Below are 72,089 nucleotides of genomic sequence, written 5' to 3'. Positions count from 1 at the left end.
CTATGTATGATCATACGAGGCTTAATACAATAAAATTCTCAACTAATTGAACGACCAGGTATCAACTATGGAATAGTTTGTTATCCATTACAAATTTGGTATTTGGTGTACAATATGAATTGTCCGTGCATTCAAACTTTATAATGTCTTATCATTGTTTAGAAAATGCTCTGTAGCATGGTTTGTTTCACCAAGTATGCAGTGTAGCTGTAGTGGCTTTGGAAAATTGAATCTGGACTTGTTTGTTTTGAAAAAATAACACTTTCTCTTTTAAACACACTACACGACCCTGAGACCAAAAGGGAAAAGTAAATGAAACTACCCGAAGGGTGGTTTATCTCTCACCTTTTAGTATACCAAGAGACTATCATATGGTTCGGGGGAATTATATGATTATAGACCCGAGGCCGGTTGCAATCACTCCGACTGGGTGGAGACTATGGAAATGCCTTGTTATTTGCGGGGGGCCATAATGTGGCAGGCACTGCCAGTCCTTGCATGTAACTTAAATCTTTACCTTGTATTAGGGTAAAATTGGGAAATACAGTATGGTGGCTTTTACTCTGAGTGAGCGGGCCTCCTACCACACGCTACCGCCTGTACTGAGGGGGGGTGTCCGCAGCCAATTAGTGTATGCAGTATTAACACGTAAGGTGCCTGATTTTGCCGGATCTCGTGCTTGATTTAATCCCTAAAGAGTTGCCCGCATAATGACCTCGATGGGAGGTGCTGGTACTACTGTGGGTCACGTCTTCTGCAGATGACTTCAACTTGTATAAATATTGGTGAGTACTGATACTCACTTAGCAGCATCGTTTTTGGTTCACTTCTCTGTGTGTGTGAGGTCATTACTGTGTGTGAGAGAGTGTCTGCTGAAGCTGTGGTCGCATCATGCAGAAAAAATCTGAAAAATCGATTCTGGAAGTTCCCTCGGCTCCTAATCTACAAGTTAACTTAAAATCTGTTCTGCTCTTTTTGAATTGGTGTATTGCCGGAAGTTCTGACTGTATAGCAGGTTTTCTCTACTAAATGGAATTTTTTGGAGGGTGTGGAATTTAAAGAGAAAGAGGTTTGTATATGGCCGATGATGCGATCTTTTGTGGAACTGCTACGCAGTAGGTGTAATGAAAAGGATAGTGTTGGTTTTTTAATAAAATCAGAAATTCAATTAAAAAAAGGGTGTGCTGTATTGGGTGTATAAGATGGTATGAAAATTGTTTGGGCAGCTGTAATACTACAGGGCTTGGTACCATGGGTAAGTGGATAAGACCCTGGACTGTTTTGGGTTCTAGATATGGTGCATATTTTTGAATCGGCTAAAGAGGTCATTATGTACTGATTTCGGAAATTGGTGCCCTGTCTTTTGATACTCTGTATGTAATATGTGACATTACATATCCTAATGTGGGAGTAAATATTGGTTTGTGCAAATGGACTCGACCTTTCTTATCGTATTAGTTGCAACTGAAATCGGACATAGAATCCGCAAAAGATTTCTCATAGTTTAATTTCTCAAAATTGTAGGTACAAACTAGTGAGATTGATTTTATAGTGCAGATACATATCTTACTGTATATGCGAATTGTTATATTGAAGTCTCAAAAAAACCGGTTGTGGATATGTAGCCCTGCCTTTAGATAGTCTGTAGAAAGTGAGTTGCATCTCAGACCGGACTGTGGTAATATGCTGGTATCTATTTTACTTGATTTTTTTGTTACATCACATACTAGGATGTTTAGCGAAAGATTCGGGTAGATGGTCACTAATTCAACATGTGACGAATTTTTGCAGGCCTTGGTTAGCTTGAACCTTGGATATTTGATGAATTATACTTGCCTTCATCTGCTCGCTTCTTAGTATCACTAAAAGTACATAAGAGCTGGTCTTTTTCCTAACATCTAGCAGTACATACAACTAAAAGCTTCTAAATTAGTTGGTGTAAAATGTTCTCAATACTATGAGGAAAGTAGAATTTTTTTCCTTTTTAGCTGGTCTGGGCTGTTACTCTTATGTCCTATCACTCTCAAACGAGGGCTGAGCTGGCTCTAGGTACTGAGTTGTCTATGGTGATTATGGTATAAAAGACATGGTATAACTGGCTTGAGCTACAATATGTTAGACTTGACATAATAACATAGATATTTCTTTAGAAAAGGAAGTGAGTATAAAATGGTTTAAAAAAATAGGGGAGCTCTGGTTTGTAAATTGGTAAATTCTGAGTTTTTTGGAATATCCCAGCTTGTTTACATAAGGGTTCTTAAAGGAAGATTTGTTCCAAAAGATAGTGTTTTTATATATTTCAATCTATATGGAAGAGGTTGTCCTTAATTAACTAAGATCTGGCTCGAGATTGCTTGTGCCTACCTTTATAGAATTTTTTTTTCTCCAGTCTGATCTACATAGGGCTGTAAAATTCAAAAATATGTAACTCTTTGTGTTAGATCTTCAGGTCTACACTTCTCGTCCAATACTATGGAATTCTAACTACTGATAATTTTGCAGATTGTTTCCCTTTCCCAAGGGCTTGCTCTTCCTGTGGAACCCCTTTCCCTTGCCTCTCTACTTGTACTAAAATGTATACAAGATAGAGAAGCCTCTGCCCTAATTTACGACGCTTCGAAGGATTCTAGTCTGTCTCTTGTCCAGCTTATTTCATTTGACCAATGGGTTAAAGTACTGGCTCTCCTTGTAAAAAATAAATCTGATGGTATCAACCTTTTGATGGAATTTACTTCTAATCTGGCTAGAGTTTCCAAAACACATATTCAGGACTTAGCATCTTTCTCTTCCAAAGGCTATGAACTCTCCAATCTTCTTAGAAAATTTTGTGGGCTTAGTCCTATCTTTGTTACAGCTCCGTCTACGCCTATAGTCCCTCCACCGAATAGCCTCTTTTGTAGAGATGCAGCTGCATTCGAAGCGGTAAAAGAATTTCAGAAAGACCTTTGTTCACTCAGTGAAGCTTCGCTTTTGGACATGCTACCGAAAGTTTCTAGGGCCTTTCCTTTTTTACCTTCAAGGCAAATTGAGGTAGAATCCTTGGGGGTAGACCATAGGCTATGGAAGTTCCCAAATAAAGGATTTCTAGCACCCATATCTATGGAAACCTCGGTCTTCCTTGCCAACTTGGCCCCTGAAACTATTGAGGAATGCAAACTTAAAGTTCTGAAAGGGATCCAGCTCTTGGACAAAGGGGATTTGATTAAAGCTTCGTTCAATATGAGTTTCCTTGATGATAAAAAATTTAGTTCGAACGCAGGTTTATATGCAAGAAGTAAAGGGGTGATGACCTTTACTAAAAGTAATGCTGATTACTACACAGAGACAGTATTGAATGTGTTCAGGCCTTACCTTAAGTGTGCTTGCAGATTCTTAGACCCCAAATCTGCGTGCGAGTCAAGCATAATTTGGTTTGACCATGCTATTTGGTACGCCCTCAACAATTTGCCTAGTATCTTTCCTGATAAAGCAGAAGAATTTACCCTTTCCCTCTTATGCTCTTGGCTTGGTGGACAAGCTAAAGATCTGGTCTTAGCTCAAATTGCCTTTATTCAGTACAGATCAATTATGTGTGACACTCTTGAAGAACTTGGATCGGATGGGTGTGGTACTATGCTAACCACTTATGGCAGCTTTAAAGGTATCAAAAGTATGGTTGGGCAAATCAAACCGAATATTGAAGAGGATGAATCTCAAGTTTCCAAACGTCCTAATACTCTTAGCTCTCCGGCAGCATCTTACACCTCTTTCTTAACTCCCTCCTCAAATGAATCTGTGTTTGGAAGAGGAAGAGGTGGAAGTTATGTGAGAGGTCGGGGAAGAAACCTTCCAATCAGAAACCTTTTGGATATGTAATATGTAGGATCGAAGGAGTGCTTGTGGAAGACGTTACCTACCTCCAAAGGAAGAAGCGTGTAAAAAGATTATCTCACATTGCTTGTTTGCAAGCAAGATTTTGGATTTCTTTACTCCCCAAGCTATCTTCTCGGAATGTTTTGGACATATTTTTGGATCGAATTTATTACTAAAGGATGTGATGATTGGATGGAAATACTCGCCGCCTATTAAGAATCTTTTTTATTCTAATGAATTTCTCCATAATAAGGAGATACTTATCTGCTCTTGTCATCTATTTCAAAAATTCTGTAAAAACTTCATTGACTTTGGTTTACATGTTTGTACATCTAACTTACAAATCGTTTCTGATCCAAAGTAAGGAGCCTTTTGAGTAAAGGCCTGAAACTAAATCCTCAAACTGCCTTATTTGCACTACTTGAATGCCTGGCCGACTTGGCCTTAAGACTCCAACTGGAGGAGGAAGTTCACTTCCAACTTACTTCAACACTAAAAGGAATTTTTTGGAACAAGATCAGTCTTATGCCACAAGTATGGCCAAGCACTGATACCACCTGGCTTACGCCTAAATTGAAGACCTCTATTTCTGACACTAAAAAGAAATGGCTTATTATTGGCCTAGATAAAGCCTCTAATTCGACGTCCTTTATATGTAGGAAATTAGCTTTCGAGGCTGTCAATTCAAGACTGAATAGTAAAGACTTTCTTAAACCTGAGAACTCTCCGCTATGTGTAGCTACAACATTGAACAATGAATTATCTGGACTCGGTTCTAGTCCCGACTCTCTGAAAATTCCTGCACTCTTCCCAACATATAAGAATCATAAGCATAAATTTAGATGGATTTCTAACGCTTCAAAAAGCCTATTCTCTTGTGTTACGAATGATATCACCCACTGCTTAAATTTTGTTCTACTAGAAATCGAAGATATCTGTGCCATCAAACACAGAGATATAAAGAGATTCAGAAATATAAGTTATTGCCCTTTTTGGGTCATAAAAAACGCAGCCGAGGTAAATATCAACCTCCCTGAAAACATTTACTCTATCTTCACGGCAGACATAACTCAATGTTATGAAAATATCCCTTTAGATGGACCGTATGGGCTAGTTTATACCTTATCATGTCTTATAAAGATTGCCTTTGCCCACAGAAAAGAGCTTGGGTATACTTGCATCTCAAAAAAAGCGAATAAAGGATGGGTAAAAAAATCAAAAAAATCCGCACTGTTCATCTTTAAAGAGGATGATTTATATAAGTATATCTTTTGGCTACTTAATAACAATTGTATCCAATTAGGTGATACCTGCTACAAACAAACTCTAGGGATCCCAATGGGTTTTGCTTGCTCTCCGATTATGTGTAATCTATATCTCTGTTACTTCTAATACCAATGGCTCCTAAGAATATTAGAAAACCCAGCGAGTAACTCGTTACTTACACACTTTGCACATTCATTTAGATTTATGGATGACCTGTGTAGCCTCAACAATCCCATGTTTGAGATTACTCTTAATAATATTTATCCACCGTGCCTTAGTATTGAACCTACATTCTCTAAGAGAGTTCTTTGGCAGGATAAATGGATCATTTCTAGGACACACTTCCTGAATATTGAGTTTACTTTAACTCCCCCATTTTTGGGAAAATTTTACACTCGCTTTTTATGGAAAGGAGAAAAGCTTAAACTTATGTCATCTGAATTTACAAAGAAAAAAAGCAATAGACCTTTCAAGAATTCTCTACACACCTGTCTAGGAATGCTTTTTCTTATAATATATGCCTCTTCCGACTGTTTTAGAGCATATCAAGAAATCAATAATTTGATTTCCAAATTCATTTATAATGGGTTTACAAAAAAAGACCTTGTTGCATGCATTTGCAGCTCCCTAGAAAAACACAACCGGACCTACCTTAAGTTTGACTTACAAAATTTGATAAGTCTACTTAAATCAGAATAAAATCGAACCACAGCATAGCAATTTTTTAGACTAATACAAACAGTTCATGAGGTGGTAGGCCCCTATTCTATGGGGTCTACTAACTCATAGGATAAGGTGCCTGGGAATGGGTGGGCACACACACGCACACACACACACACACACACACACACACACACACACACACACACACACACACACACACAAAATCTTTCACCGAACAGAAAAAAGCTTAGCTAATAATTATTTCCCGAGCCCTTCATCTACATCTCTATTATACCGCCCATTACATGATCACACAAATAACTGTCACAGTAGAAGCATGTGTTTGGACGATTGGCCAAAGGTAGGATACTAGTCGCCAAGATGAACCCATACTCCCACGTGCGTGGAGTAATGTTAAAATATACTCTTAATTGATGACCATAACTACGGTACAAGAAAATCTTATGGGAAGGTAGAATCTGGGCTAGCAGGTATAACCGATGTGAAAAACCTGTCTTTATTGAATATTCTATGTAATAATACTGAGGACCTACGCCCAGTACCTCAGCAACCATCGCCAATCGGATATTGTTTTTGAAATTCTCTCGACCCCATAGAGTCACTCGAGTCACTCGGTCCTGATAGGTCCACCACTTGGTTTGAGAAACTGAGGTTCCTAACTGCGGAAATAAATGAAGTTCATAACAGAGTAAGGTTGCTATCCGAGTAGATGTACTGGACAGATAAAGATGTGTAGTTGCTATAGAAAAAACCTGTTCTTGAATGTATGCCATAATTTAGTAAATACGACTGGTAAGCAGAATAGGTGAAGATGCTAAACTCCAGAAAGGGTACTCTGGACTTTGTTTTTTGTAAATATATCTCCCATCTTATATAGAGCCACTGGTTTTTACTCCTAGACCAGAGATAATTTTTTATATACTCTCACCATTATGATAGGTGGATTTTTTACCCTAGTGAAAGCTGAATGCCATTAAGCTTACTATAGGGTTGGGAAGTAGGTGTAAAACTGCTATGTATGATCATACGAGGCTTAATACAATAAAATTCTCAACTAATTGAAGGACCAGGTATCAACTATGGAATAGTTTGGTATCCATTACAAATTTGGTATTTGGTGTACAATATGAACTGTCCGTGCATTCAAACTTTATACTGTCTTATCATTGTTTAGAAAATGCTCTGTAGCATGGTTTGTTTCACCAAGTATGCAGCGTAGCTATAGTGGCTTTGGAAAATTGAATCTGGACTTGTTTGTTTTGAAAAAATAACACTTTCTCTTTTAAACACACTGCACGACCCCGAGACCAAAAGGGAAAAGTAAATGAAACTACCCGAAGGGTGGTTTATCTCTCACATTTTAGTATACCAAGAGCCTATCATATGGTTCGGGGGAATTATATGATTATAGACCCGAGGCCGGTTGCAATCACTCCGACTGGGTGGAGACTATGGAAATGCCTAGTTATTTGCGGGGGGCCATAATGTGGCAGGCACTGCCAGTCCTTGCATGTAACTTAAATCTTTACCTTGTATTAGGGGAAAATTGGGAAATACAGTATGGTGGCTTTTACTCTAAGTGAGCGGGCGTCCTACCACACGCTACCGCCTGTACTGAGGGGGGGTGTCCCCAGCCGATTAGTGTATGTAGGATTAACTTGTAAGGTGTCTGATTTTGCCGGATCTCGTGCTTGATTTAATCCCTTAAGACTTGCCCGCATAATGTGACCTCAATGGGAGGTGCTGGTACTACTGTGGGTCGCGTCTTCTGCAGATGGCTTCAACTTGTATAAATATTGGTGAGTACTCATACTCACTTAGCAGCATCGTTTTTGGTTCACTTCTCTGCGTGTGTGAGGTCATTACTGTGTGTGAGAGAGTGTCTGCTGAAGCTGTGGTCGCATCATGCCGAAAAAATCTGAAAAATCGATTGTGGAAGTTCCCTCGGCTCCTAATCTACAAGTTAACTTAAAATCTATTCTTTGGTGTATTGCCGGAAGTTCTAGCTGTAGCAGGTTTTCTCTACTAAATGGAATTTTTTGGAGGGTGTGGAATTTAAAGGGAAAGAGGTTTGTATATGGCTGATGATGCGATCTTTTGTGGAACTGCTATGCAGTAGGTGTAATGAAAAGGATACTGTTGGTTTTTTAATAAAATCAGAAATTCAATTAAAAAAAGGGTGTGCTGTATTGGGTGTATAAGATGGTATGAAAATTGTTTGTGCAGCTGTAATACTATAGGGCTTGGTACCATGGGTAAGTGGATAAGACCCCGGACTGTTTTGGGTTCTAGATATGGTGCATATTTTTGAATCGGCTAAAGAGGTCATTATGTACTGATTTCGGAAATTGGTGCTCTGTCTTTTGATACTTGGTATGTAATATGTGACATTACATATCCTAATGTGGGAGTAAATATTGGTTTGTGCAAATGGACTCGACCTTTCTTACCGTATTAGTTGCAACTGAAATCGGACATAGAATCCGCAAAAGATTCTGCATAGTTTAATTTCTCAAAATTGTAGGTACATACTAGCGAGATTGATTTTTTCTAGTGCAGATACCTATCTTACTGTATAGGCGAATTATTATATTGAAGTCGCAAAAAAACTGGCTGTGGATATGTAGCCCTGCCTTTAGATAGTCTGTAGAAAGTGAGTTGCATCTCGGACTGTGGTAGTAATATACTGGTATCTATTTTACTTGATTTTTTTGTTACATCACATACTAGGATGTTTAGCGAAAGATTCGGGTAGATGGTCACTAATTCAACATGTGACGAATTTCTGCTGGCCTTGGTTAGCTTGAACCTCGGATATTTGATGAGTTATGCTTGCCTTCATCTGCTCGCTTCTTAGTATCACTCAAAGTACATAAGAGCTGGTCTTTTTCCTAACATCTAGCAGTACATACAACTAAAAGCTTCTAAATTAGTTGGTGTAAAATGTTCTCAATACTATGAGGAAAGTAATTTTTTTTTCCTTTTTAGCTGGTCCGGGCTGTTACTCTTATGTCTTGTCACTTTCAAACGAGGGCTGAGCTGGCTCTAGGTACTGAGTTGTCTATGGTGATTATGGTATAAAAGACATGGTATAACTGTCTTGAGTTACAGTATGTTAGACCTGACATAATAACATAGATATTTCTTTAGAAAAGGAAGTGAGTATAAAATGGTTTAAAAAAATAGGGGAGCTCTGGTTTGTAAATTGGTAAATTCTGAGTTTTTTGGAATATCCCAGCTTGTTTACATAAGGGTTCTTAAAGGAAGATTTGTTCCAAAAGATAGTTTTTTTATATATTTCAATCTATATGGAAGAGGTGGTCCTTAATTAACTAAGATCTGGCTCGAGATTGCTTGTGCCTACCTCTATAGATTTTTTTTCTCCTGTCTGATTAAAGTAGAATTTTTTTCATTAATCTACCTCAAAAATCTCCTATAATCTTAGGTTTGACAAAGAAAGTTTTATAATAAAAAAAAAAATTAAAAAAATTAAAAAATAAATTCAAGAATTAACCTGATATATAACTGCTCTAAGGGGTTTTTTACTCTCCTTTAAATTAAGTTTGGCAAAAAAGCCAAGGAACTTAAAAAAAAAAAAACAACAAAATACAAGTTAAGAACTGTGTGTTTTTTTTATGGTGACATGGATAACAACTGGGATGCCCAACATCACCTGCGTACAGTCACGTGCTAACGAATTGTTTTCTTGTGGCTATGGGTGCAGGTGAGGGCTACCTTCCTTGATTAAAACGTTCTGTTCTTAACAAATGGTGGATCTCTTATTGTGATGCAAAATTTCCCAGACTTTGGGTTTGAGGATTGCTGAGCTATATTCTGTTATCTTCATTACCTTGTACATAATTTATTTCAACAACAAAGAGATTATTGTACAAATCCATTGTACTTTTCTAGAATTGTTGGTCTGTGAACAGTTAGTGTTCGTTTGCGTATATATATATAGATTTAGAACTGCTACACACACAATAAACGCAAATGAGAGATTGACTTGGTATAACTGGCTTGAGCTACAGTATGTTAGACTTGACATAATAACATAGATATTTCTTTAGAAAAGGAAGTGAGTATAAAATGGTTTAAAAAAATAGGGGAGCTCTGGTTTGTAAATTGGTAAATTCTGAGTTTTTTGGAATATCTCAGCTTGTTTACATAAGGGTTCTTAAAGGAAGATTTGTTCCAAAAGATAGTTTTTTTAATATATTTCAATCTATATGGAAGAGGTGGTCCTTAATTAACTAAGATCTGGCTCGAGATTGCTTGTGCCTACCTCTATAATTTTTTTTTTCTCCAGTCTGATTAAAGTAGAATTTTTTTCATTAATCTATCTAAAAAATATCCTATAATCTTAGGTTTGACAAAGAAAGTTTTATAATTATATATATATATATATATATATATATATATTCAAGAATTAACTTGATATATAACTGCTCTAAGGGTTTTTTACTCTCCTTTTTCAGTTTGGCAAAAAAGCCAAGGAACTTAAAAAAAAAAAACAACAAAATACAAGTTAAGAACTGTGTTTTTTTTTATGGTGACATGGATAACAACTGGGATGCCCAGCATCACCTGCATACAATCACGTGCTAACGAATTGTTTTCTTGTGGCCTTGGGTGTAGGTGAGGGCTACCTTCCTTGATTAAAACGTTCAGTTCTTAACAAATGGTGGATCTCTTATTGTGATGCAAAATGTCCGAGACTTTGGGTTTGAGGATTCTTGAGCTATATTCTGTTATCTTCATTACCTTGTACATAATTTATTTCAACAGCAAAGAGATTATTGTACAAATCCATTGTACTTTTCTAGAATTGTTGGTCTATGAACAATTAGTGTTCGTTTGCGTATATATATAGATTTAGAACTGCTACACACACAATAAATGCAAATGAAAGATTGACTTGGCTGTTGATCTCTCTCAGACAATGACTCTAGAAACTTTCGCCTATTACAGTATAATTTTTATACTCTAATAGGCCGGGGTGCTATCACACAGTCTCAGTGGGTTTTTAACTTGACTGGTGTAAGGTTGCTAGCACTATCATTCCATTTTGTATTCATGACTCTCACTTTACCTTAAATACTATCATTTACATAATCTATTACTTATGTTAGCCAGGTTGTGGGAAAGAATTAAAGTATGCTCTGACCCAGAAAAAAGAGCTCTGATTTCGGAGAAGTTACGACTCGCAAAAGAAATTGAAAAGACCTTCCCTCACATCTCACTTAGGATTAGGCCTTATCTACATAGGGCTGTAAAATTCAAAAAGATGTAACTCTTTGTGTTAGATCTTCAGGTCTACACTTCTCTTCCAATACTATGGAATTCTAACTACTGATAATTTTGCAGATTGTTTCCCTTTCCCAAGGGCTTGCTCTTCCTGTGGAACCCCTTTCCCTTGCCTCTCTACTTGTACTAAAATGTATACAAGATAGAGAAGCCTCTGCCCTAATTTACGACGCTTCGAAGGATTCTAGTCTGTCTCTTGTCCAGCTTATTTCATTTGACCAATGGGTTAAAGTACTGGCTCTCCTTGTAAAAAATAAATCTGATGGTATCAACCTTTTGATGGAATTTACTTCTAATCTGGCTAGAGTTTCCAAAACACATATTCAGGACTTAGCATCTTTCTCTTCCAAAGGCTCTGAACTCTCCAATCTTCTTAGAAAATTTTGTGGGCTTACTCCTATCTTTGTTACAGCTCTGTCTACGCCTATAGTCCCTCCACCGAATAGCCTCTTTTGTAGAGATGCAGCTGCATTCGAAGCGGTAAAAGAATTTCAGAAAGACCTTTGTTCACTCAGTGAAGCTTCGCTTTTGGACATGCTACCGAAAGTTTCTAGGGCCTTTCCTTTTTTACCTTCAAGGCAAATTGAGGTAGAATCCTTGGGGGTAGACCATAGGCTATGGAAGTTCCCAAATAAAGGATTTCTAGCACCCATATCTATGGAAACCTCGGTCTTCCTTGCCAACTTGGCCCCTGAAACTATTGAGGAATGCAAACTTAAAGTTCTGAAAGGGATCCAGCTCTTGGACAAAGGGGATTTGATTAAAGCTTCGTTCAATATGAGTTTCCTTGATGATAAAAAATTTAGTTCGAACGCAGGTTTATATGCAAGAAGTAAAGGGGTGATGACCTTTACTAAAAGTAATGCTGATTACTACACAGAGACAGTATTGAATGTGTTCAGGCCTTACCTTAAGTGTGCTTGCAGATTCTTAGACCCCAAATCTGCGTGCGAGTCAAGCATAATTTGGTTTGACCATGCTATTTGGTACGCCCTCAACAATTTGCCTAGTATCTTTCCTGATAAAGCAGAAGAATTTACCCTTTCCGTCTTTTGCTCTTGGCTTGGTGGACAAGCTAAAGATCTGGTCTTAGCTCAAATTTCCTTTATTCAGTACATATCAATTATGTGTGACGCTCTTGATGAACTTGGATCGGATGGGTGTGGTACTCTGCTAACCACTTATGGCAGCTTTAAAGGTATCAATAGTATGCTCGGGAAAATCAAACCAAATATTGAAGAGGATGAACCTCAAGTTCTCAAACGTCCTAATACTCATAGCTCTTCGGCAGCATCTTACACCTCTTTCTTAATTCCCTCCTCAAGTGAATCTGTGTTTGGAAGAGGGAGAGGTGGAAGTTATGTGAGAGGTCGGGGAAGAAACCTTCCAATCAGAAACCTTTTGGATATGTAATATGGAGGATCGAAGGAGTGCTTGTGGAAGACGTTACCTACCTCCAAAGGAAGAAGCGTGTAAAAAGATTATCTCACATTGCTTGTTTGCAAGCAAGATTTTGGATTTCTTTACTCCCCAAGCTATCTTCTTAGAATTTTTTGGACATATTTTCTGATCGAATTTATTACTAAAGGATGTGATGATTGGATGGAATTAATCGCCGCTTATTAAGAATCTTTTTTATTCTAATGAATTTCTCCATAATAAGGAGATACTTATCTGCTCTTGTCATCTATTTCAAAAATTCTATAAAAAATTCACTGACTTTGGTTTACATGTTTGTACATCTAACTTAGAAATCGTTTGTGATCCACAAGTAAGGAGCCTCTTGAGTAAAGGCCTGAATCATATTCCTCCTTTTCCACTAAATCCTCAAAGTGCCTTATTTGCACTACTTGAATGCCTTGCCGACTTGGCCTTAAAACTCCAAATGGAGGAGGAAGTTCACTTCCAACTTACTTCAACACTCAAAGGAAGTTTTTGGAACAAGATCAGTCTTATGCGACAAGTATGGCTAAGCACTGATACCACCTGGCTTACGCCTAAATTGAAGACCTCTATTTCTGACACTAAAAAGAAATGGCTTATTATTGGCCTAGATAAAGCCTCTAATACGGCGTCCTTTATATGTAAGAAATTAGCTTTTGAGGCTGCCAATTCAAGACTGAATAGTAAAGACTTTCTTAAACTTGAGAACTCTCCGCTATGTGTAGCTACAACATTGAACAATGAATTATCTGGACTAGGTTATAGTCCCGACTCTCTGAAAATTCCTGTACTCTTCCCAACATATAAGAATCATAAGCATAAATTTAGATGGATTTCTGATGCTTCAAAAAGCCTGTTCTCTTGTGTTATGAATGATATCACCCACTGCTTAAATTTTGTTCTACTAGAAATCGAAGATATCTGTGCCATCAAACACAGAGATATAAAGAGATTCAGAAATATAAGTTATTGCCCTTTTTGGGTCATAAAAAATGCAGCCGAGGTAAATATCAACCTCCCAGAAAACATTTACTCTATCTTCATGACAGACATAACTCAATGCTATGAAAATATCCTTTTAGATGGACCGTATGGGCTAGTTTATACCTAATCATGTCTTATAAAGATTGCCTTTGCCCACAGAAAAGAGCTTGGGTATACTTGCATCTCAAAAAAAGCGAATAAAGGATGGGTAAAAAAATAAGAAAAATCCGCACCGTTCATCTTTAAAGAGGATGATTTATATAAGTATATCTTTTGGCTACTTAATAACAATTGTATCCAATTAGGTGATACCTGCTACAAACAAACTCTAGGGATCCCAATGGGTTTTGCTTGCTCTCCGATTATGTGTAATCTATATCTCTGTTACTTCTAATACCAATGGCTCCTAAGAATATTAGAAAACCCAGCGAGTAACTCGTTACTTACACACTTTGCACATTCATTTAGATTTATGGATGACCTGTGTAGCCTCAACAATCCCATGTTTGAGATTACTCTTAATAATATTTATCCACCGTGCCTTAGTATTGAACCTACATTCTCTAAGAGAGTTCTTTGGCAGGATAAATGGATCATTTCTAGGACACACTTCCTGAATATTGAGTTTACTTTAACTCCCCCATTTTTGGGAAAATTTTACACTCGCTTTTTATGGAAAGGAGAAAAGCTTAAACTTATGTCATCTGAATTTACAAAGAAAGAAAGCAATAGACCTTTCAAGAATTCTCTACACACCTATCGATGAATGCTTTTTCTTATAATATATGACTCTTCTGACTGTTTTAGAGCATATGAAGAAATCAATAATTTGATTTCCAAATTCATTTATAACGGGTTTACAAAAAAAGACCTTGTTGCATGCGTCCGCAACTCCCTAGAAAAACACAACTGGACCTACCTTAAGTTTGACTTACAGAATTTGATAAGTCTACTTAAATCAGAATAAAATCTAACAAGAGCATAGCAATTTTTTAGACTAATACAAACAGTTCATGAGGTGGTAGGCCCCTATTCTATGGGGTCTACTAACTCATAGGATAAGGTGCCTGGGAATGGGTGGGCACACACACGCACACACACACACACACACACACACACACACACACACACACACACACACACACACAAAATCTTTCACGGAACAAAAAATAGCTTAGCTGATAATTATTTCAGGAGCCCTTCATCTACATCTCTATTATACCTCCCATTACATGATCACACAAACAGCTGTCATCACAGTAGAAGCATGTGTTTGGACGATTGGCCAAAGGTAGGATGCGAGTCGCCAAGACGACCCCATACTCCCAAGTGCGTGGAGTAATGTTAAAATATCCTCTTAATTGATGACCATAACTACGGTACAAGAAAATCTTATGAGAAGGTAGATACTGGGCTAGCAGGTATAGCCTATTTGAAAAACCTGGCTTTATTGAATATTCTATGTAATAATGCTGAGGACCTAGGCCCAATACCTCATCAACCATCGCCAATTGGATATTGCTTTTGAAATGCTCTTGACCCCATAGAGTCACTCGAGTGACTCGGTCCTGATAGGTCCACCACTTGGTTAAAGAAAATGAGGTTCCTAACTGCGGAAATAAATTAAGTTCATAATGGAGTAAGGTTGCGCTCCGAGTAGATGTACTGGACAGATAAAGATGTGTAGTTGCTATAGAAAAAACCTGTTCTTGAATGTATGGCATAATTTAGTAAATACGACTGGTAAGTAGATTAGCTGAAGATGCTAAACTCCGGAAAGGGTACTCTGGACATTGTTTTTTGTAAATATATCTCCCATCTTATATAGACCCACTAGTTTTTACTCCTAGACCAGAGAGAATTTTTTATATACGCTCACCATTAGATTTTTTACCCTATTGAAATTAAGCTTACTATAGGGTTGGGAAGTAGGTGTAAAACTGCTATGTATGATCATACGAGGCTTAATACAATAAAATTCTCAACTAATTGAAGGACTAGGTATCAACTATGGAATAGTTTGGTATCCATTACAAATTTGGTATTTGGTGTACAATATGAACTGTCCGTGCATTCAGAATTTATAGTAGAAAGGTTCAATAAACAAGCTCATTTTATACCTGTCAAAAAGACTATCAAAGCCCATCAAATGGCAACCCTCTTCATATGACAAATCTTCAAGTACCATGGCTTGCCAATGTCCATAGTGTCGGATAGAGATCCTAGAATGAACAATAATTTCTGGAAGGGTCTCTTTGAGAATTTAGGGACAAGGCTAAATTTCTCTTTGGCCTATCACCCACAAAGTGAAATAGCTAACCTAACAATTCTTGATCTACTAAAAGCCTACATAATAGAAGTAGATAAAAGATCCCAATGGGAGAAGTACTTACCCTTAGCTTACCTTTCAAGGTAATTGAGGAAAGATCCAAAAGTCCCCTGCTACTTAAGGTACACGGGAAGATCTTCGCTGCAGATGAGTATAGACAAGACCTACAAGAATCTTTCCAAAAGATTAAGGATGCTATCTCTATCTCACAGCAAAGGCAAACGACTGCTGCTGATAAGCACAGAAGAGCCCAAGCCTTTAAAGAAAATGATTGGGTCTTGCTTAAATTTCCCAAGGCTCGATTAAGGCACACCACGGGCAAGAATCCTATGGGATACCAAAAGTACTATGCTAAGTTAGAAAAAAGGTACTATGGTCCCTTCCAGATTCTTAGACCAATCAATGACATGGCCTATCAACTCAAGTTGCCCAATCATTGGCTCATACACAATGCTTTTCATGTGAGCCTACTAAATCCGTACAAAGGAGATTCACCTCAAGAACCAACTATTGAAGACCCACCGGAGATCGAGGACCAAGAGAGGTGCTGCAGCCCGAGTCCATTCTCCGATATGAAAACAAGGTATTAAGAGGTGGTAAGACTATCCAATGATATCTTATTAAGTTTAAGAATTATCCTTTTGAAGATGCTAGATGGATGCAAGGCATACAATTAAAGGATAACCTAAACCTTGTCAATGCTTACAATGCTTCCCTAGAGTAAGCAAATGTACAAATGTTTAAAATGAACAAATTTTTTGCCTTATAAGACTCTCTTTTTCTTTATTGTGCACAAATGTTAAGTAGTATGCATACTTAGAATCAAGTTTGTGGAGACGACGTCTTCCAAACACCAAGTAGAGCTTGTCACTCTACTATGGAAGATTGATAGGACTAATGCGCAGACATGCTTGCGGGCAGCTTAGGCTTTCAAGCACCAAATGGATTAGTCATCCATTTTGGAATGATGTCGTAGGGTAAGATAGGGATCCTCTACCCGCTAGAAAAAGCACTAATGAATAGGCTTTATCTTCTCTACCCCATAGTCGAGAACGAATATGATTTCAAGAGAGAGGTAATGTCATAATAACTAATATCTAATTCTCCTAAATGACTTTCTCATGTTAAACTAATCATTTAATATGGGGAAGTACCAGGGGAGAAAAAGCTAGAACATTGGTTAAGCTGACAGACCGGCCATAGTAGGGATCCAAAGGAGGGAAAATAGGGATCCAAAGGGGGGGCCATCTACAAAAGAGCAATATGCAAAAATGGGCTTCAAAGACCCTAAGGTTCAGTCCATTAAGACTTCCAAAATGCTAAGGTTTCAAAATTCAAGGTTATGTCCAAAGGTCCAACCCTAGGGAAAATTGGATGCTTTGTAGTGTGCCAAAAAGTCTTTGCAAGCTCCTAGATAGGAGGCGGTGAGCCTTTTAGTAGGGTGAGAGAGAAACACACACACACACACACACACACACACACACACACACACACACACACACTCATGCAAGTCCCTTTACACAAAGAGCATAGTGGACACATGTCAGCTCCCTAGGCCAATTGCCCACAAGGTGCACTCAAATCCTAGATGGCCATAGAGGTGGACCAATGAGAATTAGGCTAGAGTAAATATAATTTAAATCATTTAAAAACAATTAATAAAATAACCAATAAGAATTAAGCTCTCTAGAAGACTATTGGCCAGTCTCCCAAGGGGTCCAATGAGCATTCAACAACCCAATGGCTTGCCTGATTCCTATTGGCCAAAAGACAAAGGGGTCCAATGAGAGTTTAATTGCATTATATAATTACCTAAAGGGAAAGAGGGACATATGTCACAAGGCTATCACTTATGCTTCTCAATTTTCATTGGCTAAGCTTTGCAGGGTCCAATGGGGTGCCAGCATGAGTATTTTGCAAGAGGGGTCGACCAAGAGAGAGAGGGGGGTGATTTTGGCAAGGCATTATCACACACACACTCACACAATCTCATGTGTGAAACAAGAAGACTCTCTCTCTCCTTCTCAAGCTTTAATGGAAAGCTCATCATCTACTCCAAGCTTGTGAGGAGGGAATCCTACACCAACAACTCTTGGCTTTGTGATGCAAATCCAACCAAGATCCAAGATTCAATGCATGCTCATCTCCTCTATCATGCTAATTACTAACCTATGCTAAGCTTTTATGAGTGATTATGTGAGGAGATATACTTCTTTCTTGTAAGACTACTCCTTCTTCCTCTCAATCTACTCTCATACCCCGCTAGCTCTCACCATCTTCGAAGGTGTGTGAGGTCTTGGGTTTTGAGATCGTGAGGGAATTGATGTTGGGATTTATAAGTGTTTGCTTAGTGCTCGAAGCTTCCATCTTCATTGCACTAGCTAGTTATTGAAGGAACACATAGAATTGTATTGTAAAATGTCTCCCTTGATGGCGGAAACCTATAATACAAAGCCTTTTGGAGGGGGGACCGGCTCCATGTAAATCCGGTCCTCAACTATTGTCAATAGCTTAATTTCTCTCTCTTTTGAAGTATTGTTCATGCCTATCTAACTAGGTGTTATGCTTTTTGTTGCTCTCTCCATCCAAGCACTCTTGCTATGCTCATTAGGAATCCATTCTAATGAAATGCTCACTATGTCTATGCTATATTCCGCTACACACAAGTTACTAGGCCATTAAATGTTACAATAGCATACTCATCTATTATAGAGGATAGATCATTGTGAGTAGCTATAGACACCGCATTAACTTTTGGTCGTCGACTCGTCGTGAAAATGCATCGGCCACTTGATTATGCTTACCACATCAATATGAGGCAATATGGAAATTAAATTGCGAAAGAAAATTTTCCCACCTCATTTGTTTGTTGGAAAACTTGGTTTGCGTCATGAAATACTTGAGACTTTGGTGGTCGATTTGTAGAATAAATGGAGTCCCCAATAAGTAGCGCTTCCATGTGTCTAGGGCATGTAGAACAACTAAAAGCTCTTTCTCATAAATTCCCAAGACTCATTCATCAGTATTGAGCCTTTGGCTCTCATATGCTATGGCATGCCCTTCTTGAAGCAAAACTGCCATAAGGAAATCACCACAAGCATCACATTGGACCTCAAATGGCTTTGAGAGATCCGGAATCATGAGGAGTGGTTGGGAGGTAAGCTTTTCTTTGAGCTTATCAAAAGCATTTTTCTCCTTAGCAGTCCATACATACTTAACGTTCTTCTTAGTTAAGTCATGTAGTGGTCCTGCTATTTGAGAGAATTTTGCTATGAAGCGTCTATAGTATGTACACATACCAATAAAGCTTCTTAGCTCATATAGATTCCTTGGATTAGGCCATGATTTTATTACCTCTAACTTTGAGATGGATCCATACGGATACCATCTTGAGAGATAATATGACCTAGGTATTGAATCTCTTGAAGGAAAAATTCACTTTTCTTTTGGTTGAGAAAAAGCTTGTTCTCCCTCAATGCTTGAAAAATCACTTGGAGATGTTACTTATGTTCCTCCAAAGACTTGGAGTAGATGATGATATCATCAAAGAACACTCCAGCGAATTTGCAGTATGGTCTAAAATTTTTCTCCATTAGACGATTGAACGTGTGGCTGGTGCATTAGTCAAGCCAAAAAGCATGACCAGATATTTATAAATACCAAACGTTGTGCAAAACGCAGTCTATAGGATATTTTCATTCACTATCCTTATTTTATGATAGCCACTTTTAAGGTCAATCCTATTGAAGTAGGTAGAGACTTGTAGCTTATCAAACAGAGCTTCTATTCGAGGCATGGGAAATCTATTTTTGATAGTGATATGGTTTAGAGGGATATAATCGGTGAACACATCTTGGAATCCTTTTAGGTAGGCTAAAGTGATTAAATGGTGGCCACACCTTTTTAAGTGATTAAATTAGGTGTGGAAGGGTCTTACAACTTCACATGCAGCGAGCAAGAGTATGGACAAACATTACGAGCAAGAGAAAGAGAGTGAGGGCGACAGCTACAGATATGTTTGAGTCATGACGCACCGGAAAAAGGTGATTACAGCACAGCAAGGTGCCCCTTTCGATACAGACTGTGTAGGCTTTTGCTGTGGTCGATAGGGGTGTTCCTTGCCCACAAGGGAGGACTCCCACAACAAATTTTCCAAAGTCTATCGCATGTTTAAATTGTGCTTCTTGGTTCGATTGCTTGATAGCTTGCACCGATCGAGCTCAACCTCAACTTGATCCTGAATCCCTTGAAGATGATCCACTTCCTTTGCATGGAAAGGCGAAGCCAAGAATAAGCTTGATTACTCGCCCTTCAACTTCTCCGTTCTTGATTCCTCTCTACCCCATTTGCGCTCATGGGAATTTCGGATCTGAAGCTCGTCTCGAAATGATGATCACATGCAATATTACATTTATAATTAGCCGCGATCGACAATAATTTAAGTTTTATGACAACTCTTCTCTTTTGTCTTCTTATCAGCTACTGCTGGCTACTTTCCACACAAGTTCAAAGCTTGCCGAGCTTTATTGGCTCCTCTTCTTCCGTTTCTCCTCCTAATTGCCATACCTTCTCTTTCTTTCATGCTTGTCAGTCAACATTATAAAGGATTAACCATAACAATAAATGTGATTAGAGAAAATCAAACTTTGATCTTCCATAATTTTTGAAACTCCTAGTGCCAGTTGCTTCGACCAATGCTATGATATTGCAGCCATTGATCTGATTAGTAGAATTTTTATTAGCAAATATTAAAAATACCTTGACCTTCTTTGCATCAGCTCCTTGGTTGCCGAGATCGATCCTTCATGTTCGCACAATTACTCCTCATGATGAAACGAAACCTTCTCTCTGTTACCACTCCTATGGGTAGAAGAGGGGGAGACTGGTTGCTTAAAAACTATTCAACACATGCTCACAAACATCACCATCAATCTGTCCACCTCTTTTCCCAATTTCCAAGTGCACACACACACACACACACACACACACACACACACACACACACACACACACACAGAGAGAACATGGAATTGACATAGACAAGATTGTAAGAGTGTGTAAGAGAATTGTAAGGGATAGAGACTTGATTAGAGAGTACACAACAAATAGAGTTTGTTGGATGAAGGCCAACACTTTTTTAGTAGCACCAAAGGTGCCATCATAGGTGAGAAAAGAGACACTCTTTCCTCCCTCCTTGAACTTCTTTAGCTTTTGTGACCTTCACCATGCAGGGTATGATTTGCGATGTCCTCCCCTCCTGTATTCTCTAGGAGAATAGCCATAGCTTTCTTCAGAAGAGGAGGAAGGTGAAGAAGAAGGAGAAGAGGGTGACCTCTTTCTTGCCCTTTTCTTCCTTTGTTTCCTCTCTTCCCTTTCGGAGTGACGAGGAGAAGGACTGCGTGTTGATCTTTTCCTCTTGGGAGGAGTGGACGATCGTCTAGACTGCCGTCTTTGTGGAGGCACATCTTTTGGGGTCTCTTCAAGAGGCCTCCTAAGCTCTCTCTCCTCTTAGAGAGGAAGAGAAATTCCATAAGCGCGAAGTTGTTAAGTAACTTTGGCTTGCAAAGTAGGGTTGCCCATAGCTTGCTGCAACCTAGTAACAAGCTAATTGACAAACATGGGGGCATCATCATTAGCACCTTCACGTGCAAAATCAAAGCTATCAATGTTCATTCTACTCTCTTGGTTATTGTCAGCCATGTTAACAAAATTTGTGTTTGTACTTAGTGTAGGCTTTCGCAATTCAAAACCTTAGTTGCCACTCCTCTTAGCCTTTGAAAATCAGCTCTTAAGTATCTACATCCACGACTCGAAGTGGTTAATTATAGAGAGTAGTGGAGTAGGTCTAACATAGCAGAGTGCCAAGGGCTAGCTCCTTTCGGACTTCTTAAGGCTCAATAATGGTAAATCCATAGGCAAGTCTAAAAAGACTCCAATATTAAGTTCAAAGCTCCGGAGGTGTGCACCATATCCCACATAGTGGGCTCAACAAAACCGATAATAGATGCCAGTTCCATTTACCCTAATATAATCAACAAAATCAACCATTTATAGGCTACTTAAGGACCTCTCTTCTTAAGCAAGAAAAGAGAAACCAAATGCTTTGATACCAATGTCATGGATTTGGCCTATTAACTTAAGAGTAGCGAAAATTAGAAAGAGTACTTTTGTGAAATTACTTTGTGAGCATAGCGGGTGAACATAATTGATGGTAGCAACATAAACATAGCATTTAGTTAACTTGGCATGAACAATACTTTTGCAAGAGAGAGAATTTAGAGAATATGACAACAAATGAGGACTGGATTTATGTGGAGCCGGTCCCCCCTCCAATAGGCATTTGTATTATGATTTCTCCCATCAAGAGAGACTTGTTACAATACAATCTTTGTGTTCCTTGTGACCTAGGTGATGCAATGAATATGGAGATCTTCATGCATCATGAGCATAACATAGACTTTGAGGAAAGCATTAACTATCTGAAGCCTCAGTCCCAAGACCTCAAACACCTTCGAAGGTGGAGAGAGCTAGTAGGGAATGAGGGTAGGGAAGAGCAAGAAGAAACATTTCATAGGAGAAATAATTAGTTCCCCACTTATCATCACTCTGCTTGCTAGCATACATAATAGCAAAGTAATGAAGATGGCAAGATTAAGCATTGAAGCATGGCTCTTGGTTGGAATTGCATTCCATAGCCAAGAGTGTTGGTGTAGGCTCTCAACCTCTCTACTTGCTTGGAGAAGGAGAGGGAGCTCTTGCACTTTGTGTTAGGAAATAAGACGTAGCTAAATAGATTTTTGAGTAGATTACTTAATGGAGAGAGATAGATTTCACACACAAGAGATTATAGAGTAGGTAGAGAGAGAGAGAGAGAGAGAGAGAGAGAGAGAGTACACATGATATACGTGGTTCACCCAATGTGGGCTACGTCCACGGGAAAGCAACCACTCAATGGCTTTAGCACTTCAAAAGAAGAAGTAGTTTACAAAGGGATTAAACCCTTGATAGAGCTCCCGCCTTGCTTCACTCTCAGCACCTCATACTCACGTTGTTGCATCAACTTCACACTATGAAATGTGTGTAGAAATGGCCTCCTTTTGCAGGCCAAAAGGGCTGCCCTCTCTTATGAGAGGCAGCCATGTGTAGCCGCCCTTATGCGAATAAGTCCAAATAGGACCCTCCAATCCGCCCATGTGTGGCCGCCCTTGAGAAGACAAGTCCGCTTTTGAATGCGGCCACCGGCCCACCGGCCATTGACTTCCGACCACCGGCCATTGACTACCGGCCACCGGCCAACCGACCAGTTGTTTTCCGACCACTTTCCGGCCGCCGTCCGGCCATAATATTCCGGCAAAAAGGAATATTCCAGCGAAAAAAAAAGTTGCCCTTGATTCTTGTCTGTGAAAATTTTGGTTTCCGGTGAGTGATTTTACTTCACGCACGATGGCTTCTCCTCATAATGGGGGCCTTACAAATGTGCACTTTTACCACAGAAAATTACAAGGGTAAATCAGGCTCCATACTTAACAATCTCCCACTTGGAGACTGATCTCCAAAACAAAACCTGTGACTGCTTTCCATTTTGGCTTCTTATCCTTGAATGCCGATTGAAGATGAGCAAAAGCTCAACTTCTCCTTGTTGACCACCTTTGTAAACATGTCTGCAGGATTTTCACTTGTATGCACCTTTCCTAGCTTTAGCTATCCCTCTTCCAAAAGAGTGAGTATGAAGTGATATCTCACCTCAATGTGCTTTGTCCTTGAATGAAAGGCTGAGTTCTTCGCAAGATGGATAGCGCTTTGGCTATCACTATACAAGACACAATTGTCTTGTTTGAATCCAAGCTCTTCTAAGAATCTGTGAAGCCAAAGAATTTCTTTGCTTGCCTCCGTCATTGCTACATACTTTGCTTCCGTGGTAGAAAGTGAAACCACTTTCTGCAGCTTTGAAGCCCAGCTTACTGCTGTGCCTCCAACCGTGAACACATAGCCAGTAGTGCTCCTTCGAATATCTTTGTCACCTGCCATATCTGCATCAGCATACCCTTCTAGAAAAATATCAGTTCCTCCAAAATACAAAGCATTTGTTGTTGTCCCTTTTAGATACCTAAGTATCCACTTCACAGCCTGCCAATGCTCTTTACCTGGGTTGTCCATGAATCTACTCACAACTCCCACTGCATGTGCAATGTCTGGCCTTGTCTAGACCATAACATACATTAGAGAACCTACCGATGCAGCATATGGAACTTTAGACATATAGGCTATCTCATCTTGTGTCTTTGGACACATATCCTTCGTTAGTTTAAAATGACCAGCCGAAGGTGTAGAAACTGGTTTTGCATTTTGCATTGCAAACCTTTCTAGTACCTTTTTGATGTAATTTTCTTGAGATAGCTTTATTGTCTTCTTCGTCCTGTCCCTTGATATTTTCATTCCAAGTATCCTCTTTGCAGCACCTAAACTTTCATTGAAAAAGATTTGGACAGCTCCTCTTTTAAGTCTTTGATGTCCTGCATGTTAGCACTTACAATCAACATGTCATCAACATACAACATTAGGATGATGAATTTCCCATCTCCCAAATTCTTCGTGTAGACGCAGTGATCCAAGTTGCATCTTGTGAATCCATGATCCAACATCCATCGATCAAACTTCAAGTACCATTGTCTTGATGCTTGCTTTAAACCATACAAGCTCTTCTTTAATCTGCAAACCATTTTCTCCTTACCTTTTACTTCATACCCCTTTGGTTGAAGCATGTAGATTTCCTCCTCTAAGTCACCGTGAGGGAATGCCGTATTTACATCCATTTGCTCGAGATTTAGATCATGAGCAGCCACAAGGCTTAAGACAAGCCTAATTGAGTTCATTTTTATAACAAGAGAAAATATTTCATTGAAGTCAATACCTTTCTTTTGAGAAAAACCTTTTACCACAAGCCTAGACTTGTACCTTTTCTTCCCACCTTCTTCTTCCTTCAGCTTGTACACCCATTTTTTTTTATGTGCCCGCTTACCTTTACGCAACTCAACCAACTCCCATGTTTGGTTGCGATGTAGTGAGTCAATCTCCACTTGCATGCTCTTCGTCCATTCTTCTTTGGATTCATGTTGCATAGCTTCTTCATATGATTCCGGCTCTCCAGAATCTGAGATCAAGAGATGGTTGAAGGAAGGAACAAACCTTTCTGGAGGTCTACTTGCTCTTGTAGATCTTCGGGGAATAGGTTGAGGCTCCTCATTTGGTTGACGTTGTTGCACATTGTCACCGTTTGCAGTCCTTGAGTCTTCACCGTCCTCAAGCTCCATGTACTCATCACCTGTTTCTTTTGTTTTTTTTCTTTCCAAGTAATCTTTGTACATATTTTGTTCGTTAAAAATTACATCCCTACTTCTTAAGATTTTACCATCTTCAGGATTCCATAGGCGATACCCAAAGTCACCTTCTCCATAGCCAATGAAGAAACACTTTTTTGACTTTGCATCTAGCTTTGATCTTAGGCTTCTATCTATGTGCCAGAAAGCCTCACACCCAAACACTTTGAGAAATGCATAATTCACCGGTTTACCTGTCCATGCCTCTTCTGGAACTCCCCCATCCGATGCTGTTGAGGGTGACCGGTTGATTAAGTACACAGACGTACTTACAGCTTCCGCCCAAAGCTCAAGCGGTAGGCCTACATGTAGCCACATGCTTCGTGCTCGCTCCATGATTGTCCTGTTCATCCTTTCTAAAATCCCATTTTGTTGAGGTGTCCTTGGGGTTGTCCTTTGTCTCCAAACGCCATTGCTAGCACAAAAGCTTTCAAAAGCTTGGCTGCAATATTCGCCTCCATTGTCGAATCTGAGGCATTTAACCTTGGTACCTGTTTCATTCTCCACAAAGGCTTTCCACCTTTGAAATATGGAAAATACATCGGATTTATTCTTCATGACATAAAACCATGTTTTTCTAGTCGCATCGTCTATGAATGTTACATAGTACAATGAGCCACCAAGTGATGGTGTACTTACTAGACCCCAAACATCAGAATGAACCAACTCAAGTTTTTTAATTTTTCTTTCATTTCTTGATTTTTGAAATTTGAGGTCTTTCTGGTCGAGATAAGTCTTCAATCTGCATCTTCCAATGTTGGTAGTTTTTGCCATTGAACTTCTCAATCTTGAGCTTCCCTTCCTTCGCCATAACTTCCACTCAATTCAAGGAATCCTTTCCTTGAGATAATTTAGCTTCGAGCAAACCTTGCTCTAATACCAGTTGTTAGGAAATAAGACGTAGCTAAATAGATTTTTGAGTAGATTACTTAATGGAGAGAGATAGATTTCACACACAAGAGATTATAGAGTAGAGAGAGAGAGAGAGAGAGAGAGAGAGAGAGAGAGAGAGAGAGTACACACAATATACGTGGTTCACCCAATGTGGGCTACGCCCACGGGAAAGTAGCCACTCAATGGCTTTAGCACTTCAAAAGAAGAAGTAGTTTACAAAGGGATTAAACCCTTGATAGAGCTCCCGCCTTGCTTCACTCTCACCACCTCACACTCACCTTGTTGCATCAACTTCACACTATGAAATGTGTGTAGAAATGGCCTCCTTTTATAGGCCAAAAGGGCTGCCCTCTCTTATGAGAGGCAGCCATCTGTAACCGCCCTTGTGCGAATAAGTCCAAATCGGACCCTCCAATCCGCCCATGTGTGGCTGCCCTTGAGAAGACAAGTCCGCTTTTGAATTCGGCCACCGGCCCACCGGCCATTGACTTCCGACCACCGGCCAACCGACCGGTTGTTTTCCGACCACTTTCCGGCCGCCTTTCGGCCATAACATTCCGGCGAAAAAAAAAGTTACCCCTGATTCTTGTCTGTGAAAATTTTGGTTTTCGGTGAGTGATTTTCGTTCATGCACGATGGCTTCTCCTCATAATGGGGGCCTTACAAATCTGCGCTGTTACCACAGAAAATTACAAGGGTAAATCAGGCTCCATACTTAACACTTTGCACTTCACACCATGAAGTGTGTGTGTGTGTGTGTGTGTGGGAGAGTATACCCCCCAAGCATGCCCCTAGCTTCCTTGGTCGACCCCCCCTTGTAGCTCATGCTTAAAGATTATTGGACCCCTCCAAGCCTAGCCAATCACAAGCAGGAGGTAAATCAAGTAACAAGGGTAGCCTTGGGACAAGTGTCCCCCTTTCCCCTTTGAGAGAGAGGACTTGATAAATGTAAAAACAATTAATTAAATCTTCTAAATCATCATTGGACCCCTTGGGTGGCCAACCAATAGGCTTCAGGCACACCATGAGGGCAACATGAGGAGGAACTTGACAAGTATCCTTTTTGCTTTCTTTGTGCAAGCATGCCTTGTGTGAGTGTGTGTGTGTGTGTTCTCTCTCATCCCCCCCTCTTGTAGGACTCGCCCCCTCCTTGTAGGGATTAGTGTTGAATTTTGCACACCTCAAGCCACTCAACTTTGGACCCGATTCCCACCACAAGCTTGGCCCTTAAGCCCCTCAAGCTTGGGCCAGGTTCCTACAGCAAGTACAACCCTAGCATATCAAGCATGACAAGCACCTCAAGCATCTTAAGCTTGGGCTGGGTTCCCACCTCAAGCTCAGCCCTAGTTTAGCTAAGGTCAAAGGACTTTTACACTAACCATTGGAGGTCTTCAATGAAGCTAACCCTAAGGTATTTATGCTCCATTGGTTAGCGTTGCTCTTTGATAGACCATCTCTCATTTGGGCCCCGTGTCGAGATAGATCTATAAGCACATATCTACATCTTAACCCTTGGTCCCGTTTATTCTCCCACATTATATGATCAGTTTAATATGAGAAAATCATTTGGGTTGGTTAGATATTAGATTTTATGACACATCGACTTCCTACAATTGCATGGGAAGTAAGCAAAAAAGTTCAAAAGATGCATAAAAGCAAGATCTTGAGCACGGGATGGATGCAAGACATAAAGAAGTGGTTTGGGAGATAGGATGCATTACACTTGGTACATGATGCTTCAATTGACTCTCAAGTGAATGAAGCTTTTTTGCAACGCCAATGTATTATGGCTTGGGAGAAATTTGGTGTGTCACGCTTCATATATTACACCACCCATATTTTCCCCAACTACAAAACCATGTTCTTGATTGAAAGAGGAAACCGTACTCACACTTACATGCTTGAGCCTATTCCCTTGTCGACAATACGCACTATCGCAGCCTGTAACATTTAATGGCCTAAAAACTTGTGTGTAGCAGAAATTAGCATGAACATAGTGGGCAATTCATTAGAATAGATTCCTAATGAGAATTACAAGAGTGCTTGGGTGGAGAGAGCAACAAAAAGCATAACACCTAGTTAGATAGCATCAACAATACTTTCAAAAGAGAGAGAAATTAAGCTATTGACAACAGTTGAGGACCGGATTTGCATGGAGCCGGCTCCCCCTCCAGGTCCCCCCTCCAAAAGTCTTTGTATTATGGTTTCTCCCATCAAGAGAGACATTGTACAATACAATTCTTTGTGTTCCTTCAAAACTAGCTAGTGCAATGAAGATGAAAGCTTCATGCACTAAGCAAAACACTTAGCAAACACAACATCAATTATCCCCTGTCTCAGACCCAAGACCTCACACACCTTTGAAGATGGTGAGAGCTAGCAGGGTATGAGAGTAGATTGAGAGGAAGAAGGAGTATCTTACGAGAAAGATGTACATCTCCTCACATAATCACTCATATTAACATAGCTTAGCTTAGTAATTAGCTTGGTAGAGGAGATGAGCATGCATTGAAGCTTGGCTCTTGGTTGGATTTGCATCCACATGCCAAGAGTGTGTCGATGTAGGCTTCTATCTCACAAGCTTGGAGTAGGTGATGAACTCTCCATTAAAGCTTGGGAAGAGATAGTCTTCTTTACTTCACACATAGACTGTGTGTGAGTGTGTGTGATAATGCCTTGCAAAAATCAGCCCTCTCTCTCTCTTGGGCGAGCCCTCTTGCTATTTGCTCTTGCTCAACCCTCATTGGCCCTCCCCAAGTCAAGCCAATGACTATTAAGCAGCATAAGTGATAGCCTTCTGACATGTGTCCCCCTTTCCCCTTTTGTGAGAGATTTAGGTAAATTAATTATTCATCTAAACTCTCATTGGACCCCTTTGCCTCCTGGCCAATAGGAATTAGGCAAGCCATTGGGCCGCTGAATGCTCGTTGGACCCCTTGGGAGACTGTCCAATAGTCATCTAGGAGACTTAATTCTCATTGGTTCTTTTATTAAGTGTTTTTTAAATTAATTAAACTAGATTTACTCTAGCCTAATTCTCATTGGTCCACCTCCAAGGCCATCCAATAGGAATTGGGCACACCTTGTGGGCATCAAGGCTAGGGAGCTGACATGTGTCCCTCATTCCCTTTTTGTAAAGGGAGCCTGTGTGTGTGTGTGTGTGTGTGTGTGTGTGTGTGTGTGTGTGTGTGTGTGTGTGACTCTCTCTCTCATCCCCTACACCCAAGGCTCACCCCCTCCTATGTAGGGATTTGAAAATACTTTTTGGTCACACAAAGCATCCAATTTCCCCTAGGGTTGACCTTTGGACACAACCTTTGGATTTTGGAACCTTAGCATTTTGGAAGTCTTAATGCGCTGAACCTTAGGGTCTTTTTAGCCCATTGTTGCACATGGCTCTTTTGCAGATGGCCCCCCCTTTGGATCCCTATTTTCCCTCCTTTGGATCCCTACTGTGGCCGGTCTGCTAGCTTAACCAATATTCTAGCTTTTTCTCCCCTGACACTTCCCCACATTAAATGATCAGTTTAATATGAGAAAATCATTTAGGAGAATTAGATATTGATTATTATGACACAGCCATTCGACTTAGCTCCCATTCCCTTCGATGCAAGACAGAGCGTTGGGGCAATGGAGAAGAGTCAAATCGACTGTGCACATTAAGCTCACTCTGCAAGTTCGAGAGTTTGAGTACCACAAGAGTGCTCAGCTTTTGGTCACATCCGAACTTGCTTCTTTCAGATGTTCAACCATGACTTAGACCTACATACTTTCCTCTCCCAGCCACCACAGTGTGGGCTCTCCATTGCGACTCTCATCACCACAATTTTGGAGCATCGAGAGTCACTCAACAACCATACATATACTACATCACATGTAACTTTGGTCCCATAGGCCATATTTGACCTCTGAGGACGATAATAAAATCTCTCTCTCTCTCTCTCTCTCTCTCTCTCTCTCTCTCTCTCGTGTTAATCACCTGCACACGCCTCTGCACTCTCTCCAATTAAGTAAGATATATCAACATCTTTTGCAATGCCACATGCCTTCAAGGTGCAAACATGGTATCAGATTCACGAATTTGTGTCTCATAGGTTATTTTGGCTTTGTCGATGCACTCCATGTGTGTGTGTGTGTGTGTGTGTGTGTGCTCTCTCTCTCTCTCTCTCTCTCGTGTTAATCACCTGCACACGCCTCTGCACTCTCTCCAATTAAGTAAGATATATCAACATCTTTTGCAATGCCACATGCCTTCAAGGTGCAAACATGGTATCAGATTCACGAATTTGTGTCTCATAGGTTATTTTGGCTTGTCGATGCACTCCATGTGTGTGTGTGTGTGTGTGTGTGTGTGTGTGTGTGTGTGTGAGAGAGAGAGAGAGAGAGAGAGAGAGAGAGAGAGAGAGAGAGAGACCCTCTCTACCTTGTCCGACGGTGTCTACAAAGGAAATTAGGTCTAAAATAATGAAGCAATTCATCTCCAAAGCCTACATAATCAACTCAAATTCTAATTTTAGCATCTTGTATTGATAGACAATCAATCCTCACAACCTGGGGTATTTTGGGATTTTTTGAAAAAATATCGGGGTGTTTTGGGAATTTATGAAATTTTGAGGAGTGTTTTGGGAATTTCCACAAATTACCTGGGTATTTTGCTACTCTAAATTTTGTAACCCTCATTCTACAACGCGTTGGCAGCGAAGAGAGAGAGAGAGAGAGAGAGAACGCTGACGTCCCATCATGTATGGCTGTGCGCCTCTTTCAGTTGGCCTGCAACTCTTCGCCCTTCTTGGCTCTTGACCTCTCCATCTCAAAAGCCATGGCCACCTCCCTTACTCGCCCACCTCAGCTCCTGCACCTGTGGATGACTCTGCGTTCTCTAGAGTTTTCGCCTCTCCCAGTACTACCAGGCTACCTTTTCACTGCCTTGATGTTTATGTGGAGGTATTGGCCACAATGGTGAGCTAGATTGTGACCCCTGAGGCCTATGCTGAGTTCGAACTTCGAGGGTAGACGGACGTCGTCTGACCTTGGAAATTCAACGTCTCTCTCTCTCTCTCTCTCTCGACGCCTGGGCGTTGTCGCTGTGTGACAAAAAACTATAGGGCACACAAACTGGATCAAACAGCTCGTGCCAAGTAGCAGGTGGGAGCCGAAATCCCTCCTCCTTTTCTACCCTCGTCCCCTTAGACCTGTGCTGTGTTCGAGGGCACGTGGATGCCATCATCACCTGTGTGTGTGTGTGTGTGTGTGTGTGTGTGTGTGTGGGAATCTTTGAGAAAACTGTGTCACCTAAGCCGTGAGCCGATTGAACAAACAAAACAATTGGTTGAAGGGAGGGGAGAAGGAGAAAGTCCGCTTGTGAAATTAAAAAAAATGGAGTTAAAACTGGTCTATTTTGAAAATTTTTCTCTGAGACTACCCCCAAAGGGAATTTTGTATGTTGGTGAAATTGATTTTTTTCGAACGCTGCTCTCTCCCTCTCACACACACACACACTCTCTCTCTCTCTCTCTCTCTCTCTCTCTCACACACACACACACACGCACGCACACGCGCGCTGACAAGAACAGAAGGGTTGCTCTCTCTCTCTCTCTCTCTCTCTCTCTCTCTCTCTCTCTCCCCCCCCTCCATCAAAGCACTGGAATTTGGAAGTCGTCTCTCTCTCTCTCTCTCTCTCTCTCTCTCTCTCTCTCTTTACTTGGTGACCCTAAGACACTTTTCTCTTTTATTGAGCCTCGAGTGAGCCACTTGGCGTGACCATAGCCCTTGATCAAAATTCGAGAGCCCCAAAACACTACACCGCTCTAGCAAAAGCCAAAAGGACCCTAACCCTGATTAAGATCCCTCCGACAGTTAAAAGGACCCTGTGCCAGGCTCTGGTCGTAAACCTTCCCATCGAGAGTGGTCTCTCCTCCAGGCATACAAAAGGGCGACATAAAGTTAAAAAGCTGTAGAGTTCTCGTTTCGCAAGTTTGGTTCTCTCTCTCTCTCATGCACAGATACCAATGCAGACAGCTAAAAGTCGTCTCTCTCATGCACAAATACCAACGCAGATTCCAACTTGCAGCATTCTCTCTCTTTACAAATGTCCGCTGAGCACAGATGCACATGCATTCTCTCTCTCTCTCTCTCTCTCTCTCTCTCTCTCGTGTCACTGACAATGCAGAGTACACTTGCCGGACTAAGCAGCTTCAGCCACGTGGCGGGGGAGGCTGGAATCCCTCCCCTTTGGTCCTCTCTCTCTCTCTCTCTCATGCACAGATACCAATGTAGACAATTGGAAGTCGTCTCTCTCTCTCATGCGCACATACCAATGCAAACAAATCCAACTCGCAACATTCTCTCCCTCTCTCTACAACTGTCCGCTCAGCTCATATGCACACACATTCTTACTCTCTTTCTCTCTCTCTCTCTCTCTCTCTCTCTCACCGGCGTTGCAAGATTCACCAGCCGGGACTAAGCAACAGTAGCCACATGGCAAGGGGGGGGTCCCCTTCTATTATAGTATAGATTGAGAGAAAAACAAATTGAAATTGGATGAGAAAGATTGTGTGTGACCCAATACCCAATGCCCCTGTTTAAAGAAGAAATGTCAAAACACCCCCTCAAGGACCTACAAAAAATCCTTTTAAAAAAAGTTTGCATCATTAGCTTGCCATGTGGCACTAATCCGCAAGCTTTATCCAATGGTCCAGAGATGCACGAAAAATCTAACCCTTTACTAAGGACTACTTATGTAGCCCAAAAACCAAGATGCATTTGGGTACTTTTATAAAGTTCCAACCGGGCCTTGGTATAAGGGAAGTATGTGACACTTCCCCCAACTTTCTAGCCCCGTTTTCAAGTGATTACTCACGTCCCTTGTATTCGGCACTTTCTTATGATATTGATCATTCGTTTGCGTCCCTCATTCTCGTGTCCCTCTTGCGTTCAGTTTTCAAGTTGCGTTCTTGTATGTGCGTTTGCTTGCCTGCAGGTCCCGTTTGCATCGCAGGTGAGCCGACGCGGCCCCGTTTCCGCGACGCCCCGAACAAGGACGTCACACTTGGTATCACAACTTTCCAGCCCCGTTTTCAAGTGATTACTCGTGTCCCTTGTATTCGGCACTTTCTTATGATATTGATCATTCGTTCGCGTCCCTCATTCTCGTGCCCCTCTTGCGTTCAGTTTTCAAGTTGCGTTCTTGTATGTGCGTTTGCTTGCCTGCAAGTCCCGTTTGCATCGCAGGTGAGCCGGCGCGGCCCCATTTTCACGACGCCCCGAACGAGGGCGTCACACTCTCTCAACCCGGGGGAGTATATAAGGGAAGTATGTGCCACTTCCCCCAACTTTCCAGCCCCGTTTTCAAGTGATTACTCGCGTCCCTTGTATTCGGCACTTTCTTATGATATTGATCATTCGTTCGCGTCCCTCATTTTCGTGTCCCTCTTGCGTTCAGTTTTCAAGTTGCGTTCTTGTATGTGAGTTTGCTTGCCTGCAGGTCCCGTTTGCATCGCAGGTGAGCCGACGCGGCCCCGTTTCCGTGACACCCCGAACGAGGGCGTCACACTTGGATAAAAAACTTTACTAAAGCAACGCATTCTGATCCAACGGTTGAGATATCGCTACACCCCGCAACACCTACTGTGAGCCAATAACTGATCCAATCCAACGGTTGAGAAAGCCCTGCACCCGCAGCGCCTAATTTGAGGCATAGATGATAGATCCCCTCTAAATGACCCCCTGCCCTGTGGTATTTGGAAGTGTGGCCCGTACTCTCTCTCTCTCTCTCTCTCTCTCGGGCGGGGGCCGAGGCATAAAGCACTGAGTAACATCAGGATTGAGCCTCCGAGAGGGGGAAAAATGACCTCTTCGGATACAAGGTAGGTACAACTGTCTTATCCAAATGTTTTTTATTCTACACTATACAAGTATGCAATCCATGCTTGAGTAGCGAACAGCTTTTGCATGGAGTCCTTGGGGCTGGACCTGCAAAATCAAGGGTAGTACAGCAGAATATCAGAGACCTATATAATGCGTATACAACAAGAAATCTCCTTAGACAAAGCTTCAAGGCAGGACTACCTATTCTGTGAACAGAGTTGTGAGTGCCATGATGGAAGTGTATACCCTAGAAATTTGTAGACAACGCTCAAAGCAACTGGACAGAAATGTGAATTTGTGCGTGTATTTGGGTGCCCATTTTCATGTGATGCCCGACACACAGCTTCAAATCAAGCATTCCTACTCTGTAAACAGTGTTGTGAATCCCAAGATATGTGCACGGCATGATGCTTCAAATCAAGTATGGCTAATCTCGGAGCGGTGTCCGTGAATCGCAGATTGCCATGAGATGTGGGTGCCCATTCATGCCCTTGCCAAAAGAGCCCAAACCTTCATCGATACACAAAACAGGCAAAAAGACAAGCAACTCTTATACACCATACGGAAAGCCTCACTAAATCACAACACTCTGCCCTATCACTCAGAATGCCGATTACCATGTGTATGTGGATGTTAGCTTACCTTGAGTATACATGCCACCATGCCTTAGATCACGCTAGACTATCTAACCCACACTTTGGAGGAGGAAAACCCTCGATCTCTTTCAAGTATTTGACCACTTGCAGCATGGTAGGACGTCGCAATGGATCATCCGACGTGCAAAGAGTTGCCACCTGAAGGACCTGCAGCATTTTGACCCTCATATTGCCATCAAAAATGTGAGGATCAAGAATGTCAGCCACCCTGCCTTTCTTGATCATTTGCCTCACCCACCCTACCAAATTGCCCCCTTCCACCTCTTTGAAGTCGCCACCTGTCGGCTCCTTCCCAGTCAGCAACTCAAGTAAGATAACCCCATAGCTGTACACGTCCCCTTTTGTTGTTGACCGCCAACTCTGCCCATATTCAGGAGGTATGTATCCAAAGGTCCCGGCAATGTCCGTGCTGACATGAGTCTCACATGCACTGATAAGACGCGCTAATCCGAAATCTGCTACCTTGGGCTCGAATTCTGCATCCAGAAGTATGTTGCTTGCCTTCATGTCCCTATGTATGATATGTGGGATGAATCCATGATGCAGAAAAGCAAGACCCCTTGCTGCACCTGATGCAATCTTGAACCTCTTTGTCCAATCCAAAACCTCCAAGGCATCAGCTCTGTTTCTGAGCCAAAGATCTAAGCTTCCATGAACCATGTAGTCGTAAACAAGCAGCTTTTCGTCGCCAAAGGAGCAATAGCCCAAAAGTGGAACCAAATTTCTGTGTTTCACCTTGCCAAGGGTTTCCATTTCAGCAAGAAATTCTCGGTTTCCCTGCATGCCTGCAGGACCTAGCTTTTTGATGGCGACCGTTCTACCATCGGGGAGCACTGCCCTGTAGACCGTGCCAAACCCACCATCACCGATGATGTTCGCCTTGCAGAAATTGTTGGTAACACGCAAAATGTCCGCCAATGTGAGCCTCAGCAGAGGCCTTTCAAACATGGCCACATTGATACTGAGGGGCTCCTTCTGCATCCTACTTGCAAGCAAGCACATGTTGGGCTCCAAGGGTTTATTCAGCATTTTCTTCTCATCTGTCGGGTCTAACACTACAGCCTGCTTCATTACCCTCCATCTCACCAAGACAAACATTAGACAAAGGACTGCAATAGTGCTGCCCACAGTAATGCCCAAGATAGCACCAGCACTAAGGAGAGAGGTGCTTTCCTCATAGCAATCTACATGTATGATATCACCACACAAGGCTTTATTTGCTGCCCATGACCCAGCGTGAAACCTTGCACAACTACCATTAGACGGAATTTGGCCGGCAAGATGGTTAAACGACACATTAAAGGCTTTCAGGTCATTGAGGCTACAGATCTCCAAAGGGACATGCCCTTGTAGCTCATTTTCCGACAAATCTAGAGACAAAAGCTGAGAAAGAAGTCCAAGCACTGGAGCAATAATGCCACTCAAAGAATTGTGATGCAGATCAAGAGATGTCAACTCACTTAAATTTGCTATTTCTGCGGGAATGGATCCGATAAACTCGTTATGACTCAAATTGAGCACACCCATCTGTTGCCACACAGACCCTTGGACAGAGAAAACCTCAAGCTCCCCATTCAGACGATTTTCCTGCAAATACAAACCAATGATTTTATTCATCTGCCCCCACTCCTTTGGAATATTGCCAGTTATCATGTTCTGGCTGAGGTCAAGATGTTGAAGTGATGCAAGCTGCCCTAGCTCAGCAGGCAAAGGGCCAACCAATCTATTGCTTGAGATGTTCAGGTTCACCAAGCTTTGCAGGTTGCCAAAAGCTGAGGGCACAATCCCTGTTAGCCGATTGTAGGCGAGATTGAGTCCTTGGAGCTTATGCAAGCTCCCTAGCACCTCCGGAAGATCTCCGCTGAGGAGGTTGTTGGACATGTCCACATTTGTTAAGTTTGTCAAATGCACCACATCCAGGGGTATGGTCCCATTCAGTTGATTTTGATTCAAGTATAACTCCACCATCACAATGCAGTTGCCTAGTGCTTCAGGTATGCTCCCGGACAAAGAGTTCCAAGACAGGTCAAAGTAGCCATGGTGTTGCACGTAGCTCGATATTGGGATGGTGGCTAGCTGGAAACCATGGCATATCTCCGAAGGAATCAGGCCGGAGAGATTGTTGTGTGATAGGACTAGACACTCCAGGTTGATGAGATTGCCAATTTGGCTTGGAATGGGGCCAGAGAGCTGATTGAATCCAAGATCAAGGGTTGTAAGCTGCACACAGTCGAATAGCTCGACCGGGATGGAGCCCTGTAGCCGGTTTCCATTCAAGAAAAGGACTTGTAGATTGACAAGTTTACCAATTTCCCTCGGAATGACACCGTCCAGCTGGTTGGCATTCAGACCCAAATGTTGCAGAGAAACAAGTTTGCCAATGAGCGGTGACAATTCTCCCATGATATAATTGTTACTGGCCTCAAACCCTAGCAGAGTGCTGGAGCTCCATAGCTCATCTGGTAAGGAGCCAGTGAAATTGTTAGACGCAAGCTCGATGGTGACCAAGGGAAGCTGCCCCAAATAGGCAGGAACACTCCCAGCAAGCAGATTACCATCCAAGTGTAACTCTGTCAAATTCATACAGCTTTTGAATGTATCGGCGATTGTACCAATGAAGCTGTTGTCCTGAAGAGACAAAGAAGCAAGGCTCTTGGCATTGCATAGCTCGGATGGAATAGGGCCAGTGAGGCCATTGTCCTCCACAGAGAGTGAAGCAAGTGAGGTGCAATTCCCAAGCTCTGGAATGAGTCTACCTGTAAAGCTATTGGATCCAAGCAAAATGTTACTCGCAGATTTCCAACTTCCTAGCCAAGTTGGAAGAGGGCCCGTTAGCTTGTTCTTTTCTGCTGAGAAGGCTACAATAGACTGCAAATTGCTCAAGGAGTCTGGAATCGGGCCTGAAAGGGCATTGAAGGACAGCATGAGAGTGGCCAGACTAGTGCAATTCCCCAACCCATAGGGGATAGACCCATTCAAGTAGTTGTTGCCCACAGAGAGAATGCTTAATGCCTTGAGATTACCGAGGCTCTCCGGCAGCGTGGACTCTATGTTGTTGATGGCAAGATCTATTTTCTTCACATTGTGGAGCTCACCAAGCTCATCGGGCAAGGGGCCAGTTAGCTGGTTCTCAGAAGCAGCAAAGTTTACCATGTTTTTCAACTGGCCAATTTCTGCTGGTATGGGACCGTTGAGATGATTGAGGTTGAGAATTAAGATCATCAAGCTTCTCATCTTGCCAATCTCTGCGGGTATACGGCCAATGATAGAGTTGTTGCTCAAGTCCATGCTTTGCAAGCTTGTAAGGTTTCCAAGCTGAGGATGAAACTTAGAAGAGATGATGTTGCTGCTCAAGTCAAGGGTGACCAGACTAGGAGCTTGCCCCAGCTCTGGAGGCATGGAGGTGAAACTATTAGAGCTTAAATCAAGGTATTGTAGCTTCTGTAGATAGCCAAGCCCACTAGGGATGTGGCCACTGAAGGAATTGGATCCTAAATCAAGACTCTCTAAGTCTTGCATTAATGATACTTGAGAGGCAAGATTACCACTAAAAGAATTGAAACCTAAATTAAGTTCTTTCAAATGTATAAGGTTGCCCACTTGAGGAAGAAGCTTACCTAAGAGCAAGTTCTGACTAAGGTCTAGGTACTCCAAATTAATCAAGCTGTAAATTGTGATGGGGACTTCCCCACTGAGGTTGTTGTGGCTAAGATTCAAACTCTGTAGACCATATACATTACCAAGCAACGGCGAAATTGTCCCCTTTAGCTGCATTCCTTGGAGATGAAGAGCCGTCACAACCGAATGAGTGCACACCACACCAGTCCAATCACAAGGAGTGGAAGAGCTATGCACCCAATCTGTAAGCATCTCTGCATTCTCCATATTGTCTTTAAAGGCCAGAAGGGCCTCTTTATCAGAATTCTCTCCTTCGACAAGTGTAAGATATATGTGTCCAGCAAAAGTAAGGACTAAGGCAGTGACAAGGAAGCAATGCAGCAATGAGGCCATGAGCCTTGAAGGGGACAATGGTTGTCCTGGTCTGGTCATCTGCAAGCAAGGGAAACATGATGGAAAGTGATTCTCATTAAGCTATTTACTGTATTGCATGAGTGCTAAAACCAGCTTCAAGACAATGCATGACACCCACTTCACATAGTAAACATATAGTGAGACTAGCTTGTCAAGTTCAAACATATGGAACAATTCATTGCCAAGCTCAAAGTTTTAACATGAGAGACAGCCTTTTAGTATGCTAAGCTTTAGGGGACTCTACACAGATTGGAATTATTAAAAGACTGAGGACTTCTTCAGACGTCTTGATATTTAATCTTGAAGGGGACCATCCACCTAAAGTAGCTCCCTCTTTATTGGACAGATAGACATGCTACCCCTCCAATCAGTTTAATGACAAGAATGAGTCTATCACATGCTCAAACTTTTAAAAAATCCTGTTCACAGCATAAACGAGGAACTTAAACGGCAGGATGATCAACTCACCATAGTAAATTAAGAAAACAGAAGCTCGATGTTGTGCACTTCACGCCAGGCTCTGGGCAAAGGCAAGGTGCCAACAGCATTGATGGTGCTAATTAATGGATATAAATAGCATGTGTGCAGTACATTAAACTATGAGCCTTTGTTTATGTGCCTTGTGATTAAGCTAATTATAGTGAAGCATCCACGGAGCCGGCGCTTGAGCGACTGCGGCAGGGAACGAGAACGATACTCATGACATGTATGGGCAGCAATATCAAGTCAAAACTGTATGCAAATGCTGGGGTTTAAGCTCAACATGGTAATGAAGCATAGACACAGAATGTAGAGAAAAGGTGGAAATTGGCAAGGAGAGGGAAGGGGTAGGAGGAGGCTATTGAATGGAATACAGCAAAGAAGTGAGGGGTGGCTGTATAAAGGAGGAAAGGGAGGAGTAAAGGTTGGTTAAGAGGCACTCTGCACAAAGAGCACAAAGAAGGGAAAATTGATCCTCCTACTCTAAGGTTGAGTCTTGGGATGATGTGATATTTCTGTAGGAACCTTAACTTGAGGAGGTAGCCTGCCCATTAATTATTAATTGACATCCTTCTCATGTCCATGCTTGATAGCAATGGTGGAGAGAGGGGCACCTCACATGGGGATAAAATGAGAACAGGTCAATGCCTTCAGGACAGAGGAACAAAGCAAACTTTGCAGGAGCTCAATTATTATCAAAGGTTTCAAAGAAATATTGAATATGTGTCCAGACAGTCTAGAGTCACTCCAAGAGTCCAAGTCCAGTGGACTCTAGCGAGAGAGAGAGAGTTCAGAACTGTAGGTGGCCCATTCTATAGAGCGAGAGAGAGAGAGAGAGAGAGAGAGAGAGAGAGAAAAGGAGGGCAGCGGGCTACGCTAGCTAACGTCGTCGTCCGATAGAGCAATGGAGAGAGCGTGAACAACAGAAGAGATCAGCGGAGCGGGCACACAACCCACTTCAGGATGAGCTCCGCACCCCTATGATTCGCTCGTAGCCGCTGCTTGTCTATAGGGTCGCTCCATGTGCACATTGTATGTGTGTGTGTGCGCGCGCGCGCGCGGGCGAGAGCGAGAGAGATCTCGCCTATGGTGATAGCATATGGTAAAATGATGAAAAGCTGCGCTTTAATAACACGCAAGAGGATGATTTCTACTGTCTTTTCAGCCTTATACCAGCAGGTAGGCGTTTGTGGGTGCAAGCAATTACACCACGCACGCTCTCTCTCTCCCTCTCTCTCTCTCTCTCCCCCGAGTCTCCACACGGCGCGCGCGCGCGCACACACACACACACAGTATTTTACTGGGCCGAAAGCTAGTCAAATGTGTGCGCGAGACTACAAGTGTGTGTGTAAGAGAGAGAGAGAGAGAGATTATACGTGTGTGTCACGAGAGAGAGTTGTGACCGACTCTGCTTCTGTGAGTGGACCATTCAAAGGCCTAGCAATAAAGCATGGTGGTATGTTATCATCGCCCTGGCTTAAAGGGTGGAAGAGTACATACCGCAAAGGGTGGTCGATTGGTCATTCAGCTCTCATGAGAGTGTCGCCAGAGACGCGAGCAAGCGCGAGAGAGAGAGAGAGAGAGAGAGAGAGAGAGAGCGAGCGAGTCTGCTAAGCAAGGCTGATAAGAACCCACTCTCAAAAGCCTACAGGCCACAAAGAGAGCGAGGGAGCGAGAGGAAGTTCACGCACTGCACTCTCTGCTGCAGCCTGCAGCTCTTTCGTTCTCTTGTGTGGCAGGTTGGCAAAAAAAAGTAGTACATTTTGTTTAACACGCATCTTTTGACCGGTGTCTTTTGAGTGGTTTAGGTTATGGTCACGCGAGGCTTAGTTATCAATTGGAATTTGAAGCCTTCACTACTAATTTGGAAGCATTCAATGAATGGTGCTTATATGCCTCCTCTCTCTATTTGAGACGGGCCAATTGGGAGGGGATCAAGAGATGGGAGCATATGGTTTGTCCGACACGCTTTTGTAAATGCAAATAACATTTAAATATCTGGCCTACACATGTCATCGTCCTTTGGGAACCTTGTGTCCTTACCAATTCATCGATGCGCTTCTTGAAATACATGGGAACGACTCAATATTGTAAATGCCAACTGTTGTAAATCTTTAGTAATTCGTGCTTATTTGTAAATTCGAAGTGGCATTTGTAAATCTAGCTAGGGTGCCCACTGTCCCCAAACTCAAGTCTATCCTGAATTCACTCCCACCATGCCTATGTGGAATAGAAATGAGGGGTCACACCTTTTGATTTGCATTGTAAGTTCTAGGTCGCTTGTGTCTTGTTGGCCCTCCAATATTATGGCATCTTACAGACTTCAAGTTACCACGTCTTTCAACTTGAAGTGCCTATCCAATCAAACACCAATCAATTGCTTTAGAAATATGCACCGAAAGAGTCACAACTCAAAGAATGGAGCACTTGTTGCAATGCTACAAAAAAAGCACAAAGGTGTTTGCACATTTCCATGGGCTACGGAGCTATAAATGAGATTAGATATGAAGTTTGCAAAGAAGGCAACTAGGCCTAGAGATGGAGGGCTGCCCCACACGACCTAAACCTAAATTACTTAGTTATAGCAATGAAACTATGTGATCGATCGATAATTTTGTTTGATCCTAATTCTCAAGATCCAAATTTGGGGTATTGAAGTTCAAAATCATGGTACATAGATTATATATTTGAGAGATACCACTCTCTTTTTGGAACTCTAGCTACCATATACATTGGGCTTTGGGGGAGTAACATATCCCTCTCACACTAGGTGCAATCGCTAGCGCCAAGACTTGAACACATAGTCTTTTGAGAGGGATTCATATTCAAGATCTCTTTTAACCACTGCCTAAAAGGCCAAAGTTAAGCCTCTCTAAGGTTGGAGTTCAAGACTCATCCGATAGAACTTTGAGGTCTTTTATACGACTTCAAAAATTCTCTTCCCTTCTTCTTCATCTTCTCCCTATTTTTCTTCTTCTTCTTCTTCCTTCTCTCTCTCTCTCTCTCTCTCTCTCTCTCTCTCTCTCTCTCTCTCTTTGTGTGTGTGTGTCTCCGTGGATAGTTTCCTACGATGTTAAAAAACTCTTCTTCTCTCTCTCTCTCTCTCTCTCTCTCTCTCTCTCTCTCTTTCTTTCTTTGAGGTCTTTTATACTATTTCTAGGACTTTAAAAATTATCTTTCCTTCTTCTTCATCTTCTCCCCCCCCCCCCCCCCCCCCCCCCCCTTTCTCTCTCTCTCTCTCTCTCTCTCTCTCTCTCTCTCTCTCTCTCTCTCTCTCTCTCTCTCTCTCTCTCTCTCTCTCTCACACACACACACACACACACACACACACACACACACACACACACACACGCACGCTATTGTTACTGCCCATAGCTCAAGGCTATCTTTTTTCCTAAACAAGTTTTGCAAAATATTTCTCCCCTTCTTATTGCACCGTGCGTGCGCGCACGTGCACACACACACACACACACAATTTGAATATACATTACTCTATCTATCTTAATCCTCGAACTCCTAACCCGGTTTATCTTGTGGTTTAACTAAATCTTGATAAAGATAACCACTCTCTTCTTGACGTGCTAAGGCTGTCTTCTAAACTTTTTTGATAGAATCATGATGAGGTTGCCATCTTTTCATAAGGCAATATAGGTTGGGATATTTTTTGGCCTCGAGAAGGGCATAGGGTTTTAGCTGCAAGTTCGTTCCAAACTGTAGGCCGTCCGATGGTTTGTTGGATGGCTACCACGTGTCGCAATGCCTTTAGGGTTGTTTTATCAAGGGTCATTTGACCCATGTGGAATTCCTTTTCGTGCTGCTCATTGCGGGCCTCGGTCCTTTCTGCTCTGCTCCTGCCAGAGGATGTGGCGCGCGCACAGCGGGTGCTGTCCTTGCGAGAAGACCGCTGCACAGCAGGTATTGTCCTACCCACAGGACCTAGTTGTTCCATACGCACCTTTGTTGTTTAATGGCTGGGGGTTTTCAAGGCTCTGGAAGGTGACTGCATTGAAGGGGGTTGCTCTGCAGGCTCAGATGGCGAGGACGTGGCAGCAAAAGCTTTTCCATGCATGATGCGTTGTTCTGCTCGTTTAATGCCGCAGGCGGGCTTCTCAAGGTCTTTGAAGGCGACCGTGCAGGCTGAGATTACGAGGATTGGTCGTGTTGGTCTTTGTGGTTCAGTGCACGTGCTGAATGGAGCACAAGACATGTAATTTCCATGTGGTTGTTGTAGTCTATATGACAGGCCAGAAAGGGCAGAAAAATGCTTTGTAATAAGTTGTTGCTTCGGGTGTTATCGTTATAGTGTGTCATGGCAGCAAGTCTGAGAATTTGTTTTGATGTACGAGCTTTTGAGCTACATTATCCAGTGCAAGATTGTCTGTTTGTCCTGCTTTGTACAAGCTTTTGAGCTACATCACCTAGTGGACGATTCTCTCTCTGTTTTGCTTTTGCACATCTGTCCTCAAGTCTCAATCTTTGTTGTCATGTTTGAGCTTTCACCTATCTGTCACTATTCAATTTGTATCTGCCTATATGCTGTAATCGCAAATTTAAATCAGTCGAGCATTTGAAAGTCTGTTGTAGATTGGTTTGAGGGTTTGTTTCTTCCGTCTCAAAGCACTTGGAACAACATTTCTTTTTAAATTGTCTTTATCATGGCATCTGATGATGGCGTTGTCGGTGGCGGTGAAGGGAGTGCAATAAATGCCTCACCCAACGACGGTGAGAGCATGGACTTCTCTGGAGGTTTGCTTTTCTGACTCGTGTGCTGGTGTTGTGTTACATTGTCGGTCTTGCTTTGTTCGTGCTTGCGAGTGTTGCAATTGAAAAAGTTTGTTGCGCTGGTGTTGTTCTCATGATCCTGCTGCTTGCTTTTTGTTGCGCTTGCAAGTGATGTGCTCGTGATGGTGGTCACGTGTTCGGGTCCAGAAAAGCGCAACAGTAGGGGTGCGGGTGCGTGCGTCCTTGCTGGCATTATCGGCAGGTCACGCTACAAGGGGCTGGACCCTCATTGCCCCAATGTGGGATTGGCATCAGGCCACGAGCTGCCCTGCGTGGAGCCGCGAGCGGCCATCAGGTAGTCGCTCACCCAGGAGCCGAGAGCAGGCTGAGCTTTATTCACTTGTGTGGCTCAGCGCCCGCGTACGCGTTCTGGCTGTCTATTTCAGATGCCTGCAGTGGGCTCTGGTGCTGTATGATTGCGCCCAGGTCAGGGGTTGTTTTGCTGAATCGCCTGGACTGTGCAGGGCCAGGGTTATTAAGTCTCTTTGAGTTTGTGCACATAGGCAGCAGCCCTTTTTGACTGAGGGCTTGTCTCCTTCTTTTGCCATGTATTCTGGTTGTGGATTTGTGTCGAGCTAGACATCTGATGGATGTGTTTGGCTTACGCTTTGAGACCCGGAGTTGGGTCCGAGGTTCAAGGGATTGTGGATCCCTCTCTCTATTTTGGTACTTGGCTATCATTCAGGTGTTGCCAGCCTGTAGACCCGGCCATAGGGTTGCTCTCGGGTTCGAGAAGCTCTCGTGTGTTGATCATTGTTGGAGTATTGTGGGTTCCCCGTTGTATCAGACCAGGGGCGGTAATGTGTCTTCACCTTCAGCAGGCCCTGCTCAATCCCATCGAGTACCTCGCTAAAGGGCTCCTTATCAAGCAACTTAGGTGTTTCTAATCGCCATCCATGACTTCGATGGCTAGTGCGTTCAACGTTGCTCCTCGTGAGCATAAGGACGCAATACAATAACACGAGTATCACAACAAATCTGGCCTTGACCTCCCAAGACGCTCATTTACTGTCATGCGTGAAACCAAACTTGGCTTGTACCATGTTACGTCCTTGCGTTTTGTCTGGCTCTCCAGCTCAGGCTCCACTCATCCATGCCATCTTGACCATTGAGTAGATCGTCCACTGTAGTGCAGGACGGCTCAGGTAAAGGCACAGCCAGCCCTTTGGTTGCATCATGTCTGGCCAGTCAAGCGAGGTCTAGGGGCTCAATGTCCTAAAAAAAAAGCCAGTCCTAACTTTGCTCCATGCTTGTCATTGAATGGACAGTTCTCCCGTGTATCAAGTGAGTACAATGATTGTGACTAGGTCACCAGTTCTTACTAACCACTGCTCATCTGCCCAAACCATCTGCCCAAACCGTCCGCTGGTTCACAGGACGCCTCAGTCGAGGGGAGTTTGACTCCTCCAACCGCACCATACCTGATCTATCGAAGCAGGTTTGAAAAGCCCAGCTCTTGATGGCCAGGGTTTGTGAATACTTCATGAACGGGTACCTCATCTCGAGTGCCAAATCCGGAAACTGGTGGTTCATTACATCTTGATCGAAGTACAATTGCACACTCGCCATAATTTTCCCCTGCCTACCAAGGCGCATGTTCGTTGAGAACAACCCGAAGGTGTTGCCTGTAGTTTCTTTAACTTTGCATACACCCCACTCGACGACCCTCTGCCGCCAATCATAGCACTAGCATCATGCACACGGAACGGCTGTCTCATATCCCATAGCCCCAATCTTTTTATGTTCTGGTTATATCTTTTCCGAGACACCTCTACTTCCAACAGCTCACAAAGCTCAGTGAGCCCAGCCTTGGGCATCAGTCCTTCATTAGCTTTTGGCTTATGCATGTCTATGTATGCTCGCATTTTCCCATCGGTTGAGGGGAGTGAATCAATAGGCTCGACCTGACGCTCTTTATGATCATCCTCGCTTGAGTAGCTCACAATCTTGCTACCTGGCTCGGAGGCCTCCAAATACATTGCCTCTCGTGCAGAAGCTCATGATGTTATGCAGTGTATGAAAAACATTGAGAGACTCTGTTTTCCTGCATGAGAAAATTTCTAAATCTTCTTGTGTATGTAACCTGGCGAGGGATTTGAAACGTGACATTTTCCAAGATTAAATAACTTGTTTGCTTGCTCATCCAAAAAGAAATCATATTTGGCGCAAGCTTGTTCGCATCCTTTCAAGAAGTTCGTTTCCGTGCGTCGTTCTCCCTTTCATTTTACGAGTGTGCTGCTTGCAGGATGTTTTTCACGCCCTCTTTGCTTTGCTCAACTAGTCAATGCTATGGTTAATTGGATGCTTCCTTTTCTTTTCCTCCTGCATAGCTGCGTAGGTTCCTTGAGTCTCCTCCATGCCCTGTAGGCAAACGTTCATCGCACATGGTAGTGTCGAGCTCTGCCGGGTCGCTGCCAAATTCGGGCTTCGAGGAAATTGCAGCTGGAAAGAGGTGTAGGCATGCCTTGCTTCAAGGAAGCCCTGCTAACGATCCCGTTGGTAGTGCAGGTATGGCCGATGCGTACAATCATTCTTTCTGGAACAGTCTTGACGTGTCTACGATGTTCTTCGCTACAACGCATTCTTGATTGTTGAGTTGCGTTAAGATGGTGCTCTGTTTTTTTTGCAGGCAAAGGATACTCTCCACCAGGGAGGAGTGCGCACAAGCACCGTCTTCGTCTCAACAAGAACTTCCTTGGCCAGCTCATGAATTGGGCAAAGTTGCAGCCTCATTTTTTGAAGTTGGCCAATCTTCAGCCGCTCAGAATGTTGTGGACACTGACAAGCTACTGGACAAAGGGAAAAGCTTGTTAGTCAAGGAAACCTTGCCACTATTCATGATTAGAGATATAGATGAGGATAGTAAAGATTTCTCCATAGAGAAGAAAATCTTGAATTGGTATGGCACATACCGTTCTATCTTCCTTGGGCAAAAGAAAAATGCACGTTACTTCAAGTTCGACATCGTCGATGCCGATTGCATTGACACGATCACGGTCGTCCTTGTGGATCCCTTCATTGAGACCTACACCAAGGAGCTCAAGGTCGGCTTGTTCGTAAGGATTGACTGTCCTCTTGTGAGGGCTAAAAACTATAATGATGTTGGGTCAGGTTTGTTCTCCTTGCATGTCGGTGCGTCGACAACCATTCGACCTTGTGACCCATTCCCTATTGCTTTAGCTTTCTATCCTGAGACCAAGATAAGTACATTTCTTGCTAATGTTGCAATTTCTGAGACTACTAGCCCACGTCTGCCCTTGGCAACATTGGCGTTTGTTGTCTTGCAAAGTCGTAATTTCCATCAGAGAATTGGCACTACATTTGGGGATTTGGTTGTTGCTGATGGCCCGACCCTAGACGACTTAGTAGTTGTACGTATCAGAAGCATTGGCTTCAGCGTTTCTTTCTTTCGATATTGACAAACCTTTTATCATATGTAGGTCAGCTTTGTCAACTCTCGAAAGCATGACTATGATCGAGTCATGGCCCAGATGGCTAGGGAGGACATTGTTATGTTTGTGGCTAGGAATATTGGCCTCTTTGTTGGCAAGGTGCGCACATTGTCTGTTCTGGACGTCACAACTTTGGCCCCCGTGCGAGGATCACGCTTGAAGGAAGAGTTGACCACAGCATTTCATAGACAATGTGAGATTCTCGGCTACAATAGAGAGGTGACTTTGCATGGTTTGCACTCAATTGCATAAAGACATCTTTAGTGGTCTTCACACGTTTGTTTCTTTTGTAGGTTGTAGGGACTTTGCGCTTTGTGAACTTCATTAGAGCTCTCTTGCATTCCCAGTGCTCAGTTTGTGACTCACCGAAGGTGAAGAAGGTTGAAGGCCGATTGTGTTGTTCTCTTTGCGATAAAGATCACGTCATCAACATGACTCTCAAGCTGGAGGCACAGATCCGAAGCAGCGTTGACAGACGTGTTGTGGCGGTCCAAGTGTCAGGATCTATGGTGGATCGTCTTCTGGGCTTGCCAACGAGCTTCAAGGAGGTGTACATGGAGAGCATTCCAGAGGCGAGGGATATTTTATCAACATCTGTTGTCGAGGGTGTGTTCAAAATTGGCACAAATGGGTCTATGATATCTTTCACTCCTCTGTTGGAAACCTAGATACTTTGAGAGCATCGATTTCCATAGCTTTTGGCCTTTCACCACGAATAACTATGCTTCCTTACCTAGACCCCTCTACAATTGACGAACTAAATTTTGGCTTGTCCATTGTACATCGCGTTCCATAAGAAAATCGTATCTTGCTTTTGAGCCTTGTTGCCGTCGTGTCTCTCCATAACTCGCTCTCTACGCTTCGTTCCTCTCCATATTTTCAACCTTCCAAAGCACATACTCTCTCTCTCTCTCTCTCTCTCTCTCTCTCTCTCTCTCTCTCTCTCTCTCTCTCTCTCTCTCTCTCTCTCTCTCTAACACACACACACAAACAAACACACAAGGTGACTTGATATTTATAATCTTTGCGTGTCTTCCCAATGACTCACTTGGCCGAACGCGATGCCGATACCGTTTTTGCGGCACAATTTCCGAACAATTCAGACATCTTCCTCGCGCTACACCATCTCCAAAACTCAACAGGCGCACCGCATGACCTTAGATCAAATTTTCTCAACGACTTGTTTGAGAGCTTCTTGCTTGAAAGACATGCTGTCCCGGGTGCTTGCCTCTTCCTCCGTACTGACGGGGCCACTAGCGCAATGACGGTCACAAAATTCTCATCTTTGTATTCAACATGCGCCAACTCACTTGCTCTTAGCCTCGACGTGTTAATGGCCTTCGCTCACTTTATGACTTGTAGGTTAAAAGTGTATTTGAAAAGAAATGGAAGCGTGAGAAGAATCATCTTGGGGATGGCATCGAAACCATTTCTTGTAAAGGGCATTTTGCTTTCCGAAACAAGCAATGGAATCACATACCTTCCCACCTTTACAACGTGCTCAAGCGGTGCACGTATTGTATGGAAAGAAGATGAGGTGGCCACTTTGCAGAGGCTATGCTTGTTGCATGAGGATTTTCCTGATGTTGAGGTGGTCCTCATGTTCCAAGCCAAGCACACACACACGTTGCACACAACCCAGGCCGTGAAATGCAAGCTTTCACGCCTAAAGAACAAGAAGGGCCTGGTCACTGGTGCTCAAATACGACGCACCCATGCCAGGTTGAGCAAGCCGATTAAGAAATACAAAAAAAGCATCAAGGACAAGCCCATTACACCCTGCAGAAAATGTGGGCGCTTGCTATTCCGCCGCCAGCTAACACGTCAGCTTCTACCTCCAGTTGCGGAATCCACTTCAAGAAAGCGAAGACGCTATGGGGATGTGTATGTCTGTAGCCAGTGCAAGAAACACTCGACAAGCGATAGCAATCACCTATGGGGCTTGCAAGAGACAGGGTTCAATCCAACACTTCCCTTTGTGTCAGATCTAAACCCCGTAGAGGCACGCTTGGTCTCCATTCGTGTCCCCTTCGCCAAGATACGTGAACTGATGTACGAAGGTCAGTATGGGCTTAGAGGTAGTGTTGTCAATGTGCTTGCCAACTTGGAGAAGAGCCAGGCTGTCCTGCCTCACTTCATTGAGGATGAGTCTTCTGTCCTTGTGGGGATCAAACGGAAGCTCGAATACGATAGATGTTACCTAAGTGGTGTTGTGCGACCCCTGCTCACAATGCGTGCAACCACTACGCTATTGTCCACACCACTCTACACGAGAGAAGGTGTCACGATCAACGACAAGTGGCTTGCACACCTTTCTAGTCTAAGTATCCCTCCTACGAATACCCTTGATGCCAATGCGCATGATGTTGAGCTTGAGGATGAACAGACTGATGTCATGCTTCATGGGGTCACAAGTGCGGTAGAGGTTGTCGATTATAGTGGGATGATTCTTCATGTTGCACCTTGTGAGGGAAATTCACCATTGAGCATCTTCACGGATGAGTATTGCGAAGAGTTGAGCTTCCCAACTCTTTTCTTCGGGTCCCCTAGAAGATATAGAGAGGCCGTAGGCAAAGATTATCAAACGATTGCAAAGTGGGAGCTCCTGAACGTTGACAGAAGATTCGCCCTGGACATCGAAAATTTATTTTTCAAGTCTATCAAAATCATGTCACAACAAGTTGCTTCCTCTGTTTGGGTGCGACTCTAGCAGGTACAACTCTGACTGCAAGGCAAGTTGTACAAGACACAAACATAGAGAGGCTTCTCAACTCAAGATTAGGCTTCGGAGACTTCGAGGCACTACGCACATCCCCCGACTACAAGGAAAAGATGAAAAAAAATGTCTTCGCAATGATCCGACAACTTGGACCGCCCACATTTTTTGTCATGTTCTCCTCCGCAGAGCGAAGATGGAAAGAGCTTCTTGCTGCACTAGAGAAGTTAGTCCCGTTGAGCCAAGAGCCCGAGGAGAGCCTGAGCTCATACCAACGTCGCCTCATTCGTGCCGATCCCATTACAGCTGCTCGTTTCTACGTCAACAGGTTCAACGCAATGAAACGGTTGTTGCAGACTGATTCCTCCATATGTGGCAAAATACGAGATTTCTTCTTCATCACGGAGTTCCAAAGTCACGGTAGGCAACATGATCATGGTTTGTTGTGGCTAGAAAATGCTCCATCACTCGCAACGCACTCAGATCAAGATATTTTAATGTTTATAGATACCCACATTAGCACAGATGGATCCATCTTGCCCAATGACCTTTCTGAAGCTTACAAGCACAATCACAAGCACCATAAGACTTGCCAAAAGAAGAGCAAAAGTTTCCGTTTTGGATTTCCACATTTCCCCATGCCATTCACAACTATTATCCGGCAAGGAATACTTGAGGTGAACATAGCTAGACAAGGTAAGCTTTACTTGCAACAAGTTGGAAGACAACTCAGCCAAATTGATTTACAAAATGCACCCACATTTGAAGAATGGCTAGAACAAGTACAACTCTCCATGGAACAGTACTTGCTTGCATTGCAAGCAACTATCTCGGGACCCACTATTTTTCTCAAGCGCAAACGAAGCGATATATTCACGAACAACTTCAATAAGTCAATAACTTCACTTTGGAATGCAAACACGGATATACAATTCGTGCTAAACGCACATGGAGCTGCGAGCTACTGCACCTCATACATGACAAAAATGGACAATACATTAATAGGAGCAATCAAGGAACAACTTGATCATTGTGTCGCAAACAACGCAACAACATTGGAGAGACTACGAAAAGTTGGTAGCACAATCCTTAACACACAGAAAATTAGTTCACAACAAGCTGCTTACATATGTCTCTCGCTTCCGTTGCATAGCTCCTCTAGAGAATTCATATACATAAATACTAATCCGCCTGAAGAACATGCTCTCGTTCTCAAAAGAAAGAACACCTTGCAAAAAATGCACCCTGACACGACATATATCTTCTCTACCTCCATCATCGACAAATATGCCTCCAGACCACACTCATTCTTTCCCATGTGCTTGGCCTAGTTCGCTTCCACAACCAAAAATCCCTCCAAGCTTGACACGTTGCTGCGGAGGGCACGTATCATATGCTACGTTAGATACAATAAAGCCAAAGACCCTGACAACCACTACAGAGAACAATGCCTTCTCTTCTTGCCATGGTCAAGCAATGAGAATGAGCACCTGCTCGAAGGTTCGTCTTGGATCGATGTCTACGCTTCGAACATTGAGACGGTGAAAAACAATGAATCACAGTTCGTTGTCGAAACAGCTCCACTCGAAAGGTTCACAACAGCCATCACAACCTCACGCAACACGAGAAGTGTAAGCTCCTTGAACGATTCCGACAATGCCAACGTGATGATCAACACCCCATTAAAGCAACCTGTGAAGAAACCATTTGCTTTGCATTTTTCCAAACATATTGGCATGACCAATGAGGATTTACACACATCAATAAAGAAGCTAAACCCACAACAGTGACTCATCCTCGATGATGTCATGCTCAAAAAACGCATAGCGCCGTCAGAAAAGATACATCTCTTCCTCACAGGTGGAGCAGGCACTGGAAAAACATTCACGTTGCTCTTGCTAGTCGAAGCCCTCATTCGTTTCTACACACATAAGTCAGGCCACAATCCTGACTTTACTAAGGCACTCCTAATGGCATATACAGGCAAGGCAACATTCAACATTGGTGGCACAACTATACACTCAGCTTTACATTTGCCTTTGATAACTATGACACACACAAGTCTCGGAGCAAAAAGCTAGATACATTGTCCTTACTTTATCAAGATTTGGAGCTTGTAGTGTTTGATGAAGTTTCCTTGATAGGATCAAGTGTCTTCTCATTGGCTGACTCACGTCTTCGTGCCATCAAGAGAAAACACAACCAGCCTTTTGGTGGCCTTGATGTCATACTCTGTGGTGACCTCTGCCAAGCTAGCCCAGTCAAGACTCCTGGATATTCACAAGCAAGCAACCTCTTCTAGAGGCGGTTGCACCTTCGTACTGGCATGAATTCCCTAAGTGCTACGAACTAACAACGACAATGAGACAAACCGATGGACAGTTTATAGAGGTGCTCAACCGAATGAGAATTGGCTCACACACCAACAGCGACCTTGCATACATTAACAGCTCCTTCCACAAAGAGTTGCCTGTTGACATGACCATATCACATCTATTCTACTCTAACAAGGCAAAGGATGAACACAATGAAAAGGTCTTCGCACAATTGCCCGGTGAGCCACACATATTCAAAGCGATTGACAAGCGTGCCGCTTCATGCAGCAAAACAATAGCAATTCCATTGGATGCTAGACAAACTGCGGGCCTCCAAGGAACATTGCGTCTGAAGCCAGCCCTAGTGGTTGAGCTATGCGCTGGAAATCTGGACATTCTCGACGGCCTCGTCAACGATGCAGAAGGCGTCTACAAGCTCTGCACTACATTCTCCGACATGACACGCCTCTGGATTCATTTCACCAACCGTAGCATAGGGCAAAACAAAGGTATGACCACCGTCATCTTCGCAACCCACTCACAATGCCTAATTGGACGCCAATTCTACGCATCGTACGCGAATTCCAAATTGGCAAGAACTACTTCAACACCCTCACACGCAAGCAATTCCCAGTTCAGCTTGCCGCAGCCCGCACAATTCACCAATCAGAAGGGCTTACACTCAACACACTGGCTTTCAACCCCAAAGGAACTAGGTCTCACGGCCTCGCATACACTTCTCTCACACGAATCCGTGACACTGCAAATCTATATTTGATAGAGAGCTTGTTACCCTGCAACATTCACACCAATGCATCTGTCCTCAAAGAACTCCACAGGTTGAGAACAGAAGCAGCTTATTCCCCCATCCAGAAGCAGCTGCATCTACACCAAGATACACATTACATTGTGAAATCACTAAACGTCGTCTCCCTCGAAAATCATGCAAACGATATCATCCACGACAAAAGCCTAATGGCCTCCGACATCCTCTGCCTGCAAGAGACTCGACAACATATGACAACCATTCTAGGCTTCCACAGCATATCCTCAACACAACTACACGGCATCTCCATTCTCCATAAAAACAACCTAATACCTACACAAATACGCATCTGCATAAATCAAACACTTGAAACGATCCAGCAACTTTCCACTGCACCAACAAGTGCCTAGCGACAGTCATTTCACTCTACAGGGCACTGACATCATCGCTCCCATGCTTCCTGGATAGCATCTCCAATCTTCTTGACTCAGCCCGCACCATGCGACCACTGATCATAATGGGAGATTTCAACATTGACGCACTTCAGGAAACTAGCACATATAGAACCCTTTCCAACCTCGTTCTCCAACAAGGTCTCCACCAATTGATACACCATCCAACCACAATACACAACTCTATACTAGACCACGTATGGGTTAGCAATGACCTACCACAAACCACATCTGGCACTAACTATAACTACTGGTCCGACCACTCCACTACATACCTCCTCATCGCCAAAAACTAACCTTCCCTTGCTTTCTACAGGACATTGTGAGTCCTCACCTTGTTTAGGATTATGCTTGGTGCACTTGTAGTGACACCTTTGGACCCACCTAAAATTTCATAGTTCTCACGTGGGATCCTCCCTTAACAAAAGTACGATGGGATGCTTAAAAACTTGAATGGGGTTTTTAGGGGTTTCCCTATAGAATGGAGCGTTCATTGCCAAGTGTCCCTTTTTCACTCCCCATCCCTTTTCTCTAGATGACTCTAGTGTGTCCCCCCCCCCCCCCCCCCCCCCTCTCTATACGTTGACTCGGCTCCACTAGCTTCTGTACCTTGGTTGCAACCTTTCCCTTTGATCCTTGCAGATTGATACTCACTCAAACCAAACCCAACCCTTCTCCGCCTCCTTGGTTCCATCAATTGGGCTAACTTTAGATCCCCCTCCTGTCTCTAGGCCAACTCTACTTTACACTACTGCATGGACATCTATTGTGTACATCATCTTCATTCTCAACCTCAGGTTTGTCGACCACTCCCTTCCCCACTGTAAGTAATGATTGCAACTTCTATTGCTTTGGTTTTGTACCGAACCATCACTATTAGATATTCTGGAAACCTTTGTTATGCTGTCGCATTGATTAAATGAAGGTTTCCCCCTTCCCACATCTATCATTTTATTGCATTCCACTATAAAATTCTCCCACCCTTGGAGAGGGAATGGATGCCAGCATACAATGCCCCTCATCTTAAGGTGAGCAATTTTTCTATCCCTCACTTAACCTTGTGCTTCTTTCTTGTTTATTTGACATACTTGAAAGAATGAGGGAGTGAGAGAAAGGAAATTTTTACTATGCTATCTTGCTGAGAACTTTTGAGGTGAAGCCTTGCTGAAAACATTCATGCTTTACGTATTTACCATGTGACGATGGTGGAAAGGGACTCTTCTTTACAGGTCTTGCCTTTAGAATCATTGCACGTGCTTGATTGTACTTTCTATTACCATTGAATTTTAAACAGGAATGACAAACTACATGCGCTTTTTGGCATTCAAATGTTAAATTAAACAAAATGAAGAATTACATGCACTTTCTATCACCATTGAATTTTTTAAAAAAATGACAAAATACATGCACTGTTTGGCATTCAAATGTTAAATTACCAGTTGTGGTGTACTAGTTGCTCTATCATGCTTGGCTAGCTTAGGTGGTGGTGACTAAAACTGTTAATTTGGTTGTTGCATTAGCTTAAAGGTACAATGAAAAAATCTAGTAAATCAAGCATATTCTAGTCTTCTGGACTTTTCTCTCAACTTAAGATTGTTATTGAAAATGTGATGTTTAATGGAATATAATTGTTCTTCTTAAACTCTACCAGTACTATGATTCTATTGTTTTTGCTAAAAAGTGGGAATACTTAGCTAAAGGCTCTGTCATTTTTTGGGTTGAGAGATTGAGAGTATGAGGAAGTAGTTTTTGAAGAATGAGACGGAAGGGCTTATGGCTACTGAACTATTGGGTGATGATTATTAAGAGTTCTGTTCTTGGTCTAACATGGAACTTATGGAAAGGTCTTCCTATGAGGACCTTCCTTTACTACACTGGATTCTACCTAGATTTGGATTATAAATTACTTTTGTTAAACATTAATGCTTTGGAATTCATTTTGGCACCTGGTTCCGGACATAAGCTTTTGAGTCGAAAACTGTTAAATGATTTGGTTTTAAGTCAGCAACATTCACTCATGGGATTGAATGCACCACTTGTTCATAATTATAATTTTGATGGTCATAATGTTGCACTTTATTGGGATATATACTGCTTCATCCTATATCCTCATTCAGTCTTGGACTGCTCTCGGCCCTTTTCTCTCTAGCTAAAGAGTGTGAATGTGAAATGCGACGATATTATCTTACATTTCTGGGCATTACTCCCTATTGCAACACATGGTGATTTTTGAGGCTTCACCTTTGTCACTGAATCAATACTAAAACTTTCTATGTTCACTTGGTTGTTACCCTTGCTCATGATTATGCTATCACTTTGAAATTATCTTTGGACTAACTTATTCTCCTCCTTAAAATAGGAAGTTGCTAGGCTTATTTAATCTTGATTGGAATATTGTACCTAATGATATAATGGTATGCTTGGACATTGACTTGAAGCATACATTTATGCTACTAATTTGGGTTTGAGCCTAGCCTTGATAAGTTTGGTTGTGACCTACTAATATGGTGCACTATAAAGTATTGATGTTGCTTCGGAATCTAGAATGCTCTGATGGCTAATTAAATGTGAGAGCTTAATTGTTCTTGCCAGTAGTAGTTACTTAAGGTTTTTGTTACTGGATACGTTTGGTTCCTATCTCGCTGGCTGATGTTATTGACTTGTTTTCGATAAAAAAGAACTTGATGGTACTACTGGTTATGGTCCTATCACTCTAAATTTTATACAACAAAATAAAATAAAATATATATATATATATATATATATATATATATATATATATATATATATATTCTTTAACTTGTTTGATTTGATGGTCATTAAGAAGATGGCATGCAAATCATTACTTTGCTAGATTCTAACACTAGGTGATAATCTCCCCATAAACCATAGTCTAGACCTTGGTTATGTTGTACTGGCTCCTTGGAATATTGTAATGCTTGATTGACCTTGAGAGTGGCATACTTTCTTGTATTTAGATGGTATACTTTTTGCCTAAACTATTGATGATAGAAATACATTTTTTGGGTAATGTAGTAGGTGAGCATTGTTGATGGTAACTCAATAGGTTTCTTGACGTTTGGACTAAAGACCTTCGAATAGTTGGGCTCACACTTTGTTTGGGGCTCTACTAGATTTTTTGGCTTGACCTTGATGTGGTGGCTTCCTCTAGTTTGTTGCTAGCACATCTTTTTTGAGAAAAATCTGCAGCACCTAGATTTTTGTTGGGGCTTAGTTTGGAATCACCATGGCTAAACTAAGGTTTTTTGACCTTTTTATGGATAGCTAAATGTTGGTTTGCAGGGTGAAGTTTTTTTCTTATACTAATGTTGCTTCACTTAGGTTGTTGATTACTCATGGAATATCTTGACATTGTGGTTTCTTTGAAATGTTATAGATGGGACTCAGACATCTATTCCTTGTTTATGGGTAGTAAATACATTGTTCTAGCACTTTTTTTGATGGGATGTATATGGAAATGGATCATCCTAGTTACTTGGATGTAACTACAAAACTAATGCTCACTTTGGATGCCAAACTGGAATGAAATTTATTGGAAAATGGTCTAATGATGGGTATACATGCTGCCCTTTGGTAATAATCTGTGCCCTTCAGCTGCCTTTTAGCTCTTTGATGTTTTAAAAACTCTAAAGTTGTCTCCTTTGGTAAACCTCAATAATAAACAAGAGGATTATGAAACCTACTTGATAATTAATTTCATTGTTGTCAAGCAAGTAGAAAACGATTCGATAAAATCTTAGTTTTAGAGTTAAATGTAATTTTGTAAACAATCAACTTCTTATTGTTTGAAAGAGAGAAAGCAGTTGAAAGCCCTCTAAATGAATTATACCCACTTCATACACTTTTTCACTTCAATAGTTTTGCACTTATAGCATAATAGGTAGTCTAATAAATTTAAAGTATGACATGGATAACAACTAATAGGTTCTTTGACACCTATTCTTCATAGTCAAGTCTAATAGAATCTGTTGTCTTTTCTATATGGATGTAGGTGAGAATTCTATAAAGTTCTTAAAGAGGTTTAGGACCTTGGAGATGAAGGTTTATTTAATCCACATAAATTGGTGCAGTCTTGATGTACAGGATATATAAATGAGTGTTATTTCATTCTAATCATATTGTAGCAAGTAATAAAATCGCACCTTCCTAATTTTTAAAGACAATTGGAAACTGAACAAAGTGTTCTTTTGTGTATAAGTATTATCTTAATACAACAACACACACATCCTACACACAAGGACTTCTTAGGAAACGGGGTTGGCTAGGATGCTAGCTTTTGATTACTATAGTCTTTGGTCTTTGACAAACCCATTTTTGGTAATTCAGTTTTGGTTGATAGGTGTTAGGTGGTTTGGATAGTGACCTCAAAGAGGTTCCTTGGTCCTTTGACTTGGTTGGTTTTAGGAAATAGGAGCTACTAATTATACTTGCTCTTGTTAGATTTTGTATCTAATATTGATGTCTTTTGTTTCAAGGAAGAACTATGAAATATATTCATACTATTTTTTACTGGCTCACAAAGCCTTAAAACTTCTATTGGAGTATAATGTTTACAAAAACATAGTCGAATACCATTTAAGTATCAAATATTTCATTTTTGGTTCTCATAAGCATGCCTTATCCCATATCTTCTCTGATATGAGGTATAACAACTCGCTTGACTTTAGACTTGATTTTTGTACTCTCATTTTAACACTCTCTTTAGTGAAAACGTGACTAACCTGGTAGCACACCAGGCTCTAGGAATGATAGACCAGCTACCTGAGGTAGAATCTCAGCTAAACCTACTCCATAAAGCAAAACATGTGGTCAATTCGGTATGAAGCACTTCTAAAACACCCACAAAGAGAAGAACAAGGGGAAAGTGTTAAAGGGCCCAAGACACCAGACAGTGAGGCCACAAACTCCGACTTCAAGCTCAGTGGGGAAATCAAAGGAAGAAACCGTAATACTCCCTCCAAGTATCAATCTATGGAAGACAAAGAGAAGATGTTACAATCCCATTGATCCATAAGAAAGTAGTACCAAAATGAAGCAGATTCCAAAGATGCAAGATGGAGGAAGTGCAACGGCCCAAAGAAGAAAGATTGGCAAAGTTAGCCGTAGAGAAAAAGAATTTAGAAGAGGCCATCTCTGAAGAGGATGAAGACAAGTATGATGTTGAGCTCGACAAGAAACTTGAGAAGATCAAAGCTGAGTAGCTTGAAATGAGAAACACTAGAAAGCAGTAGCAGAAGCAGAGCTACCTGAGTCGTACAGGCAAAATATTGATGATGTTCTAAAGCGCAAGGCTAAATAGAGGGAAGAAGAGGATACCAAAAGGCAAAGAATGACATATTTAGAGTCTCCGATAGACTCACCAAGAAGTCAAAGATCTATGCATGGGGATTTTCTTAAAGACAAATCTTCCATAGACCAACAAGAGGAGATGGTATTTGAGAAAAAGGAACAACAAGTCTCGCCTAAACCACTAACTCCCCCTCCTGCTAGTGAGAAACAAGAGGAAATGAGAGATCAAGAAGAAAAGAAAGAATAAAAAGCAAATCAAGAGGAAAAGAAAGCTGAACAAACTGAGGATTCTGAAATTGCAAAAATTGACCAAGTCAAGCAAGAAGAAAAACAAACACAACCAGAGGAACATCTAAAGAAAGATGAGAAGAAGAGAGATTAAATGCTTGAAAGCTCTTGAGAGCCAACAAATCAAGTGTGAAAAGATTTACCACCAATCTCAATAGCCAAAGCGGAGGTTGCCAACAAACTCATCAGGGATTTTGATCTAGAAGAGCAGTTAGAGATGATAAAGATCCAATTTTGATGCCAAAGAGCCGTATCTAACCTGAGAGCTGGATGCTAGAGATGCAAAAGAGGAAGCCAATGTGGCTATTAGGGAGATTTGAGCAACTATGCCAACAATTGGAATGCCTGCAAGAAGAGAAGGAGAATATGAAGTCTACACTAAAACAAGAAAAACAAGATGTGGCAAGCATCTTCCATGATTTAGAGAAGCAAATTGAAGCAAAAAACAAACTTCAAGTGGAGAAATAGGCTCTAGAGGAGACTTTGGCAGGAGAACTTAAGAAATACTCAAAATTGTGGGAGTCATATGATGCTTTCAAGAATACCTTGTCAACTCTCCTAGCCTTACAAGAAGTCCATGCTCCTGCCTCGACCTCTCAAGCTCCTCTTCTCACGACAGAGGAGATCAAAGCACGATAGAGGAGATCAAAGCACGTAAAGTGGAGCTGGCACAAGAGAAACTACAAAGGAAAATGATGCTATCTGAATAGATAGCTACACAAACACAAAGGGATCAAGAGATAAAAGAGCTCTAGGAACAATTAGCCAAAGCCAAAGCGGATCTCACCAGTAGTGGAGAGGCATGCTATGGAGCTGCAAAATAAGATTAGACAATCGGTGACTTACAATCAAAAGCCATAGTACATGCCTAGCAAATTGCACAACAAGTGGTGGAGTTTGAAAGCACAGACTTATCTCCCTTGGATCTACCAATCACATCAATACGGGGTAGTCTACATGATTTTGAAGAAGAGATAGAGAAAATAGATGCCAGAGACAAACTAAATAAGTGGATTGAGGATGTGCAAAACAATGCAAACAAGGAATACATGTTATATGAGCTCAAGGTGCTTGAATTAGCGGCACTACTTATGAAAACTCCATATGAAGTGGTCAAAAATTTTGTCCATGAAATGATTCCACTCCCATTGATGAAGCATGAGGCACTCTTGTGGAAGAAAAATCTTTTACCATCACTGGAACCAAATGCCAAGGGGAATTATGACGGTGGCTACAAACCAAGTGCTTTTGATCTTGGAAAGTCATCCCTTGTGAGGAAGAAATGGTTCGAGAAGCGGTCACAAGATGCAGCGATGTCAAGGAATGCACCGTAGCATCTCAAGATTGACCCTACATTTTTTCCAATTCCTTGACGATGATCCTGGGATAGCTATTTCATATGGAAGAGTAGAAGACCCTCAGTTTTGAAAAACCTAGTCTTGGCAAAGCCAATCAACAACTATAGCTCAATAGAGTGAGAGATGTGCTGGACTTGACTTTCCAGATGTTGACCAAGATAGCAAAGATAATAGTTACATGCAAACAAGATTTTGAAGACAGTAATACAGTAGAGATCCATGGAAGGCGTTTCTTGAGGGTATTGAAGGCATAACATGGAACTTAGAGACCGAAGTCCCCAACCACAACATACTCATGGGGATGTATGCTAGCATTATGTTCTGTTAGGAAATAAGACGTAGCTAAATAGATAATTGAGTAGATTACTTAATGGAGAGAGACAAATTTACATACACGAGATTATAGAGAGAGAGAGAGAGAGAGAGAGAGAGAGAGAGAGAGAGAGAGAGAGAGAGAGAGAGAGAGTACACACGAAATACATGGTTCACCCAATGTGGGCTACGTCCACGGGAAAGCAGCCACTCAATGGCTTTAGTACTTCAAAACAAGAAGTAGTTTACAAAGGGATTATACCCTTAATGGAGCTCCCACCTTGCTTCACTCTCACCACCTCACACTCACCTTGTTGCATCAACTTCACACACTATCAAATGTGTGTAGAAATGGCCTCCTTTTATAGGCCAAAAGGGTTGCCCTCTCTCATGAGAGGCAGCCATGTGTAGCCGCCCTTGTGTAGATAAGTCCAAATCGGACCCTCCAATCCGCCCATGTGTGGCCGCCCTTTAGAAGACAAGTCCGCTTTTGAATTCGGCCACCGGCCACCGGCCATTGACTACCGGCCCACCGGCCAACCGACGGTTGTTTTCCAACCACTTTCCGGCCGCCGTCCGGCCATAATATTCCGGCGAGGGAAAAAAATCTCGGGGGCGAAAAGGCCCCTAAAGTTGCCCCTGATGTTTGGCCATGAAAATTTTGGTTTTCGGCGAGTGATTTTCCTTCACGCACGATGGCTTCTCCTCATAATGGGGGCCTTACAAATGTGCGCTTTTACCACAGAAGATTACAAGGTGAATCAAGCTCCATACTTAACAATCTCCTACTTGGAGATTGATCTTAAAACCAAACCTGTGACTGCTTTCCATCCTGGCTTCTTATCCTTGAATGCCGATTGAAGATGAGCAAAAGCTCAACGTCTCCTTGTTGACCACCTTAGTAAACATGTTTGCAGGATTTTCACTTGTATGCATCTTTCCTAGCTTTAGCTGTCCCTCTTCTAAAAGAGTGCGTATGAAGTGATATCTCACCTCAATGTGCTTTGTCCTTAAATGGAAGGCTGAGTTCTTTGCAAGATGGATAGCGCTTTGGCTATCACTGTAAAAGACACAATTGTCTTGTTTGAATCCAAGCTCTTCTAAGAATCTGGGAAGCCACAGAATTTCTTTGCTTGCCTCCGTCATTGCTACATACTCTGCTTCCCTGGTAGAAAGTGAAACCACTTTCTGCAGCTTTGAAGCCCAGCTTGCTGCTATGCCTCCAACCATGAACACATAGCCAGTAGTGCTCCTTCGAGTATCTTTGTCACCTGCCATATCTGCATCAGCATACCCTTCTAGAAAAATATCAATTCCTCCAAAATACAAAGCATTTTTTGTTGTCCCTTTTAGATACCTAAGTATCCACTTCACAGATTGCCAATGCTCTTTACTTGGGTTGTCCATGAACCTTCTCACAACTCCCACTGCATGTGCAATGTCTGGCCTTGTCCAGACCATAGCATACATTAGAGAACCTACCGCTGCAGCATATGGAACTTTAGACATATAGGCTATCTCCTCTTGTGTCTTTGGACACATATCCTTCGTTAGTTTAAAATGACCAGCCAAAGGTGTAGAAATTGGTTTTGCATTTTGCATTGCAAACCTTTCTAGTACCTTCTTGATGTAATCTTCTTGAGATAGCTTTATTGTCTTCTTCGTCCTGTCCCTTGATATTTTCATACCAAGTATCCTCTTTGCAGCACCTAAATATGTCATTGAAAAAGATTTAGACAGCTCCTCTTTTAGGTCATTGATGTCCTGCATGTTAGCACTTGCAATCAACATGTCATCAACATACAACATTAGGATGATGAATTTCCCATCTCCCAAATTCTTCGTGTAGACGCAGTGATCCGAGTTGCATCTTGTGAATCCATGATCCAACATCCATCGATCAAACTTCAAGTACCATTGTCTTGATGCTTGCTTTAAACCATACAAGCTCTTCTTTAATCTGCAAACCATTTTCTCCTTACCTTTTACTTCATACCCCTTTGGTTGAAGCATGTAGATTTCCTCCTCTAAGTCACCATGAGGGAGTGCCGTATTTACATCCATTTGCTCGAGATTTAGATCATGAGCAGCCACAAGGCTTAAGACAAGCCTAATTGAGTTCATTTTTACAACAAGAGAAAATATTTCATTGAAGTCAATACCTTTCTTTTGAGAAAACCCTTTTACCACAAGCCTAGACTTGTACCTTTTCTTCCCACCTTCTTCTTCCTTCAGCTTGTACACCCATTTGTTTTGATGTGCTCGCTTACCTTTAGGCAACTCAACCAACTCCATGTTTGGTTGCGATGTAGTGAGTCCATGTCCACTTGCATGCTCTTCGTCCATTCTTCTTTGGATTCATGTTGCATAGCTTCTTTGTATGATTCTGGCTCTCCAGAATTTGAGATCAAGAGATGGTTGAAGGAAGGAACAAACCTTTCTGGAGGTCTACTTGCTCTTGTAGATCTTCGGGGAATAGGTTGAGGCTCCTCATTTGGTTGACGTTGTTGCACATTGTCACCGTTTGCAATCCTTGAGTCTTCACCGTCCTCAAGCTCCATGTACTCATCACCTATTTCTTTTGTTTATTTTCTTTCCAAGTAATCTTTATACATATTTTGTTCGTTAAAAATTACATCCCTACTCCTTAAGATTTTACCATCTTCAGGATTCCATAGGCGATACCCAAAGTCACCTTCTCCATAGCCAATGAAGAAACACTTTTTGGACTTTGCATCTAGCTTTAATCTTAGGCTTCTATATATGTGCATGAAAGACTCACACCCAAACACTTTGAGAAATGCATAATTCACCGATTTACCTGTCCATGCCTCTTCTGGAACTCCCCCATCCAATGCCGTTGAGGGTGACCGATTGATTAAGTACACAGACGTACTTACAGGTTCCGCACAAAGCTCAAGCGGTAGGCCTGCATGTAGCCGCTTGAGCTCAAGCGGTAGGCCTGCATGTAGCCGCATGCTTCGTGCTCACTCCATGATTGTCCTGTTCATCCTTTCCGAGATTCCATTTTGTTGAGGTGTCCTTGGGGTTGTCCTTTACCTCCAAATTCCATTGCTAGCACAAAAGCTTTCAAAAGCTTGGCTGCAATATTCGCCTCCATTGTCGGATCTGAGGCATTTAACCTTGGTACCTGTTTCATTCTCCACAAAGGCTTTCCACCTTTGAAATATGGAAAATACATCGGATTTATTCTTCATGACATAAACCCATGTTTTTCTAGTTGCATCGTCTATGAATGTTACATAGTACAATGAGCCACCAAGTGATGGTGTACTTGCAGGACCCCAAACATCAGATTGAACCAACTCAAGTTTTTTAATTTTTCTTTCATTTCCTGATTTTTGAAATTTCAACCTCTTTTGTTTACCATAAACACAATCTTCATAGAACTCTAAGTCCAGTTCTTTCAAACTTGGTAGAAGCTTCTTTGTTTGAAGGATTTGCATTCCTTTGGCACTCATATGCCCAAGCCGGTAGTGCCACACTGCACTGTCAACTTCTGTAGTTGCTGCACAAGCTAAAGGTTGCGTGCTAATAGTGCACAAGTAAAATGTACCAACTTTTTCTCCCTTGGCAACCACCGAAGATCCCTTTGAGATCTTCCACCGTTTGTTTCCGAATGCAATGTTGTGACCTTCATTGTCCAATTGTCCTGTAGAGATCAAATTTTTGCGAAGAGAAGGAACATGCTTAACATCTTTAAGCTTCCATTCATTTTCGTTAGCAATTCTGACAAAAACTGTACCTTTGCCGACAATCTCACAAGCTTCATCATCTCCCAAGTATACATACCCAAAATTACCTTTGGTGTAGTCTTGGAAATGTTGCTTGTCGCATGGAATGAAGCTCCGAAATCTACTATCCAGGAATTAGACACATTGTCTAATGAGAGAATTAGAGAATCTTGCTCTACTTTACCTGCCACATTGGCCTCCGATGTTGGCTTGTTGTCTTGAGACCCAGTCTCCTTCTTGTTCTTGGACCAACAATCCTTCTTGACGTGGCCCTTCTTGCCGCAGTTCCAACATTCAAGAACTGACTTTGTGCGTGACTTGCTCTGTCTTGAGCGATCACGACCCTTTTGGCTTTTGAACCTCTCCTTAGGCCTTCCTCTTGTTTCCACTGACAATGCAGCACTTGATGATTCTCCTGTGCTTCTCCTTCGTATTTCCTCGCTTAGGAGAACACCCACAACATCATCAAACTTAAGAGTATTTGTACTAGAAATAGAATTACTTATAGACATCACAAGGCTGTCCCAACTATCCGGTAGAGATGATAGTATAAGGAGAGCTTGCACTTCATCATCGAAGTTGATTTTCACTGATTGAAGTTGACTTATGTTTATGTTAAAGTCATTTAGGTGTTCTGCAACCGAACTATTCTCTTTCATCTTTAGATTGAACAAGCACTTCATAAGAAATACCTTATTGGATGCCGATGGTTTCTCGTAGAAGTCGTCAAGTGACTTCATCAAGTCCTCCGTGGTCTTCATCTCCGAAACATTGAAGGCCACCGTTGACGCCAAGCTTAACCGGATTGTTCCCAGTGCCTTTCGATCAATGATAATCCATGCTTCATCTGCCATCGTTGCGGGCTTCTTTGCAAGACCGCCTAGTGACAAATAGAGGTCCTTCTGGTAGAGATAGTTTTCAATATGCATCTTCCAATGTTGGTAGTTTTTGCCGTTGAACTTCTCAATCTTGAGCTTCCCTTCTTCCGCCATAACTCCCACTCAATTCAAGGAATCCTTTCCTTGATATAATTTAGCTACGAGCAAACCTGGCTCTGATACCACTTGTTAGGAAATAAGACGTAGCTAAATAGATAATTGAGTAGATTACTTAATGGAGAGAGACAAATTTACATACACGAGATTATAGAGTAGAGTAGAGAGAGAGAGAGAGAGAGAGAGAGAGAGAGAGAGAGAGAGAGAGAGAGAGAGAGAGAGAGAGAGAGTACACACGATATACGTGGTTCACCCAATGTGGGCTACGTCCACGGGAAAGCAGCCACTCAATGGGTTTAGTACTTCAAAACAAGAAGTAGTTTACAAAGGGATTATACCCTTGATGGAGCTCCCGCCTTGCTTCACTCTCACCACCTCACACTCATCTTGTTGCATCAACTTCACACACTATCAAATGTGTGTAGAAATGGCCTCCCTTTATAGGCCAAAAGGGCTGCCCTCTCTCATGAGAGGCAGCCATGTGTAGCCGCCCTTGTGTAGATAAGTCCAAATCGGACCCTCCAATCCGCCCATGTGTGGCCGCCCTTGAGAAGACAAGTCCGCTTTTGAATTTGGCCACCGGCCACCGGCCATTGACTACCGGCCACCAGCCAACCGACGGTTGTTTTTCGACCGCCGTCCGGCCATAATATTTTGGCGAAAAGGAATATTTCGGCGAGGGAAAAAAAAGTCTCGGGGGCTTCCGCCCCCAAGGCCCCTAAAGTTGCCCCTGATGTTTGGTTGTGAAAATTTTGGTTTCCGGCGAGTGATTTTCCTTCACGCACGATGGCTTCTCCTCATAATGGGGGCCTTACAAATGTGTGCTTTTACCCCAGAAGATTACAAGGTGAATCAAGCTCCATGCAAGGTGAATCAGGCTCCATACTTAACATGTTCCTCCCCTTGTACTTTATGCAAACCTTTGAGGAGGCATTTATGAAATAATGTTTTGAGATGGATTCTACCATCTTTAATCCCTTCACAAAATATTAGCAAGCGCGACACATCGCATACCAAAGCGCAGTCCTCAACAACCCATTCAAAGAACTCTCAATATAAGTAGATATAGTAGCTCGGGTTGCCAAGTTTACACAAATTACAAAGAGAGATGGGAATGGAGGGAGCTTTTGGAGGAGAATGGATCGGTTGGCAAAATTATTGAAAAAGCTCTCTCCATCATGTTTGTGCTAGATTCCCTATTCTTCTGTAAAAAGCTCGCTCCGCCAAATGAGTGATAGCCACTCATCACCTACTCCATGTAACTCCTCTTATTTAATTTCTCTCTCTCTCTCTCTCTCTCTCTCTCTCTCTCTCTGGCACACATCAAGTCTATGTATCTCTCTCACAGTTCACGAAAAGAGTTACAAGAACAAAAAAAATCCACTTAATTACAAGATCAAACCACTTGAGAATAAACATATCTCTATTCAAAAGCATGTTAAAAGTGATTGTTCATATCGGTTTACAAAAAAGATCATTGTCTACACAATGCGAGGCATAGCCTAAAATATATACTCTAAGTCATGGGTTGTCAGATCTAACTCCACAGTGTTTGGAAGCGACCCCAACAAAGATGCTACCTTCAAGGCATTATCCACCTCATCTGCATGCCTCTTGTCTCTCTCCTGCATCTCTAAGTGACGGGCTTGCATTTCCAAAACTATGGATAGTTTGGTGCTCTTCGTTACTCTTGAATATTATCATCATACGGCCCATCTGGCTCCAGTCTCCTCTGTATTGGGGGCGAAAAAATTGTTCTCATTTGTATATCGCTTGAGTGATTGACAAACAAACCAATGCCCATATTCCATACCTCACATCAAACAAAAGTGAAAGCAAGAAAAAAACATTATTTTTAGATAGAAGGTGCCAAAGTGTACCTCCGCATAGGTGTCCCATCCTCCTCTTTTGTCCAATCATTCTCCTCTAGTGAATCAAACCAGGCATGATCCAACGGTATGTTAATGGCCTCTAATGTACCAATGGTCTCTTTTCTCATTGCGGACACTAACATTGTGTGTAAAATTCTACTTCCTTTCTTGTAGATTGGTGTCTTACAGACAACCACATTTAGGTGGTCTTCACGCCATCCAATAGCACAGTGATATGACGAACCATTGACTGGCAGTAAACTACAAACACGCCTTTGTCATCGGATGTTGAAAGTGCGAGTCGAGTGAGTTGTCCAAAATGGCATACTTCCATTTTGTTCCAATTTGGCACATCAAAATGAGAAAGCCCATACACAAGAGTATTGGATAACAAAAATAGAATATAAGAATTCACTGTAGATTCAATGACCAACCCATCATGGAAAGGACAAAGGAATTTATCCACAGTGTGTGGCTTCACAGTGCTCAACAAAGAATTCTTCAAGTCATCCTTTGTCAAGCTGAAATGCACTATCTGAATACGGTCACCATCAGTATCTGCAAAAACGGTTTGAATACGGTCACCATCAATATCTGCAAAAACCCTCAGACAGATCAAGCAAGATCTTGATCTACACAACAACTTCCATTGAAGAAGTCCATTTACTAGTTGATGGGTATGTAACTAATGGTAGGTCCAAGACATGCTATATTTTTGTTCCCAGACTCGTTGCAAAGTCAATTACTTCCTTTGCAGACATTCCACTTCTTTTTCCTAAACACAACAAAGATTGCAATAAAGAAGTGAATCATGCTTTTTAACCCATGAATGGCAACACGACTCACATTTTTCCTTGATACAAGCCGCTCCTTGTTGCAAGCCTAAAGCTTCCCCGGAATGCTCCATCTGCACAACAATATCGAAATGGTTATAAAAAATTAACTCGCATGAAGGTACTGGAAAAAGGTCCTATTAAACCTGGCAACTTTGCTACCTGAGCATTAGGAAGGGAATGGCGTCTAAGGGGGCCTCTTTATTTGCCATGAGATTAAACAGAAGATTATGGAAGGGGCAAATGGGTGGATGCCATGTGGATTGAAATGGTGGGTATGGCAAGGCCTAAAAGTAAGTGGTCAAACTTGTACTCTTTTATGAAATATAAAAGATTATGGAAGGGACAAATGGGTGGATTCCATGTGGAATAAAATGGTGGGTATGGCAGTGCCTAAAAGTAAGTGGTCAAACTTGTACTCTTTTTTAAAATTTAAAGAGAAAATCTCTTATAAATTAAAAAATTGAACTTTTCTTTAAATGGTTTATAAACCAATCCTTTCTCTCTCTAGTGGCTGCCAATTTCTCCCCCCTCTCCTAAAAGTGGGTCCCTCCAAAAACGTGATGATTATTCCCTCCCTCTCTCTCTCTGTTGTACCATCTCTCACTTCTCTTCACTTAGCCTTGCAAGTTGCTTCTCTTTCCTTTCTTTCAGTTTTCCCTCCTAAAAGCTCTGCAGAAGAAGTTTGAACCTTCTTTCCCTCCTCAAGGTTATTGCATTCTCCTCAAGCTGAAGTTCTCCATTTCTCCATGAGCCTCACTAAACACCTCTACTAAAGCTAAGATCTGTAACATATCCTTCTGCTAGATCATCCCTCTTGCTTTCCTCAACAAGTTTCCTACTCCTTCTCTATTAAGATCTCTACAGAGGATCTACTTCCCTCTCAAGCTTTGCAACACTATCTTCCCCATTAAGCCAACAAGCAGGTGGGGCAGTATAGCCGAGTAAGTGACATCAATCGTCTTTGTGTGCCATCAAGAATCTTTCTCTTTATACAGCTGAGAACATGTATGTGCAATGTCTAATCATAAGTGTTTTTCTGCAAGTTGTAACACTATTCCCCATGGCATCATTAGGTATACCTAGGAGTGTCATTGACTCCATTTCATGCAACAATGTACAAGATGACAATGGATATTGTGTGATGATGGATTTCAAACAAATGACGTGGGTGACAATGCAGCCCATCTCAAGAGGTGCACACAAGGTCTCAATGAGACACATGTCTTCTCAAGCACACCATTGGAAGGGAAGAATCATGGAGTTCAATCAAATACAAGACGGAAAGAGGCTTGCAAAGGTGTAGCATGTGTATGTTGCTTCACAACTAAAGCTGGAGACAACGGTGCCTCCATCAAGGTTTCTTGCAAACTGTAATTTTACTCCTCTTTCAAGTTTTTAGGTTGTCTATTGAGTATTTTTGCCTTGCATGTTGCTTTTGATGACTGTAAGATTTCCATTGCTTGTTCGTGTTTGCAAATGTTTTTTCATCCAATTTTGTAGAGTGGGAGCCAATAGAGTCCTTCACAGAAACGTTTGAGGCCATCCACACTGAGCTTGGCAAGTTGCTCTATGCTGGCTGTCCATCCTCTGAGCTTGCCTCACGTGACATTTTTTAATAATCATACTTATGTCACACCTAGGTGAAATGGGTATGGTAATCATTCAGTAATTCACTCACCAACCTTGGAGAGTCTAGAATAGCCTAATCTAGACAATGCTTTGATTGCAACAACCAAAAGGAGAATCGAGGTGGATGTGCAAGCAGCACAATGAGTGCACCAATGGTTCCCACAAAGCCACAGTAACATGGTTTATGTCTCTTCATGTGTTTGTGTTTATCTTTCGACTTCAAAGTGTTCAAATGACACTAACAATGTGGACTTGCAAAGTGGGAAGTGTGATCAACAAACTCCTTACAACTGGATGGGAGATTAAGGTGGTCAACCACCAGGGAGATGGAATCAAGTGCTCTATAGTTTCTGACAATGTGGTGTTCAGATACCATATTGCAAAGAAAATCTTGTCAATGGTCTTTCCCTATAGAATATGGAAGCTGACAATGGGAGAATGGGAGGCACTAGACTCTGACGTTGCTGCTAGAGAATCAGTTGACCTGCAAATATGCCTCCACAATGATACAGTGCACGACATTGCAGTGAATAATGACTGGCACCTCAGTCACCTTCATGAGTATCTTAATCTCAAATATACCTTTCCCAAACAATATCTCTTTGTAATCAATGAAAAGGTTGTTTGCTCCAGAAAAGAGAAGAGCTTTTTGTGTGAGAACGTACAGTTTTTCTACGATGTATTTTTGTAAAACCTTGTAACTAACAGGGATTTTTCTCTCATTAATACATACGGTGTTTTGAATCTCGTTTCTGCGTATACTTGTTTATTCTCAACTTGTTAAAGTTTTCAATTGAAATGTGTAATTTCTTTGATGTGGAGCACAAATGTTGTCAATGTTGGTGTCTTTCAATGCTTTGCGGTGTGATTTTTTTTAAAATTATAGTTTTAAGTTATTTTGGCGTTAATTTTAAGTGCTTTTTAAAAAGTGACTTTGGGTATGTAAGTGACTTTCTAGGTTTTAAACTTCATTTCTCACATTGACAAAACTCTAGCTCTAAGCTCTCTTTGCATCTTCTTCACAATGAACCCATGGCAATGTCTACTAATGCACTTCTCACACAATTAGAAAGGTAGGACTTGCATATCGAGCACATGAACTACTTAGTGTGTTCGAGGGGACAATTGACATGTAGACCACTACCAACCTTCATGCAGAGGCTGAAAAGATTTCTTGACTACATGGTGCATCACATGGAAGAATATGCCATAGTCTTTGAGGGATCCGACACGGCGTGGTTGCCAGTGGATTTCCTCACAAGAATCTCTATGCGGCCGACAAAAACATTCACTTTTGCTTGTTGAGGTTTATTAAAAGACTCATGGAACGGGACTGAAGGATAGAGGATGAGGATAATCTCATAGATTTGGGTATGGGGTGCATAGGCACCCAATTCATTTCTTGGGACATGGTTCTGGCCTTACTTATGCTTGAGGACATGGATAAGGAAAAATCAAAGGAAAAGATCAACCAAAGACCACCTATGACCATTGTGGAGGAATCAAATAAAATTATCAAAGAGATTGATGAGCAGACTGAAGCATCTATGGCATTCATCCTCTTGCAAGAGCCCAGCTCCACCAAGGAGGAAGATCAGATGATAGAGGGAGATGAGGTGCTGAAGGAAGTTGCAGACCTCCAAATTCTCACTTTGCATGCAATGGTGGTGGATAATCATCACTTTTTATTCCTTGACAACATTGCCAAAACATTAGGACTCAGAGAAGATGAGTCGCTCACATTGCTTGCTATCTATGCGGGTATGAAAGATCACAATGGAAAGGAAGAGAAAGTAAAATTTCAAACTGACTTTGAAGACCAAGGTCTCCCAGCAAGCGTCTCTTTCCTCCCGAATGAAAACAAATAGAAGTTGGTGCAAACAGTAGCACGTACACTTGTGGAAATCAAATCATGTGCCTCATTATATGAAAGCGTACCAAAAAGCGCTTTTCATCCACACAAACCACTGATCGTGATTGGTAAAGATGATCGATCTAGCATCGATCTTACAAAGAAAAATATTGAAGAGAAGGATGAGGAAAGTGAGGTAAAAAAATCTTAACCTGGTCGATTGTCTATTG

General features: G+C 42.0%; 2 protein-coding genes and 3 pseudogenes across 2 annotated transcripts; 4 read left to right on the top strand and 1 right to left on the bottom strand.

Moving 5' to 3' along the window:
* Window positions 1-33,931: 33,931 nt before the first annotated feature.
* LOC147426746 (uncharacterized) lies at window positions 33,932-40,246 on the bottom strand. Its single transcript, XM_086499054.1, has 3 exons — window positions 39,159-40,246; window positions 34,645-38,708; window positions 33,932-34,107 (listed from the first exon to the last, which is right to left on the bottom strand). Exons 1-2 carry the CDS (start codon window positions 39,159-39,161, stop codon window positions 34,674-34,676), a joined length of 4,038 nt encoding a protein of 1,345 aa, XP_086355180.1. The 5' UTR covers window positions 39,162-40,246; the 3' UTR covers window positions 33,932-34,107; window positions 34,645-34,673.
* Window positions 40,247-42,964: 2,718 nt separating this feature from the next.
* On the top strand, window positions 42,965-44,472 carry LOC147426745 (uncharacterized; annotated as a pseudogene).
* A 1,864-nt stretch (window positions 44,473-46,336) lies between these two features.
* On the top strand, window positions 46,337-46,766 carry LOC147426744 (uncharacterized; annotated as a pseudogene).
* A 23-nt stretch (window positions 46,767-46,789) lies between these two features.
* On the top strand, window positions 46,790-48,072 carry LOC147426743 (uncharacterized). The gene is made up of 4 exons (XM_086499213.1): window positions 46,790-47,084; window positions 47,133-47,323; window positions 47,393-47,623; window positions 47,698-48,072. The coding sequence occupies exons 1-4, from the start codon at window positions 46,790-46,792 to the stop codon at window positions 48,070-48,072; spliced, it is 1,092 nt and encodes a 363-aa protein (XP_086355339.1).
* A 540-nt stretch (window positions 48,073-48,612) lies between these two features.
* Window positions 48,613-50,114, top strand: LOC147426742 (uncharacterized; annotated as a pseudogene).
* Window positions 50,115-72,089: the final 21,975 nt, after the last annotated feature.

The sequence above is a fragment of the Adiantum capillus-veneris genome, chromosome 24 (assembly GCF_014529385.1).
Source record: "Adiantum capillus-veneris isolate H3 chromosome 24, ASM1452938v2, whole genome shotgun sequence".
Lineage (NCBI taxonomy): Eukaryota > Viridiplantae > Streptophyta > Polypodiopsida > Polypodiales > Pteridaceae > Adiantum > Adiantum capillus-veneris.
The sequence above is the reverse complement of the archived record's forward strand: the minus strand, read 5'-3'. Positions and strand labels throughout refer to the sequence as shown.

Coding starts and splice junctions, on each gene's coding strand:
- LOC147426743 (XM_086499213.1), top strand. CDS start 46,790: ATGATTAGAGATATAGATGAGGATAGTAAAGATTTCTCCATAGAGAAG. Junction 47,085..47,132: donor TTTGTTCTCCTTGCATGTCG/GTGCGTCGACAA, acceptor CTATTGCTTTAG/CTTTCTATCCTGAGACCAAG. Junction 47,624..47,697: donor TTCTCGGCTACAATAGAGAG/GTGACTTTGCAT, acceptor TTTCTTTTGTAG/GTTGTAGGGACTTTGCGCTT.